Source organism: Haliotis cracherodii, unplaced genomic scaffold (genome assembly GCF_022045235.1).
Source record: "Haliotis cracherodii isolate W230 unplaced genomic scaffold, xgHalCrac1.p SCAF_10, whole genome shotgun sequence".
NCBI classification, from domain to species: domain Eukaryota; kingdom Metazoa; phylum Mollusca; class Gastropoda; order Lepetellida; family Haliotidae; genus Haliotis; species Haliotis cracherodii.
The window spans coordinates 51,566,285-51,638,373 of NW_027266265.1; the positions used below are offsets into that span (position 1 = coordinate 51,566,285).

The window sequence follows — 72,089 nt, forward strand, 5'->3', positions numbered from 1 at the left end:
GGTGACACACTGTGCGGAGTTGCTTCCCTTTGCCTTGCTAGGATCTGCTGATCGAGGGTTTGAATACCAGACGCCCATTATTATGAATCTGGTCTGTCAGCACCTTGACCGAGCTCTTAAGTTATGTTAAGCTGTCTCACAGATCCTAGAAATTAGAAATATGAATCTAATTGAAATCTAGAATAATTCGGCAAGTCTTTATTCCCTCAGGTCTAGGGCGAAATTAAGCATTATTCTGGGCTCCATTTCGATTTTATTATGTATATTTTTAAAGGAAAACATTATTCTGGGATTAAATGTTAGTCTAGGCTTATGTCTAAGACCTGCCCTATTTTGTTCTTTCATCCCCCGCTCAGTCGATAGTCTGTAGTGACATTAGGTTAAGAGCGACATAACACACGACTCACTCACTCACTCTGGTGCCTTTACATGGCGTTACATGTAACAGCAATATATTCTAATAATATTTTACACAATAAATAATAAGAAATGAATTAAAAGTAAATAATTCCATAGATTTATATATACCAAACTAGTGTAAGTTTACCGAAATGCGAGCCCTGGAGATATAGAGGATGTGATTGGTAGCACATCCTCCCGAGGCTAGGGAGTGCGATGACTACAATACATATGTCACACATGTCCCCAGAGATTAACCAGTCTCGATTATTCGACGAAACAGATTCCATTGGAGGTAAAAGGAACCGCTGTAAATAAGTTCGCCACTATTTTCATTCAAGATTCCGAGGGCTAAGGATAGATTTGTGGGTAACCTACCCTAACACTAACACAGCTAACTCTAAGGATTGTAAATATGTATTGTATGTACATAATACGATTAACGTATTATGCATATGTAATTAACTTGAGACATACCAAGTATTTATGATCCGCTTGGGTGGCGAACAGATTCTATAATCGCACCGCCTAAATCAAGGATCACCTTTCTATGAGCATCTGTAGTTGACTAAACCCAGAACAATACATGTGCCTTTAAGTGTGTCAAGATGACGCCAAGACAGCTGGCTGTAGCAAGGTACATAGCATAAGTCCCTGCAAGCTGCCGTCAATGATCCATCCAAGGTTTGCTGTCACGAAATATCGTAGTCATGATGGTCATGGTGGTCAGGATACGGTCATCTAATGAAGGGACCTTGAATGACGTCATCTGTGACGTCATTCTATTGTTTGAACGCTCCATTATTTTTCAGGAAAGGAGAGTTGCTTGTCAACTGTACATTATCTTGAAGCAGCATTTGAATTTCTCAAATATTTTCAACTACAGAATATTTTGTCAAAGTGTAAAAGTAGGGATGAGTTTTAAGTAGGAGAATATCCTCGTAACTCCCCATTCCTTAAAAATAATGGGCCTCGGCCCCTGCGGGGCCTCTGCTCCATTACCTATAAGGAATGGAGAGTTACTCGGACATTCCCCTCTGCATAAAGTGGTAGCTTTTCATAAAGAGTAGTTATTCATTATTTATAACTTCAAACATGTGTATCGTGTGCATGTGAGTTAACACAATCGTTAACACAACCAATCTTTATTCAAGGACTTAAGAGGCACTATTCCTATAGTACACGTGACAGAGACGTTGCACACAATTTTAACTATTATTTACAAATTTGGTTCTATATAACAGTGCGTGGAATATATACATGGCTAAGTTTTATATTATGAATTTATCTAAGCTGTTTCACAACATGTCGGAATTTCACAATATTTGGGTCATTAAAGTAGTACAAGTACTATATTTTTTGGAGTACAATAGACATACAAGTAAAAAATGATATTCATCCTCGATATCTTGGTTATTACACAGTTTTACATAATCGTTCTGACCTTGGAGATTGTGTATCTCCCACTCTCGATGCATAAAGCATGGGATGAACATCGAAATCTTGCCAATGAATTGCGGTATGTCTTTATCCTTACCTAAAACAGATACTGTTCAGTGTATGAGTGAGTTTCAACATTCTATAATCTAAAAACATATTCGGTGTAGAAAAGAATGGGTAAATACACTTTCAGATTGTACAAATTGATCATACCAAACATTTCCCAAACCACTATTGAATAACATATTTTTCACATCAGTTACCCAATTAGTCTTTCCATTCGTATCGTATAACATCATCATATTGTAACATCTCTTCGGGTATCTCGATGAATTCATTTTAAGGAGTTTCAAGTTTCAGCCATTACTATGACTTTCAGCTGTGAATATATAAATAGAGGAGGGGCGGTCGGGTAGCCTAGTGGTTAAAGCGTTCGCTCGTCACGCCGAAGACCCGGGTTCGATTCCCGACATGGGTACAGTGCGTGAAGCCCATTTCTGGTGTCCCCCGCCGTGATATTGTTGGAATATTGCTAAAAGCGGCGTAAAACCATACTCACTCACTCACTCACTATAAATAGAGGAAATCTACCAAATTATCCATAGACCACTGCGCTAGATGTGTTTGGTTTTAAACCAAGATTTCTTTTTACATGCAAATAAGTGGACCTTTTCGATATCATTAAATTGTTTTAATCCCCATATTTCAGCACCGTAAAGTAAAACTGGGTTAATTTTAACATCAAAGATCTTAAGGAATGACTTGTAACTTATATCACCAAGGATATGTATATTCTTTAATATACCAAATAAAACCTTTTTGGCCTGAACTGATGCTTCTCTTACACGAATAGACCAATTTAGACTGTTACTGAAATAAACACCCAAATATTTATAGTGTGTAGTCACAGTCAAACTTTCAACTTTAAAGGACCATTTTTGGCAAGTTTGCAACCATTTTTGAATACAATAATTTTAGTTTTGACTCTATTAACAGTGAGTTTCGATTTATCACAGTAACTTTCTAAGACATAAATTTGCTTTTGCAAGTCACAAGCAGTGCTTGAGAACATGATAATATCAGCTGCAAATAATAAAAGAAAGAGTTGAACGACACCTAGACGTAATTGAATGCCGTTTGTACAATTGTTATGGATTCCCGATACTTAATCATTTATGAAAAAGGAAAATAAAAACGGACTCAATATACATCCTTGGCGGACGCCAAATTTGCATTCAAACATATCAGACATCCAGCCCTTGTCTTGTACACACATTTCAACTACATATATACTACATAATAACTTCATCATTTTGGAAGTGAGTGAGTGAGTGAGTATGGTTTTACGACTCTTTTAGCAATATTCCAGCAATATCACGGCGGGGGACACCAGAAATGGGCTTCACACATTGTACCCATGTCGGGAATCGAACCCGGGTCTTCGGCGTGACGAGCGAACGCTTTAACCACTAGGCTACCCGACCGCCCTGGAACTTAGTAATCTCCATAGTTTACACCTGTATATAGAATCAAATGCTTTAGAGAAGTCAACAAATAATCCATAAAACTCCCCCCCCCCCCTTTTTTTGGTGATATAGCGCTGTATTAGAGATTGAAATATAAAGACATTATCAACTGTTGAATATCCTTCCCTATAACCAGCCTGCAATTCAGTAATTTTATCCATGGTATTGGCCCAAGACGCAAGTCTCTTGTTAATAATAAAAGCAAATATTTTACTGAGGTATACCTCTGTAGTTGTTGACATCATTAGAAGCTTTATGAAGCGGAATTAAAATACCGATAGACCATGTTTTCGGGAAGTATCCCTCTTCAAACATCACATTAAATAACAATTCTAGGTATGGGACAAGTAGATCGGCCGAATGTATAAATAATTCAGAAATGGTGTCGTCTATTCCTGGAGATTTCTTACGTTTTAAATGATGGATGCTGTTTAATATTCGTCTTTTGTTATAGGCATATTGAGAATATCTTCTTATTTAGTGACATCATCATTGGTACAGTCATCTTGTAAAATAAGTCGTCCGGCACAGTTGATGTTTGCTCACCAGCAAACAATTCTCTAAAATGTGCAAAAAAAATCAGCAATCTTAATATTATTTTGAACATTAATTCTTGTGATATTGCCGTATATATATATTCGAGGTGGATTTGTGTTGCTATTTCATAACTATATGACGTCAACGCCAGAGAAAACTAGTCTCGATTATTCGACGAAACAATTTCCAATGGACTTAAAAGGACAAGTGTATGCATGAATAGTTACATCCTGATCGGTCGAGTTCCTAGAATAAACTTGAACTGATCGGTCAAAAAACGCCTGAGTGCATTTCTTCCTAATCGGTCGAATCGTTGTTGCCAGCCATGCATGGCAACCGCTTGGGTTCTACTGATGTACTTTATTAAATATCAGTCGAATACGTTTAGACAGTTTGTTCAGTAACTTTAAATTCTGTGAACATGAAAGTTGTTTATATCTACAAAAAAAACTGGCCATAAATAATCATACGTATCCAAATAAATTATTCTTTAATTATCGAGGGCGTTAAATGTAAACTGAGAATAAAATTCGTCTCCAATAGTTTGTGAATTGCAGAGATGGCACGTTCAATCCTTCCGGGAAACACCATGCCATCTGCTAGGCTCCACAGGTAGAGTGTGATTTCGTGTTCTAAATTTAAGTAAGGGGTGTGAAATAACTTTAAGGAGAAGTATTTTTTTTCGAAGGAAGGCAAATATTCGTTTCACATAGAGTTTGATCGTAGAGTAATATTCCATGATGAGAAGAAGTGATGTTTCAATGTGAGTTCTATAGTTGACGTAAGCCATGATGTGGTGAGTTCGTGAGTGAGTATGTTTTTACGCCGCTTTTAGCAATATTCCAGCAAAATTACGACGGAAGCCACCAAAATGGGCTTCACACATTGTACCCATGTCGGAAATCGAACTAGGGTCTTCGGGCATGATGAGCGAACTTTTTACCCACTTAGCTACCCAACCGCCCCCATTGTGTGTTGAAGTCCTGGGAGTCATAGGACACGGCACGGGTGGCCCAGTCGTCTAAGGCGCCGCGATTCGCTGTGCAGAGTTGCGTCCCTTGGGCGCGCCAGAAACCTATGATTGTGGGTTCGAATCAAAGTTCGCCCCGATTATGTTTCTAGGTTTGTCAGCATCATACCCGTGCTCGTGGGTTTCACCGAAGTGGTAAACGTCCGAGACCTGCATCACTTCGGGCTTTCTCCCACATTAAGCTGGCACGCCGTGATATAACTGGAATACTGTTAAAAGCGGCGTTAAACCAAACTCACTTACTCATAAAACACTTCACTGAATCAACAGCGATCAAGTAGATTGTCAACCTTTTTAAGCCAGCCATATTAGTATTTTCATATATGATAGCTTAATATCTTCACATCTTTTTCAGGGATGTTTTTTAAAGAGAGTAGTCCAATTTAAAGAAAGATAGACTCAGAAACATGGAGATTTCCGCCATTGAATCCGAAGATTCCGTTGCAAACTTCCTGGGCGTGTGAAAATAATCTCTACATATGAACACTATCCTTTGGAGACGTTGTTATCATAAAATGTATTCTATTTACTTGTCATAAATAAAACAGAACTGACATTCAAATTTTCTTTTTTGTCTTCAAACTCTTGCTTGAAAAATATTGGAATCCTCTGTTCAGAGATTGTTCATCTCAAGGCACTGATCGTCAAATATGCACTGTACAAAGTGCTGATCGGTGGACCAGTATTTTCTTATTCTTAACAAGAAAATTCGACCGTTTGGGATGACACCGTTTATGCATGGCACATGATATCTTGTACATGTATAAATCATATATCTTGTATATGTGCATATGGTATATCATGAATGTTGGCAAATATACATGTATATGTGTATGTACCTGATATACTAGTATGTATCTTCTACGTGAGCATATGTAGTATAAACTGTAGAGCAAACGAAAGTATACTCTTCAAAAGAATATAAATGTTATCAACACGTTACTAGGCTGAAAACAGTCGCTGAAACACTGCAGGTCCTAAACATAACTAGGATACCCGTTTCAAATACATCACCATTGAATCAACATTTCTTTTTTTTTCAATTTTAGCCACCATCAAACATGGGAGTGTACTTTCTTTGGCTCAGCAGTTTATTTGCACATGGCATATGGTGTGTATGTATAATAGTATATATTGTATGTGTGCATATATCTTGTATATGTATGTGCACGATAAAATCGGGTCTGACCCGTGAAGATCCGGGATGGGATAGGTCTTCAGCAACCCATGCTTGCCGTAAGAAGCGACAAACGGGATCGGGTGGTCGGGCTCGCTGACTTGGTTGATGCATGTCATCGTATCCCAATTGTGTGGATCGATGCTCATGATGTCAATCACTGGATCGTCTGGTCCAGACTCGATTATTTACAGACCGCCGTCATATAGCGGGATTATTGCTGATTGTGGCGTTAAACAGCAAACTAACAAACAAACAAATATAATCGTGTGTATACATTTTATATATTGTACATGGTATACGCACATGGTATATCATGGTATTTCATCCATTAACGGGTATACGTAGATAGATGAGGAATATACTTTATTTACAAATGTATTTACACATTACATGACAAACAGATAAAACAATCTCCTCTGTTATGTACAATTGAAGGACCCGTATTTACAGTTCACAGACATCTTTCAAGATGTATAACAATTTACACAAAGAAATTTCATTTCTTAGACACAGCTTTGGATGCGCACGTAAAATCCCTATCTGTCCCTTCATATGATGGGTCAGACTTGAAGTCAACATGAATACATGTGAAGGGACAGTGTATCCTACATTCGTTACACACATACAGTATACAGGTTCGAAACACTAGCTCGTAATTCACATGAGTACATATATATTAAAATATTACATATTAATCGTTTGGGTTTAAAAAAAATAAAGGATGGAAGGAGGCATTAAGGAGAGAGCCTGTAGATTCTACATACATGGTAAAAACACCCGCTTCACCGTTTTAATGCATCAGTCAAATTACTAAATATAAGACCCGTGAAGATCCTGGTTGGAATATGTCTTCAGCAACCCATGCTTGCCGTAAAAGGCGACTGTGCTTGTCTTAAGTGGGGACTAACGGGATTGGGTGGTCGGGCTCGCTGACTTGGTTGATGCATGTCATCGTATCCCAATTGTGTGGATCGATGCTCATGACGTCAATCACTGGATTGTCTGGTCCAGACTCGATTATTTACAGACCGCCGTCATTTTGCTGAGTGCGGCGTTAAGCAACAAACAACCAAAGTATTAACTGAGGAACAAAAGAAACTATACCTGTCATTTGTTTGAGTTTCAATTAAAAATACTAAAGTTAGCGACATTGAATAAAAAAATAACTGTACTGACACTTAGTCAGCATTCAAAGAATACGCGTACATGGTTTTATTTAAAAAAATATAATTTGATTTAAAACTCTTAAAAATAAAAGTTATAGTATAATACACAACTGTTGATGGGCATCTTCGACATATTATCTTTGAAAATATATAAATGTGGGTTTTTTTCTGCACAAATTTATAACATTTCAACATGGTAGGGGTCACGTAGATGCAAATTCATCTCTTTCCGAACTCTTCATCGAACCCATATATTTTCACACATAATTACCCAGCCACCGATTACTTGCAGGAATGAGTGATGGTTAAAAAGACAACAGTTCTTTCAATTTTGAATTACAAAGAAAACAAACTTATACTTTCTATTTCCCCTCGGTTCAGTTAAACAGGAATAAGGAAGGCATATTCCCTACAGGTGCAGGTCAGATGTTGAACTGCCAAAACAAGCGCTCAGTCATAGGAGGATATTCTGGTAGTCAATGGTTACCTTGACGTCAACCGTGATCTAACTGGAATAATGCCAAAAGCGGCGTTAAACACAACTCACTGACTCAACCTTGACGTCAACCGTGATAGAACTGGAATAATGTCAAAAGCGGCGTTAAACACAACTCGCTGACTCAACCTTGACGTCAACCGTGATAGAACTGGAATAATGTCAAAAGCGGCGTAAAACACAACTCACTGACTCAACCTTGACGTCAATCGTGATAGAACTGGAATAATGTTAAAAGCGGCGTTAAACACAACTCACTGACTCAACCTTGACGTCAACCGTGATAGAACTGGAATAATGTTAAAAGTGGCGTTAAACACAACTCACTGACTCAACCTTAACGTCAATCGTGATAGAACTGGAATAATGTTAAAAGCGGCGTTAAACACAACTCACTGACTCAACCTTGACGTCAACCGTGATAGAACTGGAATAATGTTAAAAGCGGCGTTAAACACAACTCACTGACTCAACCTTGACGTCAACATTGATATAACTGGAATAATGTTAAAAGTGGCGTTAAACACAACTCACTGACTCAACCTTAACGTCAGTAAGTGAGTGAGTGAGGTGAGGTGAGCCGACGAATAGGTGAGTATTTCAAACATCACTAAACCACGGAAATCTTTTGAACGTTGGGCAGAGATCAAACCTATCTTTGTATATCTGTACAGCATTAAAGATTATTGTTAGGTCAATACAGGCGAGAGAACCCTCTCCATATTCAGCATAAATCACCAGCGTGTCTTTGTGAATCACTATCAACTATCAACTAGTGATGACACCGGGTGCTCTGGAAGAGGTGATCGTATCGTGATATTGCTTGAATATTACTAAAGGCGAGGTTAAAAACCTCACTCATTCATAGGACATAGGTAATATAATGTTATGACGCAGCACAACCTAAGGTAACTTAGCCGGAAACTTCCACATCCAAAATGGACACTGTTCCGGAGACGGAACCGCCGACGAATAGGATAGCTTTTCCCGTGGGACTCTTGGACGCTGAGATAAACCTGGAAACAGAATAAAATATGAGCGAGGGAGTTTGGATGAGCGAGTGAGTGAGTGAGTGAGTGAGTGAGTGGGGATTTATTACAGTCCATCCTCGAGTATCCAGGATAGCATATCTCCATTCTAATATGATCAATGCCATCGAATAATTCACTATCATAGCTTTGAGCCCTGTTCGAATGGCACTAGGGAAAAAATAGCCGTCTCAATAGGGATTCTCATTGCTCAGCGATAGGAGCAATGGAAGGATGACGTCGACAAAACGAAGCTTTGGTGGCGAATATGTCCTACGTAAAAATATCATAATATAATGGTGGACGCCCATGATGCCATGAACAGTAATTCGCGACAAAGCACAAATAAGACGTTACATAGCTGAGGACCGCTTCGTAAACACCCATACAATGGAACACAATGGGAAACAATGGAACTCAATGGAACACCATGGAACACCATGGAATACAATGGAATACAATGGAACACAATGGAATACCATGGAACACCATGGAACACCATGGAACATAATGGAATACAATGGAATACAATGGAACACAATGGAGTACAATGGAATACAATGGAACACCATGGAACATAATGGAATACAATGGAATACAATGGAACACAATGGAACACAATAGAACACCATGGAACACCATGGAACACATTGGAATACAATGGAATACAATGGAACACAATGGAATACAATGGAACACAATGGAATACAATGGAACACAATGGAACACAATTACCGTAAATGTCAATTCGCGTGAAGCAAAAGTAACATTTCTCAGTGAGACTTATCGAAAATATTTCCCCCGCTATACCCATGCCCTATGGGTAAGAAATCATAGAATAACCTACGAGTTACCAGGAATTGAAAACATTATTCCTCATAGCTGGTAGGACACCATTCCAACAGTCTTTTTGAAAAAAATATTTAGAAATAGTGTGAGAATATTTTTTTTTATGCTTTATGTTTCAAGCCGAGACGATTACCAACATAGGGTCAAGGGCGTACGTCGTCTTCATCATAGCTGATCGGCTAAGCCTACTCCACATCCATCCATCATTATTATACATCAATTAAAATGTTATTTTAAGCCATAAAAATCAAGCCATATTTCAACGATCTGTAAACGTTCGAGTCTGGGTAAAGCAGACCAATGGTTGATACCATGAGCATAACTCCTCGCAGTCTGTTTGTTTGTTTGTTGTTTAACGCAGCACTCAGCAAGTCAGCGAGCCTGACCACCCGATCCTGTTAATCGCCTCTTACGACAAGCATAGTCGCCTTTTACGGCAAGCATGGGTTGCTGAAGACCTATTCTACCCCGGGTCTTCACGGGCCTCCTCGCAGCCTGGGCAATATGACACACCATCAGCCATGGCGCCCATTATCACCACCAGTTTCCCATTTAAGTCGGCATGAGGTGACGGAGCCTTTTCTGACCTGAGATCCTAACAGGTTGTTAACTTACTTCATATCCTCGCAGTCGATCTCCGTGAGGTCGCGGTCATCATACATCTGCCGCCAAGTTCTTCCTCGGGTCTCGGGGATGCCGGTATAGATGTGTTGGAACTTGGGGTGACTCAGGTCATCCTTGACGGAGTACGTGAAGATGGTGCCCGGTCTCTCGTTGGCCACGAAGAAGAGAGTGTAACCATCCACCTCCCCCACTGCTACCGACTCCGTCTCCGGGCCCTGGGTCACACAATGTAATGCTTATGTATGTTTTACACGGGTTTGAACAGTATTTCAGATATATCACGGTCTGTCAGCGTGATGTGGGGGCCACACTTTGCAGGTCTTTGACATTTGGACAAACCAAGGCTCATAATCAGGCACATCCGGGATTCGAACCCACAAGCAGCGGATCCTGGAATGATCTATTGCACTTATATAGCGTCGTGCATGCACGTGTGTGTGTGTGTGTGTGTGTGTGTGTGTGTGTGTGTGTGTGTGTGTGTGTGTGTGTGTGTGTGTGTGTGTGTGTGTGTGTGTGTCTCCTTGTACTAGTCCGGACTGATGCCAATTTATAGTGCTTGTCCACTGAGATACCATGCCGCAGTTTAGCATGAATACCCCACTCAGACACAGTATACTGACTCCGAGCCAACCAGTCCTTGTTTTAGCCCCTTAATGTCGAGCGCCAGACAGGTACCAACAAGTACCATCTTTTAACGTCTTTTGGTATGACGCGGCTGGGGACCGAACCCCGGACCTTCCCTTCTGCGGACGGGCGTTCTATAACTAGACCACGGAGCAGGTCCCACATTGGTTCAAGATGTGAAGCCTATTTCTGGTGTCCCCTGCTTTCATATTGCTGGAAAATTGCGATAAGCGGCGTAAAACCATACTCACTCACTCACTCATAAGCGTTAGAGTGAGTGAGTTAGTGTGTATGGTTTTACGCCGCTTCTAGCAATATTCCAGCAATATCACGGCGGGGGACACCAGAAATGGGCTTCACACATTGTACCCATGTCGGGAATGGAAACCGGGTGTTCGGCGTGACGAACGAACGCTTCAACCACCAGGCTACCCGACCGCCCCCTAACGCTTATGAGTAGATAGCTTACGGTAGGGTTTGAAACATATACATACAAAATACAGATTTCATCGACATCGTCACAAATTCTGAAAAGTCATCAGCTGGTTGGTTATAGAATATAATAACCTACCTTGTCATCAGATCTTGTGTCGAAATCATCGATCGGTCGTTGATTTTCATTAACGATATAGCTATTAAAGAGGTCATGTTCTGCTTGAATAGTTCTTTCTGCGATGTCGTTGCCGCTGTCGTAGACGAGAGACATGTCTTCCGCTCTTCTGATAGACCAGCCTCTTCCTCCAAAGATATACATCTCCTTTAAGAACCCCTGCCTGTCCTTCTCCGCTGGCGATACAGCAAATTTGAGGCGTCCTGTGCAATATACCACATGCGTCTGTAAACATGATCCTCACTCGTTCTGTGGGGGATGGGGTTTAGTCTAAGGGTTAAAGGGTTCGTTATCCCGAAGAACCAGGTTCAGTTAGATATATCTTTTTCAAACTGAGGGGAAAAAATACACAAAGTTTTTTTTTAAAATACAAAATTAAATTGAAAGAATTGTTAAATTTTGATTATGTCTGTTTAAACATCGATCATTCCTGCAACAGTTAGTAGGAGTGGATAATTCTGTGTAAAAATAAATTGGTTCAATGAAGTCGGATAAGAAATGAATTTGCACCCCCAACAATGTTTGAAATGTTGTAAATTTATGCCGAAAAAGGCAAATTTGTTGATTTTCAAAGATAAGATGTCAAAAATTCTCATCAGCTGTTGTGAATTATGCGAATGTTTTTTAAGTTTTAAATAAGTATGTTGTCTTAGCGCCATTACAGTTCATTTTTGGATATAATATCGATAACTTGAGATATTTTCAATTGAAAATCAAATGTCGGATACAATCAAGTGAGAGGTATAGTTTCTTTAGCTCCTCAGTGTAGAACGAGTGCTATTTCAATAAATACATGTATGTATAATTGTAGAATGGAATGGCATAACATGTCATGTTTAACTTCTTTGATAGGCATTTAGAAGTTGGAGTACTAAGTAATGATAAGAGTGAGTGAGTGAGAGAGTGAGTGAGTGAGTGAGTGAGTGAGTGAGTGAGTGAGTGAGTATGGTTTTACGCCGCTTTTAGCAATATTCCAGCAATATCACGGCGGGGGTCACCAGAAATGGGCTTCACACATTGTACCCATGTCGGGAATCGAACCCGGGTCTTCGGCGTGACTAACGAACGCATTAACCACTAGGCTACCCGACCGCCCCAGTAATGATAAGAATGTATGGATGAACAACTTCTTTAATACAATTAAGAGCGTCAATCAATCGTGACCAAGGCTATTACATACTCCCGGCGTACCATCAACTCATCAAAGACCCCAATCAGCCATAATCCTGTTGTTTATATCACTGGCTTTATTCTTTGTTTATGTCACTGACTTCACCGATGATTGTCATCACTACCCTTGTGTGTACATAACAGGTTATTCCACTCCAGTATAACTACATCTGATATCTACTCTACTGTATAAACATTGCCTCATACCTGTATAGATACTTGTCAACCATACTTTGTATATCACTTGCTTGATAACGGTGTAAGAACCTACACCGATACGTCGCTCTTAATTGTAATAAAGAAGTTGTTCATCCATACATTCTTATCCTTACTTATGTTTACTTTCTGTTTGTTGTTATATATCATACTAAACAACCTAATGCCTAACAGTATTTCAATCACGAACAAAGGACACTGTGTTTAACCTTCACTCACCAAGCAAAGTGTCGTTCGTCAGTTGAGCTTGTGTAGTGTAGTCGATATGCCGCCAGACGTCTTTAACAGAGATATTAAATACAGTAAACTACGGTTATAACGAACTCAAAGGGACCACTTATTTTAGTTCGTTATAACCGTAGTTCGTTATAAGCATATAAACAGCATATATACAACAAATGGCCGGGACTAAAAAATAAGTTCGTTATATCAGTCAGTTCGTTATAAGAATGTTCGTTATAACCGTAGTTTAGTGTACACTGGTTGTATCACAGACATGCCTTTACAATAAGCAGCAGCTTACATCCCAGGCGAATTATTCGTCACATTTTTCCATTCAATCTCAAATTTAACAAATTACTGTCCTTTTATGTTGCTCATGGCGTTAGACGATATTATATAAATCTATTTATAAATTAAGCCATATAATTTGCGGACAGAATTATGCATTATTCAGATTGGGGTACAGAGAGCCGTGTCGTCTGAGGCACCGCAATTCGCTATGCAGAGTTGCGTCCCTTAGGCGTAGCAGAAACCTATGATCGAAGGTTCGAATCCTGGTTTGCCTTGATTATGTATCTAGGTTTGTCAACACCATACCCGTGCTCGTTGATCCATAAATTATGGTAAACTTCTAAGATCTGTATCTAACATATAACTGAAATACTGTTCGAATTGGCGTTAAACTCACTCACTCGTATAGTTTATATCGATATTTCCCATATTTCGGTATGATCGTATAGGTCGTTAATATATTCAGAGTCACCACGCATTGAAACATACCATGTGGTGGTATCGTGGAACCACGTGACTCCTCTGTCCAATAAGAGGTTCCATATTCGTACTCCTTTGAGTCTCCCTCATTGGCCAACACAAGATAGTTGCCGCCTTTGAACTGGAAGTGCACGAAGGTGTCCGGCTGGTACATGCCGTAGACGTTATAGCCGTTCAGGTTGGCCCCTGTAGCAGGATGAAGCAGCAACAGTGTAGGAGGGAGTGTGTAGGGGTTGATGTCATCACAGCAACATCATTGGCGGAAGGAGTGTGTATGGTTTGATGTCATCACAGCAACATCAGTGTAGGAAGGAGTGTTTGGGGTTTGATGTCATCACAGCAACATCAGTGTAGGAAGGAGTGTGTATGGTTTGATGTCATCACAGCAACATCAGTGTAGGAAGGAGTGTGTGGGGTTTGATGTCATCACAGCAACATCAGTGTAGGAAGGAGTGTGTGGGGTTGATGTCATCACAGCAACATCAGTGTAGGAAGGAGTGTGTGGGGTTTGATGTCATCACAGCAACATCAGTGTAGGAGGGAGTGTGTGGGGTTTGATGTCATCACAGCAACATCAGTGTAGGAAGGAGTGTGTGGGGTTTGATGTCATCACAGAAACATCAGTGTAGGAGGGAGTGTGTGGGGTTTGATGTCATCACAGCAACATCAGTGTAGGAAGGAGTGTGTGGGGTTGATGTCATCACAGCAACATCAGTGTAGGAAGGAGTGTGTGGGGTTTGATGTCATCACAGCAACATCAGTGTAGGAAGGAGTGTGTGGGGTTTGATGTCATCACAGCAACATCAGTGTAGGAGGGAGTGTGTGTGGGGGTTGATGTCATAGCAGCAACATCAATGGCGGAAGGAGTGTGTGTGGGGGTTGATGTCATAGCAGCAACGTCAATGGCGGGAGGAGTGTGTGGGGTCTAATGTCATTGCTAGCAACATCAATGGCGGAAGGAGTGTGTGGGGTCTAATGTCATCACAGCAACATCAATGGCGGAAGGAGTGTGTGGGGTCTAATGTCATCACAGCAACATCAATGGCGGAAGGAGTGTGTGGGGCCTAATGTCATTGCTAGCAACATCAATGGCGGAGGAAGTGTGTGGGGTCTAATGTCATTGCTAGCAACATCAATGGCGGAGGAAGTGTGTGGGGTCTAATGTCATTGCTAGCAACATCAATGGCGGAGGAAGTGTGTGGGGTCTAATGTCATCACAGCAACATCAGTGTCTTATGGTATCACTATCAGTGACGGAGGTGTTTATGCAGCTATCTGTACTGCGAGTGTATTTTGTTATTGTAAAAATCTCTGCATACTATTTGATCATCTATGTTATAAATGCACAACAAATGCTTACCGCCATCCCTATCACTCGGGTCCAGTTTTAATGAGCTCCAGTTCTTATAGCCCAGCCCGTACACCTCCGATATGGTCTGAGTCTCGAGGTCCACAGTCGCCACAGCATTGTTCTCCTGTCAACAATATTTACATGTTAAGAAGAAAATACAAGATAAATTTGATCCAGAGGATCACCACGGCGCAAATAAATGTTGCAGCATACCTACCTACTGATGCAAATACCTATGCTTTCATAAAACGCTCATGTGTGACGCAGAAGAGTGATGAGTGAGTTTGGTTTTACGCCGCTTTTAGCAATATTCCAGCAATATCACCAGGGGGACACCAGAAATGGGCTTCACACATTGTACCCATGTCAGGATTCGAACCCGAGTCTTCGGCGTGACGAGCGAACGCTTTAACAACAAGGCTACCTGACCGCCGTGTAACGCATAAGATAAATCAAATTGTAATTTGCGTGTGGTACCTTCAGAATCAGGAATGAGAATATGGAACATTTCAGTTTAAATATTTATGTAATAAAAAAGAAGAAAACAAACATATTATGGAAACAAAACAAGCAAAATGTTTTCACAACAATCACGTCCTGAAATATTTGTTATTGTTTTCAATCAACAGGGGGTATTAGGTTGACATAATCATAGTGGTGTACACGATACTGTTCACATTGATATATGTACAGCGGTAAAGTTGTAAATGTTTTTTTATAATGAATCGTTTCAAAGTTATAGCTACATTGTTGTAAAATTATTTTATAATGAAGTAGATCAATTGGGATATGCAGATATAGTTAATTTTGAAACCCACAATGTTGTGCGGGCGGGGTTTTTTTTGTTTAAAAAACCCCAAAACAACCAACATGAACTATACTTCTCAATGATAGTTACCTCCCTAATGCTAATATGTTTACTCGTGAATTCTGACATGTCAGTTATTCACGCTATCCAAAAGTGCTAATATCTCGCGACACGGAAAGTGGGTCAACGTTTCCGCATAGCGATATACAGTATGCCAGTTCCCAGCCTCTCGACAGGCAGACCTCGCTGAACGGAAATTTGTCAACTTTTCACCGCGGCGATATGGTATATGAGGAAATAGGTCGGATAGAACTAGACTAGTACCCTGCCCTTCGCCACCTAGCAGCTGCAGGCGAGAAGCGCAAGCGCTCTATGGCACGTGAACCAGTCTAGGACAGAGTGTGTTTCCCTTGATGATGGTGCCAAAAACATGTTTACAACAATTTACAGTTAGAAATGTTTAAAAAAATATTTTCATGAGTATTTTTGTGTTGTTTTGTGTCTGTATGTACGCATATCAGTATACAAAGATAAAGATAAAGATTCTTTTAAAAGTGTGTTTACATTTCCAACTCTTACTTATCCCACTGTAACGTTCTCAAACTAAAAACAAATAAACCACGGCGCCTACCGCCGCGCAATAAGAACAGAATATAATTTCAGAATCATTGTTTTATACCTTGAATTTACGTTAAACCAGACACCCCCCGCCCCCTGTCCCCAACACCATCCCTTAAAATCTCACGAAAAACGTGTCAGAAAAAAATAGTTATGTTTGTGAACATACATGCAAAACTTCAAGAACCTCCATTTTTATTATTATGAATATTCATTTTGGCTTGAGAAATATCATCATCATATTTCATCACGATTAACCACAAGACCCCCAAATAGCATGTCTTTCCAAATTTTGGTTTCTGAAAAAATAAATATCACTGAAAGTATTGATACCAATCTATATGATTTCCGAGATACTGTGAGTAACGCCTGACCTGCAACATTATGAATGCCGTGGTGTCATCAGCGTTGATGGCGATGTATTCAGGTTCCACGTCGTTGGAGAAGGGGTTGTTGTTCTCCCGGTATACGTGACGGACCCCGGACGCTTCCATGAATGGCACTCTGCGAACCAAGATATATGTCGTCCAGTCTGTGAATCTCAATTTTGCAGGTTGCACTTAAACGTTCAAATGAGTGAGTGCGTTTGGTTTAACGACGCTTTTAACAGTATTCCGGTTATATCGCGGCGTGTCAGCTTAATGTGGGAGGAAAGCCCGAAGTGATGCAGGTCTCAGACAGTTACCACTTCGGTGAAACCCACGAGCACGGGTAAGGTGCCGACAAACCTAGAAACATAATTGGGGCGAACCGGGATTCGAAGCCACAGTCATAGGTTTCTGGCATGTCCAAGGGACGCAACTCTGCACAGCGAATCGCGGCGCCTTAGACGACTGGGCTACCCGTGCCCCCGAAAGGTCCAAAATTAAATTACCTTTCTGGCCTGAATGAGCGTGTGGATGCCGTAACCATACAGCACTATTTCGGCTCTAGTACAATGAACCGTTGTTAATGGGCCAGGCAAACCAGTGGTTGATGACATGAACAACGATCTGGTATATGAGAAACATTCACACACACGCACACACAGACACCTAATACATTTTGTATTCGACCATCGGATCCGTACACAGAAAGGGAATCAACTTGGCTTTGGCCACTATACATTGAACACTTAATGACCTGGGCCCACATGCACAATAATATCTTAGCGCTAATACCTATACTATAATTCCTATACCATAACATAGACTTACAAAAGTTTGGGCACTTGATCGCTCTCTGCATGTAGACCCTGACGCATATGAATTTGCATCATTCAAGAAAATGCTTAGGTTTTAAATTGTTGGTGATGGGGAATACCTGCTGTTAAATCGGTCAAAATTCAGTGTGGAGATTATCATGTTGTTCCCGATTCCCCACGGGAAGTTGACGATAACGACGAGCCCCGGGGGGTCAGTGATGTGGTGTGGGGGGTACTCGTACGCCTCTCCCTCCACCGCCACTATAACCTTGGAACAGTCCTTCGTCGGCTTGACCATGTCCGGAACGGCGCCCACTGGGAATAGAGAGGTGATGAGAGCGAGTGAGTGAATGAGTGGCTATCAAACGAACCATAATATGGGTGAGTGAGGTAAATGGGTTTTAACCAGCAGTTATACACAAATAGCAATCCAGCGTCCAAAGTGTGTTATGTAACGCTGTATTTTTGTTGGACATTGATTGTGAGTGTATAGCATTGTTTCTGTTGAGATTCGGTAGACGCTCATTGCATTGTACATGGACAGTGATTAGTTTTCAGACATGTAGTAGTATTTAATGTAAGCAGTGGTGAAGAAGTAACTTCATTTAGATTCTTGTGTTAGATCCGGAACAGCATAGGCTGATTTGGAGCGTCAGGGAATATTCTGGAAGGTCTTTGGGCAATATACATGTAAGTCCCAAGGGCGCTGCTTTTCTTATCTCTCATACATTTCATCACACATTTTCATCTATTGAGAACACAACAAGATCAGCTTTCGTGTGAAGATCACTCATCACCCCTTATTACCTGCTTAGGTCTTTCTCGGGAGCTTGACCACTATCGCTGCTGGGTGAATATATCGCTGATTTTTGCTATGACAACTGCTTTAAATATTTGATACTGACCACTGCCATCATATTATATATTGCCATTGAATATTGTAACGTAACAAGTGTCATTAAGTTTCCAGTGAGTGATTTTTATACCTCTGAAAAAGTAACATTCCAGCAATATTATTTGAAGATTTGTACAATTGCTTCCCGTCTCGGATGACAAATGAAAACTGAACATCCCGATTATCGAGTGTTCCTACTTCATCCCATGATTTCCCTTACCAGGAACTTGTAGAACTTCCTTCATCTGATTGGTCGTGGGGTTGTATCCCGAGAAGACTAGCATCTTCCCATTGGCTCTGTCAGTTCTGTTGTCCATGGCCGTGAAGATGTGACCCCCACAGAACTCCACGTCCGTGAACTCCATGCCCGGGTACTCCAGATAGGCCGCGACCTTCATATTGTTGGGGTCAGACACGTCGATAGCGTGCAGGACTGTGTCGCCTGGCAACAAAGAAATAAGTACAGTATGACGTTTTCGACGTCGACGTCATTGACATTATCACTCTGATTAACACTACGAATTGCTCCTAAGGGCGTAGTAGCACGAACATGCAACTGATTGAACATACACTCACATAATGTAATCATTGACCGATTCTAATCAAGTTTGTTAGATCGGCCTCTTACATGTAGAGGGAGGTTGTATAAATGAGGGGTTCAAACTTTGGTTCGTTCAATGTCTCCCCAATGTGTGAAACCCATTCTTAGTTTCCCTCGCCGTTGTATGTCTTGAATATTAGTAAAAACGGCGTCAAACCATACTCACTCTCTGATAACTGAAGGCCTGTTTCCAGCGGCGTTAAGGCTCATTCACTTACTCAGCGAGAGTCAGTCAGCCAGTCAGTCAGTCAGTCAGTCAGTCCGCCTCTCAATCACTCACTCAACCCACTCACTCACTATGCGCCAGAGAAGCTATTCTCTGATCACTCCTAGACTAAGGGGTCACCAAGTATGGAACTCCCATCCCACTCAGATCAAAACCCCTTGTATAATATGAGTGTTTTACCTGATAAAGATAAGATAAGGAAAGTACCACCAAGGACAATGACTTGTCATTTTTCTCTCATGTATGAAAAGATGAAAACATTTTAGTCCAGATTCTTGAAACACACTTAGGTTTTGTTTGAACATCGTTAATTATAGCATTGGTCAAACATACTATGACATGATATACTTTGATTGTATTATATCCTACCTGTCAAGTTATAGACAGGTTAAATATAAAAAAAATGAGCAGTTCTCTTTTCTTAAAGACCATAACGTGACAAACTTCTATTTTTCTACTAATTCCATTTTCATGTCGACAGAACATGATGTTGACAAATCTTGAACCAGAACGGGAGGTAAACAGATATTAAGCATGGAAAGAAGTCCTTATGTAATCAGACTATCACATAACCTATCTCAGTGTCTACACGGACGTTCAAAGTTTCAAATATGAACATATGAACAATCAACGGAATATCGATTTATATATTTTGATAGGTCTCCACTATTAAAAAATATTTATTTAAATACCCACTCAAAGGTTTATTAAACATATCGATCTAAACAAAACAATTGCAATGCTTTATATAAAAATTGGACTTAAAACTTCACATGTTAAGACATGTTTTATACGTCGCTAATTAAATAGATTAAATGCTCACCAACTGTGTAAAATATTTTGCTATTATAATTTTGCTATTATGATCTGCTCAATAATTACGTCTTCTTAATATTTCTCTTAGTATTTTTAGGTTTTGGTGTGACAAAATTCCTAATGTATCAACCTCAAACCACTTGTCAGACTATTCTAGGAACAACAAAACACGTTAAAAGATGGTACTTGTTAGTACCCTGCCTGAAGAGGATAAAACAAGGACTGGTCGGCTCGGAGTATACTGTGTCTAAGTGGGCTTTCCCTTTTACACTGCAGCATGGTAACTCTGAGGGATAGCGCTATAAAATCGGCTAGTGCAAGCAGGCACACACACACACACACACACACACACACACACACACACATTTTAAATATTAAACTTACCAACTGTGTAGAGAATTTTGTTGTCAGAATCATATGAAACCTGTTCTACAGAAACTTCGAAGAGGTTGTATTTGGGACTATTCTGGTAGGTGTATGGCAGAAATATCGTCGACCGTCGCCGTAGTCGCACGTCAATAACAGCCAGAGCTGCCGTTACAACGGCGAGACAAATGAAGAGTTTCAGCATCACTGTACAACGCTAGATGTGGTACGAGAGGCCGTCGGTGCAAGATTGTCTGATGTGGCACATGTAGGGGTCTTTATAGAGAAGAAGGTAGCACGAGTTACAGTGTCAGGTATCATGAGTGTGATTACTGATAATTCAACGCTAGCTTTAATCTGGAACAGTGTTACGCATTCCTGAAAATCCACTTTTTGATAAGGTTTAGCTGGTTTCAGGGAGACTGTGCACTGGTACCCAACCAAGCAGAAGACCAGAAGAACATTTGTAGCGTTCTAAGATACCAGTAACGATCAGACAATTGTTGTCTAGAGCCTCCCCAAATTGATTAAAGGTGATGGAAAACAATTAAAAATAGTTTTATTTAAATGTTTATCACGACATTTTATGTTCTCCAGACCAATGTACATTGATCCAGACCCTAAATTCTCTGCATGGAATCTGGGGTACAAACATAGATTTTCTCTGACACTGCTGGGTCGATGAATCTAATGCACGTTATTTAGAGTTATGTATCCTCGTGTGTTTCCTCCCTAGCTGATCTGTGTGTCTGTGATCTAAACACTAGTAGTGAGTACGGTTTTACGCCGCTTTTAGAAATATTCCAGCAAGATCACGGCGGGGGACACCAGAAATGGGCTTCACACATTGTGCCCATGTGGGGAATTGAACCCGGGTCTTCGGCGTGACGAGCAAACACTTTAACCACTAGGCTACCCCAACGCCCTTAAATACAAGTAGGACACAGCCAGGCAGTTTTACTGGTCTGGTAGTTCTCTACTGAGCATGCAAAAATTCAAGCAAATCCTTAGGTTTGTTTTGAAATCTTCTATTATTAAATCATGTACTCCCAAATGCTTTCTGTGAGTATAAAGAAAGTGCTTCCATGGTTGTATTAAGGATTTTTGTTTATGTTTGAAACCGGATTGGCTATTTTGAAGGCCATGAGATCATCGATCTACCTGAGATTTATTATTGATAAGTTAAATTTCTTTGACAAATTTCCGTGTTTTTGCATAATTCCGAGGACATATCAGATTCATAAATGCATAAAGAAACAGATCAACAAGGAGGGGAACACACTTGGTGCAGTATTCTTTAGTAAATGTCCTGTCATAAGTTTCCCATTGACCACAAGTATACCGATTACTCCCGCATGATGTTCCTGCAAAATGATTGCTGCATTTGAGAAAAAACATTTCTATCAATAGAAATAATAAGCTGATATCGGGCAAAAGTATAAGAGAGTCACGAGTGACAGGAACCATTAAAAGCAGTGAATATGTTCCAATGTGCATTCGTCCCAGTGGCGGCCCTTGTGACCTGAGGTGAGTGACCTCGCAGATAAAAAATGCAAGTCATGTCTTTTATTCGTATGAAGACCAATGGCCCAAATTCAGATAAAGCGCATATATATATATCCTACAATTGTACATGACCTCATAAATAACGTCTTTCATGGCGTACTAGTTTCTCATTTCATAACTTTGACATAGATATTTATATGCACATTTGGATTACAACAATTAACTTTAGGCAGACAGATAGAGGTGTCTTATGTTCGTGTGGAATTACATATTAAGGTAAAATGATCTTCATATGCCCTACTTTATGTACTATGTTAAGAGTGAGTATGGTTTTACACCACTTTTAGCAATATTCCAGCAATATCGTGGCGGGGGACACCAGAAATTGGCTTCACACATTGTACACATGTGGGGAATCGAACCCGGGCATTCGGCGTGACGAACGAACGCTTTAACCACTAGGCTACCCGACCGCCCCGCTATCTTAAGAGGGCAAACACGTAAACTAAAATCAATCCACAACCATCTTCCTTCTTCAATTTTCCTTCTTAACAACTCCGGTCTCAATATTATCAACATATTACGTTGTTTTCTGTATGTTGAAATGGTGAGGTACTTCTCAGGTTCGATTTAGTCTTTAAACTTTTAAATATGTTATATCTTGAACTAAAACTTTCTTAAAATGATCAAAACTTGATAATGATAAACTTCTAAATTCTCTACAAAACTTAGATGAGTCTTTAATACATGAGTTAAGTTTTGTTTGTTTTATAAGCTGATAACTGGATTTTGATACTTTGCACATATGTTTGTATTATTTCTCATGTGACCAGAAATTCGTTTACTTTCATTTGACTTTTTGGGGCGGTATATTCTCCGATGACGTCTTGCTTCCCGTTTAGGCTGTACACAGTTCAAATTATGAAACCCATTTTGTGGCTTGTTTCTATGAACAACAAGTTTCTGCATACAATCAGCTACATTGAGAATAGTGTTTACAAACATTTCTGAACCAACAGTGATATTACTATTACAGTAATATACTTGTCACTTTTTCAATAGAAGGAGACGAAATATTAAGAATACCTCAAAATGTATTGTTCACATCCCATCTGTATTTAACGATTTTTCAAGATTCTCGGCATATAAATCCTGATGTACATTTTGTTTGGAATTATGGTCAGAGTGAAATTTAAAAAACAGAGTCAATGGCATATGTTTGGAATCGACCTTACAGTCCCTAGGAAATTGTATGTACGTGAACAAAACCAATAAAATATTCGACCACACTGCACCCTTGCTGAGATATATAGGTGAACCTCTCTTCCATATCACCACCTGGTCTTGCATTAAATATGTACAAATTATGAGTAAAACGTAACTCGAATTTCGTCCGAAGGCTTTAACAACATTTACGTGTGACTGTCAGTGATTTATAAGAGCTGACTGTTCCTCGGGAAAAGCTATGGTATCGAGGCCTGGCTGGTCACGTGTCTCTGCTGGGTTAGTACCCAACCTACACGAGCGTACAGGTCTCCGCAGATGATGACCTCACAGTAATGGTCAGCATGCCAAGTCAGCCACTGGTCAACGTTCTCCATGGCAGAGCCGGTAGGAGGAGCATACATTCCAAACAGTAACACAGCATTGCTACCACAAAAATGCTCTCTTACTCTTTAAACATTCTCCGTTATCTATGTCAGTTGTAATTTTTTTGGCAGTATGTTGTTATTGTCTTGTCCCTAACAAGATGTCTTAGCTAACCTATGACCTTCAGAGTGCTGAGATATGGCTACTGCTTTGTCATTGAAAGTTTCGAGTTTGGGTTGGTTTGTTGTTTTACGCCGCACTCAGCAATATTCCAGCTATATGACGGCGGTCTGTAAATAATCGAGTCTGGACCAGACAATCTAGTGATTAATATCATGGGCATCGATCCACCCAATTGGGATCGATGACATGCATCAACCAAGTCAGCGAGCCTGACCACCCGACTCCGTTAGTCGCCTCTTACGACAAACATAGTCGTCTTTTACGGCAAGCATGGGTTGCTGAAGATGTCAGTGTCTGGATACACTGTGTGCACTGATCTGATAGCTGCAACTTCTCATTCTGTCTGGATGACCCGAGGTGCAGGCTCTGTCCCAACTGTATGTGACGTTGCTCAGGAAGGTGAACATTTGCACGCTAGTTTCTCTTGCTCTGTCTGTTAATTGGGCAAACACAACCGGATACACGGCACCGTTGAGCATACAATGGGCTGCATAACGTTGATACCAAAGTTTTGGAAACACATAAAATGTCTTGCAGTAGCGACAGACCTTGTGAAACACCTGCTGACCGACAGCCTGGGATGTCAGAAACTCTTCCCGTTCAGTGTTTGACGTATGTGATGTTTCACAAACCTCACTGTTTTATAGGGGGCACAGGTGGCCCAGTCGTCTAAGGCGCCGCGATTCGCTGTGGAGAGTTGCGTCCCATGGGCACACAAGAAACCTATGATTGTGGGTTCGAATTTTCTAGGTTTGTCAGCACCATACCCGTGCTCGTGGGTTTCACCGAAGTGGTTAAACGTCTGACACCGGCATCACTTCGGGCTTTCCTCCCACATTATGATGACACGCCGCGATATAACTGGAATACTTTTAAAAGCGTCGTTAAACCCAACTAACTCACCCACTCACTGTTTTATAGCTTTTACAATGATAGGATTGTATTGGGGATGTCACAACGTGTTAATTTCACCTTCATTTTTGCTCACTGTACAAGTTAAGTAAATTTCATAAGTAACATCCCTTACAAAAGAACTATTCTGTTTGATAAATTGACAGAAAATACTTAGGGATTTTACTCTACAGAAGCCAGTTTCTAGACTTCCAATACAATATTAATTGTCAATGCAAGAGAATAACCAGCCTAGATTTTCGGCCGAAACAGATTCCATTTGGCGTACATGGCACATGTCTGTCGAAAGTAAAGTTAATAATCATTCATAATCCCGAAACTAAACACTGTTTAGCTTGATATGAAAAGAGTATGGGTTAACAGAAAGTACAGATGGAAGCACACTGGGAGAAAACCTTATGTTTCAGTGGCCAATCAGCAGCTTACCCGCACGTGACCCGCACGTGACCTGCACGTGTTGCTTCTGGCCATGTACATGTAGCCAAGAGGCCCATGATGAGTGATTAAGAAGTCTTAAGTCTGAGAAGATTCTTAAGTCACATTCACAAACATATTTAGCACAAAGAGTACACTCCTTAATTTATGACTACTCGAGAGGACGTTTAGAGACTTACGAATTTTCTTAACACTTTGGGACGGTCGGGTAGCCTTGTGGTTAAAGCGTTCGCTCGTCACGCCGAAGACCCGGGTTCGATTCCCGACATTGGTATACTGGAACATGTGTGGCACATTCTTGGACGTCGGTTACGGGCAAAGGATCCACCAGTGCAGATTCTGGCATCTTTACCGGCAACATTGGACCGGTAATGGCAGCAATTGCCCTTTGGCCGTATCGGAAGAGGCTGTCATCCAGGCAATATTGAACATTGTCATCATTATCTGATTTCGTTAGGCAAGAGCTTCATCTTCAAGATGGCATTTATTTTTGCATCTTATTAATTTCCTTGTGTACTCGCGTGGGCTTAAACATGAAGCGGGTTTACTATTTCATGATGCGTATTTCATTACCTGTGAATGACAGTTGCTTTCTGACATTGATCAGCCCGGCGTAAAACCATACTCACTCACTCACTCTTAACCCTTCACACACAGAGCTATGCCAGCTAAGAATTTTCAGAATAAAATGATTTGGACCCAATTATTAAATAAATAAACAGTAATGATTATTTGACGTAAGGGTAAGAAAACATTTACATTTCACTACTCCAATCACATGAAACAAGTGTTCTATACCTTAGTAGTTACATAACTTAATAATAATAGCTCACCGACTCTACATGTAGCTCTCCCTGAAAAACTGAATACAGAATACAAAACATTTACAGGGTGTCTTACAGATCTTGTGTCATCGAACTGCGCGTCCAATGATATTATTTACATGGAGCAGAAAGGATCCAGAAAGGGGTGTTGGGGTTGCAAGGATCAACTGTTGGTTGAAAACCTAGAGCGTTCAATCCCCGATTTCGACATGACTATTAGAAAATACCGCTGAGATCAAGGAGCTGAATGTAAACGAAGACAGTCCCCGTTTTATTTATTGTTTCATTGTCGAAATGGGATCCATTAGATCGGTGGTCAGGATCGGTTATTTTGTTGAATGCTTGTAATCGCATTTCGACGGCGCCAAACATTGCATATAATATCATCACTGGCTTGTCTATTCCAGAATGGACCGCCTCCGTGGTCTAGTGGTAGAGCGTCCGCCAGGAGAGCGGAAGGCCCGGGATTCGATCCCCGGCCGCGTCATACCAAAAGACGTTAAAATGGTACTTGTTGTTACCCTGTCTGGCGCTCGGCATTAAGGGGCTAAAACAAGGACTGGTCGGCTCGGAGTCAGTATACTGTGTCTGAGTGGGGTATTCATTTTAAACTGCGGCATGGTATCTCAGTGAGCTAGCACCATAAATCGGCATCAGTCAGGTCTAGTACAAGCATTCACACAAACACACACGCACGTGCATGCACGTCGCTAAGTGCAATAATCTTGGACGCGACGTTAAACCCCATTTCACCTCACCTCACCTACTCCAGACTCTATGACGTACAGGTTTCCTTCAAATAGCTGGAATACTGTTTATGAAACACAAACAAACCAAACACCGTCAGTTGAATTTTGACTAATGGATTTAATTTAATTAGAAAGAACTGTACTAATAATTTATTTCAAGAATAATCTTCTTATGAAAACATCTCAATGTTGTTGTCAAATTATAAAAAAAGAATGTTGCAATATGTGTTTACTTTCTTTCAGCCGGTTTATCCCAACAATGACATTTGGCCTTCTCGTCGGCGGCGTGCGCACGTGACAACTATTAAATGTATCCCTACGCCACTGTCAACATGTCGTCATCCAGAGAGAAGAAGTTATGAATAACAGGTATACAGTCACAATGTAGTTCAGTTGAATCACTTCGTGATTCCCTTTCTCCTATCGTGTGGGATTATTCGTTGCTCACGCATGTTATTGAAAAACTGGAGAAATGTAAACACATGGTGCAGTGTACGGTATTATACCTACTGTGTTGTTATAGTCTCGTCACGATCTATGCGTTTTCTCGTTAATACGTTCGTAAATATGTGTATAACCTTGAGTACAATATAATCTTTTCATGTTACAAAATCTCGTCTCCCTGGCTTCTGGGTCAGGACGACATCAGTTGTATTCTGTATACTAGTAGTTGTCAAGAAGATATTATCACTAAGTCTCACAAATCAGTTTTAGTCAAGAGTTCACCATTACCTCGTGCTTGTCGTAAGAGGCGACAAATGGGATCGGATGGTCAGACTCGTTGACTTGATTGATGCATGCATCGTATCCCGATTACGTAGATCGATGCTCATGATGTCAATCATCGGATTGCTTGGCACAGACTCGATTATTTACAGACCGCCGTTATAACTGGAATATTGATGAGTACGGCGTTAAACAACAAACAAACAGATCACTTTTCGTGAACAACAAGCAAATAAACAGATCACTTCTCGTGAACAACAAGCCCACAAAACGGATCACTTCTCGTGAACAGCAAACAAACAGATAACTTCTTGTGAACAACAAACTAACAGATCACTTCTCGTGAACAACAATCAAACAGATCACTTCTCGTGAACAACAAACAAACAGATCACTTCTCGTCGGCCATAAAGGGTAATATGTGGCATACTGTGGTCAAGTGGATGGCGGGGTATTGTGGAGGTACTGCATTGTTCACAAGCATACTGATGAAACTACACCGAGGACAACCAATGTTAAAAAACCACGGAAACACACAGTGTCTGACATATATTCATTTATTCAGAAGACCAGTTGTTCATCATTAAAGTAGATGTGAACAGCCAAGCGTCTTGTTTCAAATAAAGATGTTTACACAAACAGTTTTCATAGTTTTTTTATTTGCCTCGATCAGAATATGCACTTGTGTTTGTAACAAGTCACAGCTCTACGTCAAGGGTCAGAGTTATGAAAACTGTCCAAACACTTGATCGCGACAACCGCTTCTCCGTATATACTTAACAAACACGATGCAGAAAGTATGGAAGGCTATCTTTCCTGAATAAAAGAATGCTGAAAAGAGACAAATATACCCGCGCACATCAACACACGCACACGCACACGCACACGCACATCAAGGCTGTCAACTTATTGTTCTAATGGCTTAATAAAAGCAACAAACCATTTCCACAATCAATTCAAATCTCCATTAGTGTACGATCGCGACTGTATCATGAGCATGTGTTTATGATCACTATCAAGTAGAGACGACACCAGGTCGGGAAGATGGGGGGTAGGTTAGAGCGTTCGCTCATCAAGCTGAATCGGGATCTGGGATCGATTCTACACATTGGAACCATTTTTGGTGTTCCCTGTCGTGATATAGCTGGAATATTACTACAAGTGGCCTAAATATCTCTCTCATTCATAGAACAGAGGTAATATAATGTAATGTAAGGACGCAGCACTACCTAAGGTGAAGTAGGTGTTATTTCCACATCCAGAATGGACACTGTTCCTGATACGGAGCCTCCGACGAATAGGATAGGTCTTCCCGTGGGACTCTTGGACGCCGAGACAAACCTGGAAACAGAGGACATTAACCGTGAGTACATGAATTGGAGATAAACCTACTGTGTTTGAATTTGAGTCTAACTGTAACCTCGTATTTTAATTTGGAAATGAGGCTCTCCTGAGAGGGGTGGAACGTGGGTAGGTTTGGGGTGACTTGGTCAGGGTGGGCGTTTGAGTGAGTGAGTTGGTGGGAGGGAGATTAGGGTGGTAAATGAGGGTGAATGAGTGAGTCAGTGAGCTGGGTCTAATAGTGCTTTGAACAGTATATATTTCAACTTCATGTCTTTAATTGATCCAGGTTATTGACACTGGTTACCAGTTTGGAAACCAACAATCATAATAACTGTGCTGCCAGGTCAAATATCTGTGGCGAGTTTGGGATACGAACCCATTATTAGCAAGCAGATCCTGACACGACAAAGGGACGCAACTCTTCTTCGAAATGTGGCGCCTCTGTCCACGATATTCTACTCGTATGTGAAACAAACTCGATTCATAACTGCTGTATGGCATAAATAGTATGACTATTGTGTTTAATTAAATGTCTCTTTTAGAAAGTCTACTTGGGGATAAATGGATGAGAATCGGGCAGTCACCACAACGAAGCTTTGTGGCATATAGATGAGGCGAGTTAAGGCAAGGGGGAGGATATTTATTGGACAGTAGTGACCGCACTGATTATATATGTATTGGATTTATTATGTTTTAATTACCATGTCATCATCATATGTACATGTATATTATATTTTGTCTCGCTTTAAGAGGAGGACCCACAATGCATTTCCAGGATCTGAGGACATTTTTTCCCAGCATTATCGGGAATATATCACCCCCCACCCCCTCCACCCACCCACCAACCCACCCACCCCACCCCAGAAGAATACACTTTGTCAGCCCCACAACAAAACGTCGCTCAGTGTCCGGCTGACCTTATACAGTCAGAGAGTTTGTACAACTGCTTTTGTTATCCTTCTATTTATCGGTGTGCGTGTCATAACTGAGTGAGTACTTTTGCGCTGAACGTACATGTTATCCTCGCAGTCGATCTCCGTGAGATCCCAGTCATCATACATCTGCTTCCAGGTCCTGCCTCGGGTCTCGGGGATGCCGGTATAGATGTGTTGGAACTTGGGGTGACTCAGGTCATCCTTGACGGAGTACGTGAAGATGGTGCCCGGTCTCTCGTTGGCCACGAAGAAGAGTGTGTAACCATCCACCTCCCCCACAGTCACATCTTCCGTCTCCACGCCCTGGGGGTAAAGATAGGACGATGAGTAGCCTATGGGGGTAAAGATAACGGTGAGTAGCCTCTGGGGGTAAAGATAACGGTGAGTAGCCCCTGGGGGTAAAGATAGGACGGTGAGTGGCCTCAGGGGGTAAAGATAGGACGGTGAGTAGCCTCTGGGGGTAAAGATAGGACGGTGAGTAGCCTCTGGGGGTAAAGATAACGGTGAGTAGCCACTGGGGGTAAAGATAGGACGGTGAGTAGCCCCAGGGGGTAAAGATAGGACGGTGAGTAGCCTCTGGGGGTAAAGATAGGACGGCGAGTAGCTCCTGGGTGTAAAGATAGGACGGTGAGTAGCCCCTGGGGGTAAAGATAGCACGGTGAGTAGCCTCTGGGGGTAAAGATAGGACGATGAGTAGCCTCTGTGGGTAAAGATAGGACGATGAGTACCCTCTGGTGGTAAAGGTAGGACGGTGAGTAGCCTCTGGGGGTAAAGATAGGACGGTGAGTAGCCTCTGGGGGTAAAGATAGGACGATGAGTAGCCCCTGGGGGTAAAGATAGGACGATGAGTAGCCGCTGGGGGTAAAGATAGGACGATGAGTAGCCTCTGGTGGTAAAGGTAGGACGGTGAGTAGCCTCTGGTGGTAAAGGTAGGACGGTGAGTAGCCTCTGGGGGTAAAGGTAGGACGGTGAGTAGCCTCTGGGGGTAAAGATAGGACGGTGAGTAGCCACTGGTGGTAAAGGTAGGACGGTGAGTAGCCTCTGGTGGTAAAGGTAGGACGGTGAGCAGCCTCTGGGGGTAAAGATAGGACGGTGAGTAGCCTCTGGGGGTAAAGATAGTACAATAAAATTGCATCATACATATTTTTGCCACTGATGCGTCAAATTAGGAAATGTCCTCCACACGTCGACCAAAACACTTTTTGAAAGCTTTACTGAGGCCTTGAATTATGTTACCCTGATTAAACATATCGAATGACGCTGTTCATCTTCATTGGCCTTTTTCTATTCCTCGTTCAGGGCCCACTTGCACAAAACGATCTTAGCGCGAAGACTATTGTAAGCCTATGTTAAATTATGGGAGTTAAGATCATCTTAGCGCTAAGATCGCTTTGTGCAAGTGGGCCCAGGTCGGTAAATCGGTGGAAGGAATTGGCTGTTTGATGGTTATTGAAGTATCAATATACCCGAAACTTAAGTTAATCTTCTTTGCCAAATTACCTTGCTCTGTCCTTGGCAATCCAAGCAGAAATTCTTATTAATTTGCATAAAGTAACAGACCAGAAGAAGGGAAGAACAGTTGTTGCCCATGGGGATGTCTACTTCTTGCCTAAATGTCTCACCTCCAAATTTTACATGGATATTATGAATGAGGAACTCCAGCAATTCACATATACCGTAATACGCGCCCCGCTCTAATAAGCGCCTACGGCGATATTTTCTGATATATTGGCTAGTGAACAATCCCAATAAGCAACCCTACCGATTGATCAATGTACACAAGCCTTATTTAATCGGTATTATACGCACACGTGTGTTATATGCACCCTTAATTATGGGCAATTATATTCTGGAAAAATATATCTGTCGTACATAAACATTTTAGGCTGTCAGCATAAACCACGAAATTCACGATCTTTCATTTATGTTTTTTTCCCACCAAAATAAGATCCTAATAAGATCCCCCTATTTCTAATATTGGGAACTCCCTGGGCGCTTATTACGTCGAATACGGTAGTTTTCTCAATGAACTTCAGCTGGCATTTGCTTTGACAAACTGTTCTGAACCTCTGAAGATAGACGTGCAAGTAAATATATGGCCGCTGTGTTCAGTAACAATAGCCCCATGGATCAAGGACTGAAGATTTATGGTAGGTTTGTCATGTGGTATCGTTGAAAAACTCGGCGTGAACTCCTGACTCTTGCTTCTACTGACCTACGACCTCCGTGGAGATCAGTATAAGAATTTATGAATAATGAGATCGAGTGGTCAGACTCTCTGACTTGGTTGATGCATGCTCATGAGGTCAATCACTGCACTGCCGGGCCAAGACACGATTATTTACAGAAAGCCATCATATAGCTTGAATATTGCTGAGTTGGGCGTCAAACAACAAACAAACAAACAAACAAACAAACAAACAAACAAACAAACACGTTACCTTGTTATCTGATCTCATGTCGAAACTGTTGTACGGTTGATCATGTTCATCATCAACTTCACAGTTGAACAGGTCATATTGCTGTTGGAGAGTTCTGATTGCGATGTCGTTGCCGCTGTCGTAGATGAGAGACATGTCTTCCGCTCTTCTGATAGACCAGCCCCTCCCTCCGTACGTAAACAAGGCCTTCAGGAACCCCCGGCTGTCCTTTTCAGATGGTGATACACCATATTTGAGTCTCCCTGTAAGAATCACATATCTTGTACACGCCTTGCAATGTTTTACGAGGACTGGGCCTCTACAATGGCGATGTGAAAAGAATACCACACGTTTGGGATTTATAATAGCTACGTTATCCTTGGAGAATGGAAAAAGTCAGAGAATTATATATTATGGTTTTCTGAACATTTCCCTCAAGTATTCCTTAATATTGCGTCTTGTACTCGAGGTGAAGTTCTCCTGTATTTCGACATATGGCGTAAGATATATAACATTTGATGTATCGGCGAATGCCATCATCTTGTTTCGAGATAGGGAGTAAGACAGTTGGGTTTAATCACTTTGTGAACATTATTCCAGTTATATCACGGCGTGTCAGCTTCATGTGGGAGGAAAGCCCGAAGTGATGCAGGTCTCAGACGTTTACAACTTTGGAGAAACCCGCGATCACGGGTTGGTGCTGACGAATAAAGAAACATAATCAGGGTGAATCTCTGATTCAAACCCACGATCATAGTTTACTGGTACGCCTAAGTGACGCAACTCGGCACAGTGAATTGCAGCGCCTTAGACGATTTGACAAAAGTGCCCCTTCCCCTTTGTTTCGAAATTCGGCCAGTTTTTCATACATGTATATTAGTTAGCAAGAAGCTCTTCGAGTTTTCACTTCACCACGTGAAATTCAGGCTGTAACAATCTTAAACTCACCCAATTTGCTGTTGTCTGAGAGTTGTCCCTGGGTTGTGAAGTCTATATGATAGAGATCTACAACACAATATTTCAAATGTAAACATTGAGGGATTCCCCAAATGAGTCAACCTTAGCCTATATCATCAGATATTGTGTGGTCAAGACATGACGTACTCCCATAGAATATCACAGGAATTTCATACGTTGTGAATCCCAGGAATCCTATATGCTATCGTTGTGAATCCCAGGAATCCTATATGCTATCGTTGTGAATCCCAGGAATCCTATATGCTATCGTTGTGAATACCAGGAATCCTATATGCTATCGTTGTGTATCCCAGTAATCCTATATGCTCTCGCTGTGAATCCCAGGAATCCTATATGCTATGGTTGTGAATCCCAGGAATCCTATATGCTATGGTTGTGAAACCCAGGAATATTATATGCCATCGTTGTGAAACCCAGGAATCCTATATGCTATGGTTGTGAAACCCAGGAATGCTATATGCTATGGTTGTGAATACCAGGAATCCTATATCCTATCGGTGTGAAACCCAGGAATCCTATATGCTATCGCTGTGAATACCAGGAATCCTATATGCTATGGTTGTGAAACCCAGGAATCCCATATGCTATCGTTGTGAAACCCAGGAATCCTATATGCTATCGCTGTGAACCCCAGGAATCCTATACGTTATCACTGTGAAAACCAGGAATCCTATACGCTATCGCTGTGAAAACCAGGAATCGTATATGCTATCGCTGTGAATACCAGGAGTCCTATACGTTATCGCTGTTAAACCCAGGCATCCTATATGCTATCGCTGTGAACCCCAGGAATCCTAAACGCTATCGCTGTGAACAATCGCTGCCGATCACTTCGATCCCATATGTTAACTGGAAATCTCATGTACGGTATAATTTTAAGATATTCTTGAATTAGTATATACAATGTATTACTAAATTAATTATACAATGAGAACGCTGATGTCAGACCTTGGGGTGGAATTCTGGAGCCACGCTCCTCCTCTGACCACTGATAGCTGCCATAGTCGTAGACCTTGGCGTCCCCCTCGTTCGCCATCACGAGGTAGTTCCCACCCTTGAACTGGAAGTGCACGAACGAGTCCGGTTGGTACATCCCGTAGATGGTATATGCGCTCATGTGAGCCCCTACAGCATGACGTGAAGGCACGAGTCAGTGGAAGTGAAGTGAATATTGTTTAACGCCGCAGCAAACAAGGTTTATAAGGTTATTATATTATATATAATCGCGACAGTGCCGGGCCAACAAGTGACCGAAAGCATGAGGATCACAGCCTGACCACCCGATCCCCAGTATAGTAGACTTCTACCACATGCATGAAATTCTAGGAATCAAATACATTGTCCTGACGGGGGGTGGGAGTGGGGTGGGGGTGGGGGTGGGGGTGGGGGGTTGATTGTGGGTGGTTCGAATCCCGGTTGGTCCCGATTATGTTTCTAGGTTTGTCAGCACCATACCAGTGCTCGTGGGTTTCACCGAAGTGGTAAACGTCTGAGACCTGCATCACTTCGGGCTTTCCTCCCACATTAAGCTGACACGCCGCGATATAACTTGAATACTGTTAAAAGTGGCGTTAAAACCCAACTCACTCACTCACTCAATTTTGTTGGGCCATGTGATAGTCTCGTACACGAAACTGGTTCCACTATGGTTTCCTACCCTTGCGGCCGAGAACACACGTGGGGCTGAGACGAGCCATACATCTGTCTTCGAATAATCAGGCACTGAGTGTGATCTCACTTTCCATGTCTGCTAACAGGGACAGTTGTCGCTCCGAATGTATACATTTGCAATTAAAATTGGTTTCAGAACAAAACATTGGGATCATGGGAAACGCCAAGCGCACTTTTGATCATGTACGTTAACATTGTGCTAATACTTACCGCCATCCCTATCACTAGGGTCTAGTGGCAAATAGCTCCAGTTCTTATAGCCTAGCCCGTACACCTCCGATATGGTCTGAGTCAGGAGATCCACAGTCGCCACAGCATTGTTCTCCTGTCAACAATAGTAACATGGTAAGCAGAAAATAATATTTGAATGAGTGAGTGTTTAGCGCCTCCTTGAACATCACGGCGCGTGGCTGATGAGGGGGAAAAGCCATAATGATGAAGGGCGTAGATGTTTACCTGGGACGGTGTTGACAAAGTAAAAGGTGAAATTCAGCACATCCTACACTGGTAAAGGAACGCAACTCTGTTTAATGAGTCGAGGCCAAAGAGACCAATTTATCCGCCCCTCCCCTAAATTTAATAGAATAGAATGCTCAGTCCGCATATTTGGAATATATAAGACATCACATTATTACATCTACTGCTACTACATCTACTAGGGGGCACGGGTGGCCCAGTCGTCTAAGGTGCCGCGATTCCCTGTGCAGAGTTGCGTCCCTTGGGCACGCCAGAAACCTATGATTGTGGGTTCGAATCCCGGTTCGCCCCGATTTTGTTTCTAGGTTTATCAGCACCATACCCGTGCTCGTGGGTTTCACCGAAATGGTAAACGTCTGAGACCTGTATCACTTCGGGCTTTCCTCCCATATTAGGCTGACACGATATAACTGGAATACTGTTAAAAGCGGCGCTAAACCAAACTCACTCACTCTACTACCGCTGCTGCTACTACTACTACCACTACTACTACCACTACTAGTACTACTACTACTACTACTACAATTATTATTGCTTCTATTACATCTACTACATCTACCATAACTTCTCCTACTGCTGCTGCAACTGCTACCTCTACTATTACTGCTACTGTTACTTCCACTACTACTACTTCATTTGGAATGTCTACGGGTCTTTTAAGCGAATCCGAGTATGATGCTTATAACAGCCCTGACCTGTAACATTATATATGCCGTGGTGTCGTCAGCGTTTATGGCGATGTATTCCGGTTCCACGTCGTTGGAGAAGGGGTTGTTGTTCTCCCGGTAAACGTGACGGACGCCGGACGCTTCCAGGGCTGGCACTCTGTGAACCAAGGTAGGTATTGGTGATTAATGTTTGTCTCAAGGTTAGTAGATCCTTAAGTGTTTCAGGTTTAAAGGTACAGGTTCCAGGTGACAGTGGTTGACAGCATGAGCAACTAGCCACGCCGTCAGGGTACGATGACACATGAAGAACCGGTGGTTGACAGTGTGAGCAACGGGCCACGCCGTCAGGGTACGATGACACACAGAGAACCAGTGGTTGACAGCATGAGCAGCTAGCAACGCTGTCAGGGTACGATGACACATGGAAAACCAGTGGTTGACAGCATGAGCAACTAGCCATGCCGTCAGGATACGATGACACGCGGAGAACCAGTGGTTGACAGCATGAGCAGCTAGTCACGCCGTCAGGATACGATAACACATGGGGAACCAGTGGCTGACAGTATGAGCATCTAGGCACGCCGTCAGGGTTGATGACACACAGAGAACCAGTGGCTGACAGTATGAGCATCTAGCCACGCCGTCAGGGTTGATGACACACAGAGAAACAGTGGCTGACAGTATGAGCATCTAGCCACGCCGCCAGGGTTGATGACACACAGAGAACCAGTGGTTGACAGCATGAGCAACTAGCCACGCCGTCAGGGTACGATGACACAGAGAGAGCCAGAATGCACTGTGGCCACCTGATCCTCGTGCTGGCCGGCCCTGCGACAGGCATGAGGTGTGGGGACCTATTTGGACGTGGAATCCACACAAGGAAACGTACGATTTAGACTTAAAACGACTGGTTGCGCTTTAGACCACGAAAAGGGAAAAATAGTTTTCTAAGTATGTGCGGGACATTTGAAACATGTATTTTTGGAGATGACAATTTATCATTTGTGGTTTTGTCCGGTTTTATTATGGTAAGTATTATTCAGATTCTTAACATTGTTTTCTCAGCCTGATTTACGTATGTCAACAACACAAACATTTAAAAAACATCTCCAACCTTTCTGCAGCAACCTACATCGCATATATTAATATCACGAAAACTAACGTGCAGTACCATCAGTACACAGGTACCTGTATATAACTGTAATTTAATTCCCAAAGATTGCAACGTCTTGAGACAAATACCTTGGGGAAGTATAAACTATTAACTCATGTCATTAGTAATGAATACCTGTCATTAAATCTTTCAAAATTCAGTGTGGAGACAAACATGTTGCTCCCGACTCCCGAGGGGAAGTTGACGATAACGACGAGCCCCGGGGGGTCAGTGATCTGGTTTGGGGGGTACTCGTACGCCTCGCCCTCCACAGCCACTATAATCTTGGAACAGTCCTTCGTCGGCTTGACCATGTCTGGTACGGCGCCCACTGGGAACAGGGAGATGATGAGAGCGAGTGAGTGAGTGAGCGAGTGAGTGAGTGAGTGAGTGAGTGAGTGAGTGAGTGAGTGAGTGAGTGAGTGAGTGAGTGAGTGAAATACCCTGAGTCACTGTTTCTCATTTTATAGATGCTAGTTCTTACCTGGTACTTGCAGAACTTCTCGAATCCGTTTGGTCACGGGGTTGTATCCCGAGAAGACTATCATCTTCCCATTGGTTCTGTCTGTCCTGTTGTCCATGGCCGTGAAGATGTGACCCCCACAGAACTCCACGTCCGTGAACTCCATGCCCGGGTACTCCAGGTAGGCAACGATAATCATGTGGCTGGGGTTCGACACGTCGATAGCATGCACGACGGTATCACCTGGCAACAAGGAGGAATATTGACGAAGACGTTAAAGCTTAACTTAAACTGACGTTTTCTCGCCTTTCAACGTCTGAAATGTTTCTTTGTAAAGATAAAATGTAACTGTGTCCGCTAAGCTAAAAAGAATGGAAATATATAACTTTAAATCCTACGTGTCAGTCATTTTTTTATTGATAATGAATTGTTTTGTTTTTTAAATTTCCCACATCATATGAAGCAGACTCCGTTATCCGTGCTTGACAACTGACATTTTATTTAAACCGATATCACTGTGCCTTATTATATATTCCGCTACCTAATAAGCTGAAGGAATTGCAGTTTAAAATTATACATAACATTGTAAAATGTGGCTTTTTAAGCTCAACATAAGTGAAACACCAGATACCTCCTTCAATCAGTTCATTATTGTATGGTTCGTAAGAAACACTGATCCTGTATTTGAATTTCCTAACCTTCATATAAAGTATTTTATATATAAGTCTCATTATACATATATTAAATTAGTGGTAGGAAATAATATTACTGATTTCGTGGGTTTCACCGAAGTGGTAAACGTCTGAGACCTACATCACTTCGGGCTTTCCTCCCACATTAAGCTGACACGCCGCGATATTACTTGAATACTGTTCAAAACGGCGTTAAACCCAACTCACTCACTCACTCACTCAAATTACATATAGGCATGGCATTATTAGTACACTGAAATTTCAAAATGTATTCTGAAAAAAGAAAGAAAAGGGATAGGCATCTTTACATAGTGGGGTTAAAGTGACATAAATTAGTTACAAAAATTACGTGCGATGCAATTCCCTTTTGCGGGTGAATAGTTGACTTGCCATTGCATGTGTTTGTGATGGGATGCCACGATCGCCTTTTCGCGAACATTTGCGATAACAGCTACCAATGCAGTGTCATGTTATACATAGCTATTTAAACTAAACCAGGACAACCAAAGATTTACTAGGAGAAATGTGCGATAGCGGTTTTTTTGTAAGTTTGCAAAGTTTAGATAAAAATAGCCCGAGCATTAAACACGAGTGAATCGTCTGATTAAAATTCTCGGAATCAACTGGACTTTAGTTCACTCTGATAAAAACAACAACTCTTTTCCAGACTGGGCAATTCCCATCTGACTTTCAAGGGTGCTTTAGTTCGTAATAAAAGTTCTTTCCATAATCATAAGAACACTTTGCCAAAAGCAAAGTACATTGTACCATTCCGACTATATCATAAACATGTGTTTATGAATGACTATCAAATAGGGATGACAGCGGGTGTTTGTGAAAGGCGAATATATCCTGCCCCACCAGTGGCACTCGTCACCAAACACATGCAAAGGCAAGTCACGTGTCCACATGGTTTGATTGTCATTCTAGAAGATGGCAAGTAGGTAAAAAACGTACAACATTATCGATAACAACTTCTTGTTTATTGTATATGGTGACGTTTTCGATGTAGATTCTTACACCGATAATGATGAGGGGTGTATATGCATGATATGTTGTGATAAGCTGCAGATTAACAATGACAACAACAGGCCCGTGAAGACTCCGGGGTAGAATAGGTCTTCAGCAACCCATACTTGCCGTAAAAGGCGACTATGCTTGTCGTAAGGAGCGGCTAACGGGATCGGGTGGTCAGGCTCGCTGACATGGTTGATGCATGTCATCGATCCCAATTGGGTGGATCGATGCCCATGATATCAATCACTGGATTGTCTGGTCCAGACTCGATTATTTACAGACCGCCGTCATATAGTTGGAATATTGCTGAGTGCAGCGTTAAACAACAAACAACAAAAGAACAGGTAATCGATATATTACAACAGGTAATAGATATACAGTAAGAATATGGATTAAAGGGATTGAACGGTTGTGACAAACTGTTTGGATGCTAATTAAATTAAGGAAGAGAATTTATGGATGACAACGTCTTTATTATGAGGAAAACAACGTTTCAGAGTATAAACATTGTGTTCCTCATAATAAAGAAGTTGACATCCATAAATTCACTCCCTTATGTGTATCACTTCTAAATGTCATTCAAAGACATAATTAAAATAGTCTATTGCTTGATTAGATCTCCACAAGCAGACGGGATGTAATGCTCTTGATCTCTGTTGATCTAAGGTTTGTGACGGCGTTTTTCTATATAGCTTCTGAGAGTTTTCTTTGGGTAAAGTCCTGATGTTTGGTTGAGAGGATCTGGACATTGACAAACTGAGAGATGTTTTACTGGTGGTCTGAGAGGGCTGATTTGCTGTCTGCTGTTGAAGTCAAATGTTCTTTGATGCGGGTATCTTTCCCAAACGAGTAATCAATAAGATTAACTGTGACGCGTACATTGATGAAACCTTCCGCCAGGTAGATACCCGCATCAAGGAACATTTTTTTATCAAAGAACAGAGATCAGGGGTGTTATATCTCGTCTGCCTATGAGTGAGTGAGTGAGTGAGTTGGGTTTAATGCCACTTCTAACAGTATTCCAGCTATATCGCGGCGTGTCAGCTTAATGTGGGAGGAAAGCCCGAAGTGATGCAGGTCTCAGACGTTTACCACTTCGGTGAAACCAACGAGCACGGGTATGGTGCTGACAAACCTAGTAACAATCGGGGCGAACTGGGATTCGAACCCACAATCATAGGTTTCTGGCATGCCCAAGGCGAATCGTGGCGCCTTAGACGAATGGGCCACCCGTGCTCCCCCCCCCCCCCCCCCCCCCAGAAGTTGTTGTCCAAAGAGTTGTACGTTTTCTTACCTCTAAGATTAAAATTAAGTTTCTAGTATTCCAATCAAAAACGGAATTTGTTTTTTAAAATCATTCTATAAATATAGTTAGTCTATAAAATAATCAGCATTGCATAAAACTTCAACGCCAGACAATAACCAGTTTCGAATGGTGCACTGAAAAGCAGCGAGAAACCCATTTTTAAGGCATATACGTTTTGATACCCACTCACCGACTGTGTAAAGAATTTTGTTGTCCGAATCATACGCAAGTTGTTCTACGGCAACTTCAGACAGAGAGTATTTGGCACCATTCTGGTAGGTGTACGGCAGAAATATCGTGGACCGTCGTCGTAGTCGGACGTCAATATCAGCCAGAGCTGCCGTTACAACGGCGAGACAGATCAAGAGTTTCAGCATCACGATGCAGTGGTGGGCGTTTGGCGAGATGCGGCTTAGTGTGACTGCTGGGTATGGCGAGATCGGGCCTATATAGAGAAGAAGGGAAGCACGAGTTACATTCTCAAAGATCACGAGTGTTAACGATGCATTATAACGCCTTTTTTAATTTCTACCACGCTTTCGACACACATTCACTTTTGATAACTGATAGCCTGTTACACGCGTACACTACCTTGTTTGGTTTCTTGTAAAGACTGACCGCCTCCGTGGTCTAGTAGTAGAGCGTCCGCCCGGAGAGCGGAAGGTCCGGGGTTAGATCCCCGGCCGCGTCATACCAAAAGACGTTAAAAGATGGTACTTGTTGTTACCCTGTCTGGCGCTCGGCATTAAGGGGCTAAAACAAGGAGTGGTCGGCTCCGAGTGGGGTATCCATGTAAAACTGCGGCATGGTATCTCAGTGTGCTAGCACTATAAATCGGCATCAGTCCGGACTAGTACAAACAGCCACACACACACACGTGTGCATGCACGTCGCTATATAAGTACAATAATCATGGACGCGACGTTAAACCCCACCTCACCTCACCTCTTGTAGAGACTCGATGGCGAGGGTGGTGAATGGAGTGGATCGAGGCTGGCATTCCTGGGTTGTTTCTCACGAAACTTCTGTTTGAAAGGTACCATGCTGATCTTACATTCTCTATTACAATTCCGCAAGGAACTACGTTGGTAAGTCTCAAGTTCTGCGATTCACCCTGCGGAGATTCCTTGTTAGAATTGGTCCCCTGTTGGTCGTTAGATGCGGCTTATAAGATTGGTGGTCTGTCTCGTTGATATGGTTGATTGCTTAAGCATCATATCCCAACGGCGTTTATCTTTGCTCATGATATCAATCACTGGTTCGTCTGGCCCAGACTCGATTATTTACAAGCCGCCGCCATGTAGCCGGAGTGTTATAGAGTGTTGCATTAAACAACAAACAAATAATACACTGCAATGAAAACTATCAGTTTCCATGAATAAATATTTCTCCATCCGGGTTTGCTTCTTAAACATATGAAGTTTTATTCCAACACCAGATAATAAAAAAGTGACCATCTTTGAAATCTTTTAAATGATCTTTTTGTAAAGTTTATATGCTTAACCAATAAGGCAATGGACTTAATCCCTGTTGCTTATTGTTTCAATGCTTTTTCTTTTTAGACCCAGCGCACAATATAACGTCGCGGATGCTTCCAGCAGGGCAGGACATGCTTACTCTCATACCTAAAGTGCCGCCTCTGTGGTCTAGTAGTAGAGCACGTCGCTATATAAGTGCAATAATCTTGGACGCGACGTTAAACCCAATTTCAACTCACCTCACCTCATACCTAAAGTACTCATGGAAATGAAAAAAACTGTTTTGCTGGATTTAATAATCGACACAAAGCATAACGAAGATGTAAATACGAAATAACAAAACAACTGGAAAAGTAATAGTCTTGATTTGCTAGTTTTATCTCAGTGCTCAATACAAAATGTACTTTACAGGAGGTAATTTGTAGGCACTTTCAACATTTAAAAAATAAAACTAAGTCCAAATTGACATGCAGAAACAGGCTATAGGCATTATGCAAATAAGCCTGGAAAAAAGTTATCAAAACAACAATGAAAATAACAGCTATGTTTATGTACATAATAATAATGACATGTAGGTGGTTGTTTGAGAAGGGAATATGTTACTTTTACGTTCTTATATTTTGACGATGATTCACTATCCCACAATGCCACTCACAAATCACTAACTACTGACAAATCACATGCACGTGGGTTTCAAGCACCTGTTTTCACCTGTCGTCATGGTGTCAGAGGTCATGGACATTCACCTTGATCTACTAACACCTGGATATGCTCAGTTTCACAATAGTCTATTTTGTTCATATTTTTACACACTTTTACGTGTAAAAAGACATAAAAACCTTTGATACGCTGTATTTGTGCCAAGGCCCAATTAAAACTAATTGAGTTGTTTGACTATTTATATATTTTGTATATTAACTGCATTTATTTAAAACAGTTTTTTTTTCATTTCCGTTAGTACTTTAGTGCCATCACTGATTTTCAGTGATCCGCTCATATAATTTCCACCGCTACGTGGCGAGGACGCTACACATACTGGTAATTAGAACCTGCTCAGTACTATACCTGGTATTGATACTCGACTCTTGCTCGACAACGGTATAAGGATCTATACCGAAACATCGCCTGTACAGTGTTAAAGAAGTTGCTATCCATAAATTGTGTCTACTTTGTTATACACGTGTTAGATGCTTATTATTTAACCTATATCTAAATCTATTTAGAGTGAGTGAGTGAGTTAGGTTTAACGCCGCTTTTAACAGTATTCCAGTTATATCACGGCGTGTCAGCTTAATGTGGGAGGCAAGCCCGAAGTGGTGCAGGTCTCAGACGTTTACCACTTCGGTGAAACCCACGAACACGGGTATGGTGCTGACTAGAAACATAATTGGGGCGAATCGGGATTCGAACCCACAATCATAGGTTTCTGGCGTGCCCAAGGGACGCAACTCTGCACAGCGAATCGCGACGCCTTAGACGACTGCCTCCTAGCAGTACAACAAATACAACACAAATATACATTACAAATAGTTAAAATGTCATCTCTGGAACAGTATGTGACTTAATACTTATTTTCTTTCCATGTTAACACAAATAAAAGTAAGCCATTTAATCCTTGTGTGTAAAATAATAATATGCTTTTTGTAATTGTTAATCATAGAATTTGGTGTAATCAGGAGATTATTTTATCACCTCAAACTCCAGTACCTTCCCCTGTCAATACAGTGGCCTCAGTAATTATAGTAATTAGTTCTCAGTTGATGACACAAGAGCAGCCACAAGAGGACTTACACAACTAGCATCGCATGCGCTCCTATATACAGTAGTGTATGTTACCCGTCATGAGTGAGTGAGTTGGGTATAACGCCGCTTTTAACAATATTCCAGTTATATCGCGGCGTGTCAGCTTAATGTGGGAGGAAAGCCCGAAGTGATGCAGGTCTCAGACGTTTAATACTTCGGTGAAACCCACGAGCACGGTTATGGTGCTGACGAACCTAGAAACATAATCGGGGCGAACCGGGATTCGAACCCACAATCATAGGTTTCTGGCGTGTCCAAGGGACGCAACTCTGCACAGCAAATCGCATCGCCTTAAACGACAGGGCCACCCGTGCCCCCTTGCCGTAAGTGTCGACGGTGCTTGTGGTAAGGCTCGCTGACTTGGTTGATCCGTGTCATCGTTTCCAAATTTCGTGGATCGATGTTCATGGTGTCAATCACTGGATAGGTCAGACGCGGTTATTTGCAGACCGCCGTCATATAGATGGAATACTGGCGTTAAACAACAAAAAAACAAAGTAGTGTATGAATACAGCCTTTCTTTCATTGTATACGCCGGGACTACATTACTCTCTGTGTCATTAGCTCCACGTTTAAAGAAGTATTAAATGAAATCGTGCCTAGGAAACCGTATTTTCCGTTTTTATTCTAATTTATTTAGAGCGTTTGACCATCATACATATATGCACAGCTCGTGAAAACACTGAAAGACAGAATGGGTTCAAATCACTATTGGGGGCACGGGTGGCCCTGTCGTTTGAGGCTTCGCGATTCGCTGTGCAGAGTTGCGTCCCTTGGGCACACCAGAAACCTATGATTGTGGGACCGAATCCCAGTTCGCCCCGATTATGTTTCTAGGTTTGTCAGCACCATACCCATGCTCGTGGGTTTCACCGATGTGGTAAACGTATGAGACCTGTATCACTTCGGGCTTTCCTCCCACATCAAGCTGACACGCCGTGATATAACTGCAATCATGTTAAAAGCGGCGTTAAACCCAACTCACTCACTCAAATCACTATTGGTAACCCCTGCGAGGAATATTACGGAAATAACCATCTGAACATCGGTGACAGAAAAACATTTTGCTCCAGTTGCTTTCAAGAAACAATAATACATGTTATGCATTGAAACATCTTCTGTTCGACATTACATTTAAGCTAAATTAAAAAAAACCCGGATACGGTAGAGCTGGGCGTTTCTTAAAACTATAGAATTGAATTTCTTATGGAAAGGGTTTTGTCGCTCTCATTCATGGAAAATAATAATCGAATTCGTAAAATATTAAGTTTAAAATGCTTTAGTCTAAGCTTTTAACTAGATATCGTAGAGTACCCAGTGCACATGGCAGCACTTTTAACATTAAATGTCAAATGTATGTTCTATTGGAGCAAAGACCTCAACGATGCATGTCTCAGACGTTTGCTACTTCGGTGAAACCCACGAGCACGGGTATGGTGTGACAAACCTAGAAACATGATCGGGGCGAAGCGGGATTCAAACCCACGATCAAATGTTTGCCCAAGGGACGCAACTCTACACAGTAAATTGCGGCGCCTTCGACGTCTGAGCCAAGAAAATCGCAGCCGTGCCATGTGCTGGTGTAGCAGTGTCAACACATTTGCACTATATGACAGTCATAAGTGAGACCGATATGTAACTACCGACAGTCAGTCAGGTGAATAGTGAATAGTCATGATTATACAACGTGACCTAATGTTTTTCACTAATGACGTCCCCTGCAGCAGTGAGAGCCCCTTATTGATATTTACAACTTAATGACGAGGACTATATGCGGCGTATTTTAAGCATACAATAAAACACTTAATGTTTTGTAAGGTTATGATTTTATGTGTCCCATATCAAGTTACCAGTATTGACTTGTTTTCAAATAGCATTTCCAATATACTATAAGGGGCGGCCGGGTAGCCTAGTGGTTAAAGCGTTCGCTCATCACGCCGAAGACCCGGGTTCGATTCCCGACATGGGTACAATGTGTGAAGCCCATTTCTGGTGTCCCCCGCCGTGATATCGCTGCAATATTGCTAAAAGCGGCGTAAAACCATACTCAATCACTCCAATAATGTCATACATATAGAGAGCAAATGGAGATTCTAGATAGTAATACCACAATTCTGAAAAAATACGCGGTGTCATTCAAACAACATTCACTTGGTGATAGATTACCATTACTCATTTTGATCACATGCAGCTGTTATAACACTGTTATAATTTCTAATCAAATGAAGAAGTGAGTGAGTCAGTCAGTCAGTTACGTTGAAAAATATTTCATTTACATCAAGTCGGCTTAACGCCGATGGAAAGACCAAATACATGCAGCATGGGGTTGATAAATGACAAATGAGGCACAGCTAAGGGTCGCATCGCCACAAAGCCAATTGCAACGCCTGACTGGTGGGGCTCAATACGCCCACCTTTCACGGACACCTGGTGTCTGTGATAGTGAATCAGAAACACATGCTTATGGGGAATGTTATGTCGTATATCACGTGACCACTCTTGTCCCGGAAAGGAAGTAAATATGGTTAATCATATAGAAAAACCTCACTTACTTAAATAGATTCATGCTAATTATTTATATGAATGTATACACGATATGAACGAAACAAAGAACATATAGCTTTCTAGGTATCTGGAATAAAAGCGACAAAAGCTCTCCATATTCAATAGAAATTTGTGCGAAAAAGCAGATTTTACGATTCATATCATAAGAATGTCTTCATGAATCATTAATGAATATTGATGACACCAGGTGTTCGCGAAAAGGTGGGCGTATCCTGACCCACCGGTGGCACCCGCCACAAACACATACAAAGGCAAGTCAGTTGTTCACCAGAATACACACGGAAACAGATGGTACGATGTAAAAAAGGGAATTGCATTGGATATATTTTTTGTCACTGATAAGTCAAATTTGGAAATGTCCTCCTCATGCCTACCATAATACATTTTGAAAGCTTTAGTGAGGCCTTAAATGTTGTAACCTTGATATGATAATGCCTTGAATAATAGCGAGTGAATGAGTATGGTTTTACGCCGCTTTTAATCAATATTCCAGCAATATCAAGACGGGGGACACCAGAAATGGGTTTGCACACATTGTACCCATGTCGGGAATCGAACCCGGGTTTTCGGCGTTACGAGCGAACACTTTAACAACTAGGCTACCCGACTGCCAACAAATATTAAAATCTATTTTACTTACATTTAGATCTTTTACCTTGCTCTAATTATTGCCGACATTTTCGAAATCTTTATTATTATATTTAAGAAATATATTTATGGTGAAGATGATTCTTGTGACTCCACATATTCACTAGGTTAAAGACAAGTTCACTAAAGATATGTTCCAAAGAAGGTGTGTAGGAAGTTACCACGCCCGGAGAACGGAAGGTTCGGGGTTCGATCCCCGGCCCCGCCAAAAGACGTTAAAAGATGGTACTTGTTTTTACCCTGCCTGGCTAAAGGGGCTAAAACAAGGACTGGTCGGCTCGGAATCAGTTTACTGTGTCTGAGTGGGGTATTCATGTTAAACTGCGGTATGTCAGTGAGCTAGCACTATAAATCGGCATTAGTCCGGACTAGTACAAGCAGCATCCCCCCACCCCCACCTCCACCTCCACCCCCACCAACACCCCTACATCCAACTCTCACACACGTGCATGCACGTCGCCATATAAGTGCAATAACCTTGAACACGACTAAAGTCCCTTTCACGTGTTACGCAACCATTCAGTCGTGACCTAAAGCCTGTCACTCGTGCAACCGCTGGACGGCAGACTGACATTGAAAGGACTATCACACCAGCACAGAAGTCCCACTCAATAAATCACACATCTCAACACGCGATACTTCACACGAGTCCTGATTCAGCACAATTTGTAAGAATTACGGCTCCAGTTTGACTCATGCACAAACACAATGGGCATTTGTCTTACGTCCTGGAGACCAAAGAATACATACAGACGAGTAATATACTAGAGGCATAGCACTGCTGTCGGTAAAGTGCTTTGAAAATGAGAGTGGGTCTTGAATGGGGTAATAATGGAATGATATACCACCTGTATATACGTTCACCTGACAAAATATGAATTGTCAAGTATGATCATTTGCATGGCAAGTCCGATACTCGAGTGCTCATAATATAGTTTGAATCACATCTTTGAAGGTCAAGGTCAATCAGTGAGAATAAGCTGTCCAAAACGTTTAAGTACACAATACCTTGTGCATGTCTACTTTTGATTGGAATCTCAGTATGCGTGATGATTGTAGTCCGTCAGGTATAATTTCGGCACATTTTTCAACTTAAAACACATGAACAAATAATTTTAAGATTTAAGTTGGTCATTAGTGAATGGTGATACAAATACATAATGACTTGGGCGGTCGGGTAGCCTGGTGGTTAAAGCGTTGGCACGTCAAGCCGAAGGTCCGGGTTCGATTCCCGACATGGGTGCTATGTGTGAAGCCCATTCCCGGTGTCCCCCGCAGAGATATTGCTGTGTAAAAGCGGTGTAAAACCATACACACTCACTAATTATGACTTACATAGATATGCCACTGCTGTAATTTTTCATCAATTAATTAACGTTTTTTATTTATGATTATCATATATAATATCATATATATATTGTTGTTGATCGGGGTCAGCGGAGCTAATTCCCCATATGGGTTCAATGTGTGAATTCCATTATTGTGATATGAATACCGCCAACACGGTGTAAACCTCCCTCCCTCCTTCCCCCCCCCCCCCCCCTCCCTCACTCACTCACTGATTTTAAAAATGGCTGTGAATCAGGGTCGTCATTTCTTCCGGCTTCAATGTCGATATCAGAGGCTAGATTCAAGGTGCGTTAGATTCTTATTACGAATCAGTGTCCTGGACCCCTTGTTGCGTTTCCCCTCAACTGTAATCAACTGCCAATATTTCCGTGTTTGTTTTTACAATATTACATTAGTCCATGTTTAAGGTACAATGAACCCTCGTTAACTCGGAACTTCATTTACTCGACGTATCATTTGTATGGAACTATCGAAAACTCTATGTTGTCTCGATGACTTCGAGTTAACGAGGTTTTATTGTAGGTTGTTATTGTTGGTAATTATAACTTCGTTGTTTGATGAAATGTTACTACATAAAATGGGGATTTTAGTGTGACGCAAAATTGTGGCCTTGCTATATATGTATATTTGTACATGTGTCCGTCCATCTGGGTGTGTCTGACTACACATGGGGGCGGTCGGGTAGCCTAGTGGTTAAAGCGTTCGCTCGTCACGCCGAAGACCCAGGTTCGATTCCCGACATGGGTACAATGTGTGAAGCCCATTTCTGGTGTCCCCCGCCGCGATATTGCTGGAATATTGCTAAAAGTGGCGTAAAACCATACTCACTCACTGACTACACATGTACACTGCCCCAATATACACCATTCCAATTCATTTCCACTGGGAACGGTACCATCCGGATAAACGAGGTTGCCTTTGTACAAGACAAAAAAACCTCATGTTTTGTGATGCTCCAGGGTGACAGAGCTCCGTCCGTCCGGCGTCCGTCACGTGTATCAGGAGAACGGCAACCCCTTCTCCAACGACGTGGAACCTGAGTACGTGGCCCTCAACGCTACGTCGTTCTGCAGGTACATGTCACGAACTACTTTTGTGCAGAGCATGGCCATGTGCATTATAGAGATTCTCTTTGTTGACTGGTCAGTTAAAACGACATGACGTCATTGCCCTATTGTTGCGAAAAATGCAATACGGCATTACCCACTGTGCACGCCGTCACAAACTGATAACGTTACATCATCAGAACCATGGATTGACATAATTACTTGTCTAAAGTTTGAATCAGTCACACACTGTGTCCCTATGGCGAATCAGAGGCAGAAGGGTCCATAGTTTTGTGAACTGGCCAAAATTAGGACCTTTGAGCAAGTCATACGACGCTCTTTGAAATCCCGGTGGAGCATGCTCGATTCTTCCTAAAAAGTTGTGAAATGTAGACAAAAAAGGCTGGGCTGCTGGAATATTGCTCGACATACAGGGAAAGTTGACTATTGGGCGACATGAAGGTCGGACGAAAAACAAATAGTAAAAGAAGTGGAATAAAATCGACAGAAATTCTGCTTCCACGAGGAGACTTTTTGCATTATTTAAAACTTCATAAAATCGTTATATGCCCCGGATGACTTCCTGTACAGGTATTGTAAAACGAACACCGACCCATGGCGTCCAAACACTGTCACAGCCAGGTAAAATGACATCATTTTCATATTACAATAACACGATCTTTGCCTGACTTGTGGGCGGTTTTAGGATAATTCTATCAATTTTAGCTATAACGTGTGTCCCAATGACCTTGATCGCTGCTCAAGCTATTAACCACTGTCTGACAGACCCAAACGTGTACAGTATAGCTTGGTAGCTGGAATATTGCTTACTGGAACTCTATTCTACCATCACATTGAAGAATGCTTGGTTTTGATTGGTCAAAAAGAGGTATCATTTTTCCCCACAGAACCCTTTTTAAATTCAGCCTTTTTACATTAAGACCGTGCATATGAATACATCGATTGCATACATAGCGATCCATAAACAAATGGATAACACTACACCTAGCAATATTCCAGCTATGTGACGGTGGCATGTAAATAATTGAGTCTGTACCAGACAATCCAGTGATTCATCTTGTGAGTGAGTGAGTTAGTTAGGTTTAACGCCTCTTTTAACAGTATTCCAGTCATATCACGGCGTGTCAGCTTAATGTGGGAGGAAAGCCCGAAGTCATGCAGGTCTCAGACGTTTACCTCTTCGGTTAAACCCACGAGCACGGTTATGGTCCTGAAAAACCTAGAAACATAATCGGGGCGAACCGGGATTCGAACCCACAATCATAGGTTTCTGGCGTGCCCAAAGGAGGCAACTCTGCGCAGCGAATTGCGGCGCCTTAGACGACTGGGCCACCCGTGCCCCCGATTCATGTTGTGAGCAGCGATCTTCGCCTTCGGGGTACAAGGCCAAACTCATCGTCAGTGAGCATGACCACCTGATCCATTCGGTTGTCTCCTCTGGAATACATTTCTCTCTATCATAATCGGCTTAGCTGCTCCAGAGCCGAGGTGAAATGGGGTTTAACACCATTCCTTGTTTTAACCCCTTAATGCAGAGTGCCAGACAGGGTAACAATAAGTACCATCTTTAAACGTATTTTGGTACGACGCGGCCGGGGATCGAACTCCGGACCTTCCGCTGTCCGGGCGGACACTCTATCACTAGACCACGGAGGCTGTCAGCTGCTCCAGAGATAATGCAAATTTTACAAAGAAACACAGGTAAAGTTTATAAGGATTTTATTACCAAACACGTTGGCTGTAAAATAGAAACGATATAAGAATAACAGATATGCTTGTAAGTTATAATATATCAAATGACACATAATTCCATCCACAGGTCAATGACACTGAGCAACATTATTATGCACAAAATTGTCTAAAGTATCCACGTATATACTCAGGGGTCAACAAGTAGATATGATGTTCATCAGAATGGCGTGAGGGGTGTGTTTGTTGGGGAGACGATATTAGATAGACATGGATTCGACCCGTGAAGATCCGGGGTAGAATGGGTCTTCAGCAACCCATGCTTTCTGTAAGAGGCGACTATGCTTGTCGTAAGAGGCGACTAACGGGATTGGGTGGTCAGCCTTGCTGACTTGGTTGATGCATGTCATCGTATCCCAATTGCGTGGATCGATGCTCATGATGTCAATCACTGGATTGTCTGGTCCGGATTCGATTATTTGCAGACCGGCGTCCTATAGCTGGAATACTGTTGAGTGCGGCGTTAAACAACATACAAACAAGACATGGATTCGTACAAAAGTGAGTGAGTGAGTGAGTGAGTATGGTTTTACGCCGTAATAGCAATATTCCAGCAATATCACAGCTGGGGACACCAAAAACTTGTACCCATGTCGGGAATCGAGCCCGGGTCTTCGGCGTGACGAGCGAACGCTTTAATCACTAGGCTAATCGACCGCCCCCGCGGAATGGTGAACGTATTCTGCCCCACCGTTGGCACCACCGGGCTAACACAGGGTCAACATACGCCCAGATAGAATTGTTTTCTTTCATCAGTACAGCATCCGTATTGAACGTATCTCGCAAAACAAACCGCCATTTATACCAGAAATGGAAGTATCCAGTTGGTTTGTTACACAAAGCCTGTTGCTGTCAATCGATTAATGAAATAAGCGTTCGATGGCTTCCCTTTATGAATGCCAATCTTCCAAAACACGAAGCAGTACAAAAATGAAATATGAACATGAAATGTGAAACATGGATATAATTCATCCACACATTTGCCAAGAACCTCAAATAATGAATACTTTAATTGCAGCTTTACCCTAATATAATGACATGCACGCATTTCGTTATACCCTTTCCATCCTCCTTGTGCTAAAGTGTCACGTACCATGTGTTCTTTAGTGTCACGTATGTGCTAAAGTGTCACTACCATGTGTTCTTTAGTGTCACGTACAATATGTGCTAAAGTGTCACGTACCACGTGTTCTTTAGTGTCACGTATGTGCTAAAGTGTCACTACCATGTGTTCTTTAGTGTCACGTACAATATGTGCTAAAGTGTCACGTACCATGTGTTCTTTAGTGTCACGTACAATATGTGCTAAAGTGTCACGAACCATGTGTTCTTTAGTGTCACGTATGTGCTAAAGTGTCACTACCATGTGTTCTTTAGTGTCACGTACAATATGTGCTAAAGTGTCACGAACCATGTGTTCTTTAGTGTCACGTATGTGCTAAAGTGTCACTACCATGTGTTCTTTAGTGTCACGTACAATATGTGCTAAAGTGTCACTACCATGTGTTCTTTAGTGTCACGTATGTGCTAAAGTGTCACTACCATGTGTTCTTTAGTGTCACGTACAATATGTGCTAAAGTGTCACGTACCATGTGTTCTTTAGTGTCACGTATGTGCTAAAGTGTCACTACCATGTGTTCTTTAGTGTCACGTACAATATGTGCTAAAGTGTCACGAACCATGTGTTCTTTAGTGTCACGTATGTGCTAAAGTGTCACTACCATGTGTTCTTTAGTGTCACGTACAATATGTGCTAAAGTGTCACTACCATGTGTTCTTTAGTGTCACGTATGTGCTAAAGTGTCACTACCATGTGTTCTTTAGTGTCACGTACAATATGTGCTAAAGTGTCACGTACCATGTGTTCTTTAGTGTCACGTATGTGCTAAAGTGTCACTACCATGTATTCTTAATGTCACGTACAATATGTGCTAAAGTGTCACGTACCACGTGTTCAATAGTGTCATGTACATTATGTGCTAAAATATCACGTACCACCTGTGCTGAAGTGTCATGTATTTTGCTAAAGATGTTTGTTTCGCTTATACTTTTTGTAAGAGATACGATATAAATATATACACACGATTTCCACGTATAACATCATACTTATCCACAGTTGGTGACTGTTTCATATCGACATTAAAGTATACATTTTACCGGTTCAACTCTCTTAAAAACGAAAATGCCTCTTTCATTGAAAATTACACCCGTTTCTTATAACTTGACGAATCTCATTCTTGTTATTCAAGTGATGAAATCGAGTCTTTAATTTGTATAAATATTGCCCTGACTGGTAAAATACTGGTGATAATGTCTCAATGCATCTAGATCGTTATCCACGAAGGGCGGAAATAATATTGCGTTTTGCATCAGTTCAAGGTCACATCCTTCCACAGAGGTAGACAACTGTCGCTGTAACCACAGCAAACGTCACTGAAAGACAATGAAGAAAGAAATTAAAGACATTATTATGCACAACCATCGAGGCTAAACCATCTACTTCAAGAAGGTCCTACATGTCGTCTAATAGTAAATCTTTGATGTGTATGTATGTTAAAGCATTTGACCATACCAATATCCTAAGGCGGATCTATGAAGTGGTCTACAAATAATGATTAGCAAAATAGCGCTATTCGAGTTAATTACTTTTTTACATTGAATGAATGCTTTATTTTGGTAAATACACCTCCAGCCCAGTATACATTATGAAAAAGCATCATTGTACATTTCTCTTGGAGGCACACTACAGCTTTGTTATACTGCGTTTTTTAAACGCTAAAAAGGTAATTACTTCTTTACAACTGTTCGTAAACAACAACAGAACACAGCGTTGGATGTTAATTAGAGACGGGGTATTTGTTCTACTGCTTCCAAAAAATATACAAAACACCCCAAAACCGGGCAATTTATTTTTTAAACAACACCGTTGTCTTCAGGACATCCAGTATGCAGACACTATCTTAAAACTAAGCTAAATAAGAATACCAGTAGTCGGCCCGTTAACACAAGCTGAAAACATCATTGAGTGTACGTACATTCACTTGTGAGGCTGGCAGCGGATGACGCCGGCTTGGCTGGTTTTGGTGGTGGGTTCGTTACTAATAAATAAAACCAAAATTAGAGCACGATCTATTATCTGTAATGGGATTATGTCAAAACCGTTCACTTTAAATGATCGAGGCAACATATTTTTAATTTTAAAAGTAGGGTCAGTAGTTTTGGATTCTGGATCACTGACAGTCACGTGGTGGGACCAGTGCGGGTTGTCAAGGTGACAAGCAATGCTTTAGCCACAACCTACTCCATAACTTTATCATCAAGAGAGTTAACTGACTATATCTGTAAATAATCGAGTCTGGACCAAACAATCAAGTAATATTGGCATCATGAGCAATAATCTACGCAAATGGGATAAGATGACATGTATCAACCAAGTTAGCGAGCCTGATCACCCGATCCCATTATTCGCCTCTTACGGCGAGCTTAGTCGCTTTTTAGGTCAAGCATGGGTCGCTGAAGACCTATTCCACCCCTATCTTCCGGGCCCCCTTGTAGTGAAGGATAAGTGGAGGATAAGCCTACAGTGAATGACACATATACTGGTGACCTACCGTCTACGTTGATGATAGAGAGAGTTCCAGTGACGGATCCAGTGACGAACAGAACTGGCTTGCCTGTTGGACTCTTGTCACCGGCCACAAACCTGAAGCAGCACAAAAGTCAGCAATGACTGTATAGTTGTCATCAGGTCATTTGTATTTGTCATCAATGCCAACGATCAATCTGTCAAAATAATGACTACAGAGTTTGCGGTTAACCCGAGTAATGTTATTTATTGTAACAAATGTTATATTGGGATAACACTTAGCAGTAAAGTACATTTTGGGTTGTCCCGCCCGGGATTCGAACCCACACTGCTAGAGTGAAGCACCCAATCGCCAGCAAACAAAGTCAGCGACTAACCCACTCAGCCACCGAGGCTTCCTTAAAAATATAAGTCTGACAACTACTTTGTGTACCCTCTGACAAGTGTAAAGTGGCACGGCTCCCATGGCCGAAAGCTATGAACACACAATGCCGTTTAGAAAGTTGTCAAATGTAACAAATGTTATTCTTGCATTAGTAAAGTACAGATTATCTTACATTGGTAGTGCGTAGGTTAGATCGATGACTTTGTGTGCTGGCGACTAGGTGCCTCAGGCTGGCAGTGTGGGTTTGAAGCTGAGAAAGTGTTAATCTAAATGTAACAATTTGTTACATTTGACCACTTCCTTAATGGCATTGTGTGTTCAATGTTATTTATTATTTCTAAACTGATTCAACCCTGGGATGAAATCGAGGAATAAATAATACAGTCAACAGGTAAAGGTATTGTTTTTTTATCACAACTCCGAACCTACTTGATGTCTTCACAGTCAATCTCAGAGAGCTGTCGATCATCGTACATTTCTTGCCAGGACTTTGTCCTCGTATCTGGGATGCCGGTGTAGATGTCGTGAAACTCTGGTTTCATCACGTCGGTGTCTAATGAGTATACGAAAATGGTGCCGGGACGCTCGTTGGCCACGAACAGCAGCGTCCGTCCCTCCACCACCCCCGTCTCGACTGCCTCTGTCTCTACGCCCTACAGCCACGGACAGAGAATCAGGGATGGTCACAAAATGAGGTTCAGGGTCAGGGTCAAAGCTAAGGTCAAGGGCAAGGCCATGATCTGGGTCAAGTTTAGGGTGAGGGTCAATGTTAGGGCTAGATTAGGTTCAAGGTCAGGTTATAGATCAGGTTCAAGAAAGCGGACTCCTCTAGTTAATATGCGTTGTTCGGGAAGGTTATATTATTTAAAACATGGTTCGAGCGTTTCAAGGGGCAATCTTTTTTGTACCCGTTTGATCAAACGTGTCCCGCCCAATCCCAAGGATTAAATTTTAGGTCACTAAAGGAGTGTAACATGTGCAGAGAGGATTGTTTTGCGATTTATGTCTCACGAATCTATTTCAGCCGATTACTATGTGGGATTGCCCGTTATGCAGGACAGGACGATACATGCAAATGGATCAATTAAAGCAAATATACAGGTATTCACTGATTGCCATCATATTGGTACATTAATAACATCCCGGTAACATAACTGAAATAACTGGTGTATGTGTGCGTGCGGGTGTGCGTGCGTGCGCGCGTGCGTGCGTGCGTGCGTGCGTGCGAGTTACACGTTATCACTTCTTACTTTGCTTCTAGATCGTAGGTCAAAGTCTTCAAATGGTCTGTGAGTTACATCTCCTAAATGACCATTGAACAGGTCCTTGTTATTGACGTAAAGTCTTCTTGCGAGATCATCGCCGCTGTCATATACCAAAGACATATCATCTGTTCGCCTGATGGAGAAACTCCGCCCACCGAAGGCGTAGAGAGCTTCAAGATTCCCGGACGAGTTTTTACCGGCGGGCGATACGGACACCTTCAAACGACCTGTTTAAACATGTGTAAATACTACGTTAAGCTATTAGTAATATGCTTACGCTCTTACAGTTTGTTTGTTTGTTGTTTAATGACGCACTATCCCAGCTTTGTGACGGCGGTCTGTAAATAATAGAGCCTGGACCAGACAATCCAGTGATATTGACATCAAGAGCATCGTTCTACGCAATTGGATACGATGACATGCATCAACCAAGTCAGCGAGCCTGACCACCCGATCCCGCCAGTCGCCTCTTACGACAAGCATAATCGCCTTTTACGGCAAGCATGGGTTGCTGAAGATCTGTTCTACCCCGGATCTTCACGGGTCCTACGCAAATGGGATACGATTACATGCATCAACCAAGTCAGCGAGCCTGACCACCCGATCCCGTCAGTCGCCTCTTACGACAAGCATAATCGCCTTTTACGGCAAGCATGGGTTGCTGAAGATCTGTTCTAACCCGGATCTTCACGGGTCCTACGCAAATGGGATACGATTACATGCATCAACCAAGTCAGCGAGCCTGACCACCCGATCCCGTCAGTCGCCTCTTACGACAAGCATAATCGCCTTTTACGGCAAGCATGGGTTGCTGAAGATCTGTTCTAACCCGGATCTTCACGGGTCCTACGCAAATGGGATACGATTACATGCATCAACCAAGTCAGCGAGCCTGACCACCCGATCCCGTCAGTCGCCTCTTACAACAAGCATAATCGCCTTTTACGGCAAGCATGGGTTGCTGAAGATCTCTTCTAACTGGATCTTCACGGGTTACCTGTATTACTGATTACACGTCGTCATATAACGGAAAGTCACTCACTAACCCCGAATCCACAAGGGGTTCTTACCTAAGAGAGTATCACGTGTCAGCTGATCCCTTGTGGTGGCATCCAGAGTAGGCAGTACTAGAACAAATATCACGTAAGTGAATATTTAAGGTTGGGATATAACACGATATTGTCACCCTTGTGACACCTTTGGGCATGTGGGATACATAGAGATTATTGCCTGGCGTAAAGAAAACATGCAGGGTACACCCACCAATGCAATTAGCTCTTTAATATCAACACTTTATTAATGGCTGCGGTAATAACGTAATGTCTATGTATTTAAATTCTCAGTCAGCGGCCGGGGACACGGATGGCCTAGTCGTGTAAGGCTCCGCAACTCGATGTGCAGAGTTGCGTCCCTTGGGCACGACAGAAACCTATGATTGTGGGTTCGAATCCCGGTTCGCCCCGATTATGTTTCTAGGTTTGTCAGCACCATACCCGTGCTCGTGGGTTTCACCGAAGTGGTAACATCTGGGACCTGCATCACTTTGGGCTTTCCTCCCACATTGAGCTGACACGCCGTGACTGGAATACTGTTAAAAGCGTCGTTAAATCCAACTCGCTCACTCCACAGCCACAATCTACTATGAGGCAGGGTGTCATAAGCCATCACGAAATGTGACATCAGCACGGAGTAAACAATGTTTGTTTGTTTGTTGTTTAACGCCGCACAAAGCAATATTCCAGCCGAATGACGGTGGTATGTAAATAATAGAGTCTGGACCAGACAATCCAGTGACTGACATCATGAGCATCAATCCACGCAATTGGGATACGATTACATGCATCAACCAAGTCAGCGAGCCTGACCACCCGATCCCGTAAGTCGCCTCTTACGACAAGCATAGTCGCCTTTTACGCCAAGCATTGGTTGCTGAAGACCTATTCTATCCCGGATCTTCACGGGTCGAGTAAACAATGATTTAGGTAGGTCAGGACATGCTTAGTTTATCCTTTTCGCGAACACCTGGTGTCATTACTGATTCCAGTGATCCATTCATAATGATTTTCACCGCTATTTTGCCCTTTACGCTCAATGGAATCTGTTACGTTGGATAATCGAGACTGGTTATTCTGTGACGTTGACGTTTTATATTTACGACTTTATCCATATTTATATCGACTATATACGAAATCAGTGACTTACTGCTTTCGCTGAGTTTGCCAGCGTTCTCTTCCTCGCTCCACATGTAGGTGCCAAACTTATAATCCTTTGCGTCCCCTTCGTTTGCCATCAGAAGATAATCAACGCCCTTGAAGCGGAAGTACACTGCTGAGTCGGTCAGGTACATACCCATTACAGAGTAGGGGTGTTGGAACGCACCTGCAATACACACATCCGCAGTGCTCTCAGAGGGGACTGTTACATACCCATTACAGGAGGGTGTAGGGAGGCATCTACAATACACTTCGTGCTCTCAGGTGGGACAAAAGTGACTAGTACATACCCATTACAGAGTAGGGGTGTAGGAAGGTCTCTACAATACACTTTGTGCTCCCAAAAGGGACAAAAGTGACTGGTACATACCCATTACAGAGTAGGGGTGTAGGGAGGCATCTACAATACACTTCGTGCTCTCAAATGGGACAAAAGTGACTAGTACATACCCATTACAGAGTAGGGGTGTAGGAAGGTCTCTACAATACACTTTGTGCTCCCAAAAGGGACAAAAGTGACTGGTACATATCCATTACAGAGTAGGGGTGTAGGAAGGTTTCTACAATACACTTTGTGCTCTCAAAAGGGACAAAAGTGACTGGTACATATCCATTACAGAGTAGGGGTGTAGGAAGGCATCTACAATACACTTTGTGCTCTCAAAAGGGACAAAAGGGACTGGTACATATCCATTACAGAGTAGGGGTGTAGGAAGGTCTCTACACTACACTTTGTGCTCTCAGATGGGACAAAGGTGACTGGTACATACCCATTACAGAGTAGGGGTGTAGGAAGGTCTCTACAATACACTTTGTGCTCTCAGATGGGACAAAAGTGACTGGTACATACCCATTACAGAGTAGGGGTGTAGGAAGGTTTCTACAATAAACTTTGTGCTCTCAGATGGGACAAAGGTGACTGGTACATACCCATTACAGAGTAGGGGTGTAGGAAGGTCTCTACAATACACTTTGTGCTCTCAGATGGGACAAAACGGATTGGTACATATCCATTACAGAGTAGGGGTGTAGGAAGGTCTCTACAATACACTTTGTGCTCTCAAAAGGGACAAAAGAGACTGGTACATATCCATTACAGAGTAGGGGTGTAGGAAGGTTTCTACAATAAACTTTGTGCTCTCAGATGGGACAAAGGTGACTGGTACATACCGATTACAGAGTAGGGGTGTAGGAAGGTCTCTACAATACACTTTGTGCTCTCAGATGGGACAAAACGGATTGGTACATATCCATTACAGAGTAGGGGTGTAGGAAGGTCTCTACAATACACTTTGTGCTCTCAGATGGGACAAAAGTGACTGGTACATACCCATTACAGAGTAGGGGTGTAGGGAGGTCTCTACAATACACTTTGTGCTCTCAGATGGGACAAAGGTGACTGGTACATACCGATTACAGAGTAGGGGTGTAGGAAGGTCTCTACAATACACTTTGTGCTCTCAGATGGGACAAAACGGACTGGTACATATCCATTACAGAGTAGAGGTGTAGGAAGGTTTCTACAATACACTTTGTGCTCTCAAATGGGACAAAAGTGACTGGTACATATCCATTACAGAGTAGGGGTGTAGGAAGGTTTCTACACTACACTTTGTGCTCTCAGATGGGACAAATGTGATTGGTACATAACCATTACAGAGTAGGGGTGTAGGAAGGCATCTACAATCCACTTTGTGCTCTCAGATGGGACAAAAGTGACTGGTACATATCCATTACAGAGTAGGGGTGTAGGAAGGTTTCTACAATAAACTTTGTGCTCTCAGATGGGACAAAGGTGACTGGTACATACCCATTACAGAGTAGGGGTGTAGGAAGGTCTCTACAATACACTTTGTGCTCTCAGATGGGACAAAACGGACTGGTACATACCCATTACAGAGTAGGGGTGTAGGAAGGTCTCTACAATACACTTTGTGCTCTCAGATGGGACAAAACGGATTGGTACATATCCATTACAGAGTAGGGGTGTAGGAAGGTCTCTACAATACACTTTGTGCTCTCAGATGGGACAAAAGTGACTGGTACTTACCCATTACAGAGTAGGGGTGTAGGAAGGTCTCTACAATACACTTTGTGCTCTCAGATGGGACAAAACGGACTGGTACATATCCATTACAGAGTAGGGGTGTAGGAAGGTTTCTACAATACACTTTGTGCTCTCAAATGGGACAAAAGTGACTGGTACATACCCATTACAGAGTAGGGATTAGGAAGATCTCTACAATACACTTTGTGCTCTCAGATGGGACAAAAGTGACTGGTACATACCCATTACAGAGTAGGGGTGTAGGAAGGTTTCTACAATACACTTTGTGCTCTCAAATGGGACAAAAGTGACTGGTACATACCCATTACAGAGTAGGGATTAGGAAGATCTCTACAATACACTTTGTGCTCTCAGATGGGACAAAAGTGACTGGTACATACCCATTACAGAGTAGAGGTGTAGGAAGATCTCTACAATACACTTTGTGCTCTCAAATGGGACAAAAGTGACTGGTACATACCCATTACAGAGTAGAGGTGTAGGGAGGCATCTACAATATGCTTTGTGCTCTCAGATGGGACAAAAGTGACTGGTACATACCCATTACAGAGTAGAGGTGTAGGGAGGCATCTACAGTACACATCGTGCTCTCATTTGGACAAAAGTGACTGGTACCTGACTGTGCACCTGCTTCGCACACAGCTGCAGTGCTCTCAGATGGGTAAAGGGAAACAAATTAAGGTATGGTTTCAAGTAGCATCTGTACTCCATGTTACAGGAGTGCGGTGTTTGCATCCCCTCATTCATTTAATCGACATAACCTTGGAATACATAACCGGAACCAGTTCAGGAAAACAAAATGGCGGCCTGCTATCGATGTTGTTTTTGAACATTGAAGCTTCACTTAAAAATATTTTTTGATGCAATGAAGTAAAGATCTGAGAGGTAAGTGGTTAAATCCTGCAGCGCACATAGCTCGAAGGGACGACCCTCAGCCATTGACATAAAGAACAATATATCATAAACGATGAACAGAACAGAGTACCTCAGGATCAGCCCACATGTGTGGTCCTACATCGGGAGAGATGGGGTTGACAAGTGTTAAAATGTTCGTAGTCACGCCGAAGACCCCGGTTCGACTCTACACATAGGTAAAGTGTGTGAAGTCGATTTCTGGTTCCCCCCGCCGTGATATTGTTGGCATATTGCTAAAACCGGCGTAAACACTCACTCACTCACGCATTCCTACCTCGGTCTTTGTCCGAGGGGTCAAGCGTGAGCTTGCTCCAGTCCTTGAAGCCGAGTCCATGCACGCCTGTGATGTTTTGGTTGACGAGATCCACTGTTGCCACTGCGTTGTTTTCCTGAAGAAGGAGAATTAGTTTAGAATGGGACATATAACAGGAGACTGCCGTTGGTATTCCTGGTCGAAAGAGGCGACATAAGGCATCGGATGATCAGGTTCGGCGACTTGGTTCATTGCGTCATTTCCCCTGACAGGGTGGGGGGTCATTTCCCCTGACAGGGTGGGGGGGGGGGGGGGGGGGGGGGTTGCTCCTAATATCAATCAACGGATTGTCTGGTCCAGGGATATTGTTGAGTGCGGCGTTAATCGACAGAGGTTTGTCATGTTTGTATTACCACTGAGCTTGATAAAAGGAAGATCACATATGTAAGCTATGTATCTGTCGCGGTCACAATACCATATCGTTTTAGTACCAGACAAAGAAGTGGTTAATGTCATGAGTAACGATTCCTCATTTTGGCAGGCTCTTAAAACTATGGAATCCCCACAGAGACAACACGTGTGTGACCGATCCAAACTTTAGAAAGGGACGATGTCAATCTGTAGTTCTGATAGCGTAATGTTACATTGTGTGACGGCGTGAACTGACCAATGAACAAAGAGCATATCTAAAATGCACATATCCATGCGCTGTACAAAAGTAGTCCGTGACATTTACCTGCAGAACGACGTATGCTATGGTCTCGTCAGCGTTAAGGGCCACGTACTCAGGTTCCACGTCGTTGGAGAAGGGGTTGCCGTTCTCCTGATACACGTGACGGACGCCGGACGGACGGAGCTCTGTCACTCTGGAGCATCACAAAACATGTGTTTTTTGTCTTGTACAATGGCAACCTCGTTTATCCGGATGGTACCGTTCCCCGAGAAATCGTATGGATAAATAAATCTTCCGAGAAATCATTGTACGATTTACGATGGATCATCATACAATTTGTACAGTATTTCAATTAAGGAAATGGCTTTGGATATTTTTCGGTTCATTGAGGTATGAATCGAAAAACCGATACAGCCGATTCTTACAAACGTTTGCAGATCGGCTTTTCGATTCATACTTCAATGAACCAAAAAGAATTCACAGTCAATCCTTATAATTAAATTCAACTACGAAAACATGTGTTATGTACAATAGTTTAACCAAAGACAGTTGAATATATCAAAGTAAACGATACTGACGAGATCGATAAACATTCCAGGTGTAAGAATACATACTGTGGCGTGAATCAGGCCGTCGATCTCAAAGGGTAGTTTGGACAATGAACGTGCATGAATTTCGCCTAATGTCCTGTGCATGACGATACACATGAACAGAAAGGGAATTCCCTCGACTGTGATATTAGGATTCCCCAAAATTTCGTAGTAATAAAAGTAGTCCGCTTCTGTGGGCGTAGCTTAATTTTTTACATTCATTGGGAAATGAATGCAATAACACGTGACCAATTCAGCTAATCAGAATGCAGGAATTACAATGAACACCACGAAAATGTAGTTATTTGTATATAGCATACTCTGATCTCACCTGTCATTATATTTTGTGAAATCCAGCGATGTCTTGGTGTAGCTGCTGTTGATGGTGTTGGGGAAGTTGATGATGACGACGAGACCCTCGGGATCAGTGATCTGGTTTGGGGGGTTCTCATACGCCTCCCCCTCCACCGCCACGATCAGCTGGGAGCAGTCCTGGGTAGGCTTTATCATGTCGGGGACTGCACCCACTGGAAACATGGGGGTGGTGAGTGAGTGAGTGAGTACGGTTTTACGCCGCTTTTAGCAATATTCCAGCAAAATCTTGGCAGGGGACACCAGAAATGGGCTTCACACATTGTACCCATGTCGGGAATCGAACCCGGGTCTTCGGCGTGACGAGTGAACGCTTGAACCACTAGGCTACCCGACCGCCCCGTAAAACATGGGAGTATACGAGTTGAGGCTGACCCCTATAGTAGCTGTCGTTATGTCAGTCACAGCGGTCTCTCTAGATCTTCACTGGAGGAACGACCGGAGCACCTCTTAGAAAAACCTAGATTACTGTGGAAATGTGGAACGGTGTATATTTCGGGCCGCAATTAAGCTTCACACTTAAAGCTCTTTTAAAGAGTATTTTTTTAAATTATTAAAATAAGTAGTATTTCATCAAACAACGAAAATTATAATAACAAATAAATAAAAAACTATAAAAAAGTAAAAAATTCGGACTTACCGAGACAATATCGAGTTTTCCGTATTTCGAGATAAATGATGTATCGAGTAAATGGAGTTCCTCACCTGGAATCTGGAGAACCTCTGATATCGACATTGATGTGGCATTGTAGGCGGAATAGATAATGACCCGGCCATTGGTTCTGTTTGCCTTGTCGTCAATTGCCGTGAACACGTGACCCCCACAGACCTCCACGTCCGTGAAGTCAAATCCTGGCATCTCCACGTGGGCTACGATTGTCATGTTGTCTGGGTTGGACACATCGATAGCATGGAGCAGTGTTCCGCCTATCAGGAAAGGTTGAGACGAGTCACTTAAGATTCAGGACTATTTTACCGTGGATCGAGTGAGTGTTTTGTTTGTTTGGTTGTTGTTTACCGCCGCATTCAGCAATATTCCATCGGAATGACGGCGGTATGTAAATAATCGAGTCTGGGCCAGACAATCCAGTGATTGACATCATTAGCATCGATCCACGCAATTAGGATACGGTGATATGTATCAACCAAGTCAGCGAGCCTGACCACCTGATCCTGTCGCCTCTTTCGGCAAGCATGGATTGCTGAAGACCTATTCTACCCCGGATCTTCACGGGTCGATCGAGTGAGTGAGTGAGTGAGTAAGGTTCACAATTCATATAACGGCAAATGGATTCACACATTGTACCCGCCGACCACGATCTAGTACACGGAAGCTATTTTTTTGGTCAAATGTGAGTGTTTATTGCCTAAAACCGCACTCGTCAAAGTTTCAAATATTTGACGGTGGCCTGTAAATAATTGAATCTGGACCAGACAATCCTGTGATCGATATTGTGAGCGCCGATCAAGAAGACACGCAATCATCCGTTCCAGACTACCCTATCCATCGGTGCGCCTCTTACGACCAGTATATGGGACAGAGTTCCTTGCAGCGAACCTGGTACTTGGAATATTGCTAAGTGCGGCGTTAAACAACAAACAGACAGACAGACGTTCCGCGGCGAGCGTGATAGGCTTCGTAAAGATGTCAATGTTGAGTTATGCCCCAACGATTATGTTACATGCGCTTCCCTGTTGGGGTGAAGTCGCGAGCCATGAGTGAGAACAGGCGTGAGAGCATGTGTGACACCACGTGTTTGTTTACGCACGGAATTTTTGTTTGCATAGAGTTGAATCTTACATAGGCTGCGTTCACATGGTGTCGTTTATGGCTCCCGTTTGAACAGTGAAAAAGTCGGATTACTATCCTCAATGATCTGGAATGTCCTATCATTGTCTGAACACAGTCGTATACGTTCGTAACAGAGTCCTACGGATCGGGAAAGGTCCACAGAGGTCGGCCAAGCACTCCCGACAGTATGGTGCGTCCAGTAACGCTCGGGAAACTCAGCCGATTTTGTGTAGTCGGATTACAATCGTGACTATGTCGTGACAGATTCTGCTGTATCGGATCAAAATCGTAACAATGTCCTGTGTTGTCTGGACAGTGTCCTGCGGATCGATTTGGAGAAATTGTTCATTGCCGTTTCATGTCGATTGAGTCCAGATTGCGTCCAGGTCTTGCCGAATGCTAGATGAAAGTAATAATCATTGGTTCTGTGAATTGTGGAATGGCCAAGATAACCCTAACGGTAACAAACTCCGGACATATAGCCTCACAAAGAATGGCTTGAGACCAGAAGCCCACGTGCAAAGTAAATCTATTCCTCGAAAATAGGACAGACATTTGCTCATTTTCGTTGCGGCAGCCTGCAACTAAATATAGAACAAAACTTCGGAACAGTCGGTCCCAGTACCCCTCAACGACATGGTGTGTCCTTCCTGCCCAGTTGAAGTAGAAAATGAAATACATCTCATCACAAAATGTGATATATGTACTGACTTACGCTATGGTATGTTAACGGAAATACAGTTGAATGACATGATCCCATCTTTTAACAACTCCTTATAAGTCGAAAAGTTTATGCTCCTCTTAAATACGCCAGACATTATTTATAAACTTTGTAACACCGCTATAACCATGTATCAACGACGCAAAATGCTGTCTTGACCTTTTTGCATACACATATTATTGTTCCTGTTGGAATATATGTTAGAGTATAGTATATGTTGAAACTGATTGTATTATGTGTCTGGTGTGTGTACCACTGTGTGTGCACGTGTGTGTGCGTGGATGCGCGTGTTTACGTGTGTTTGTGATAGATCATGTGCAAGTATGATCGTGCGAGAACACGTGCTATTGTACTGTATTGTATGCATATTAATGATATTTATACCAAACTGTTTCCATTGATTTTACTAGTCACTCATAACCTCCTCGTGGCTTCTGCACATTTAGCTATTTACTGTATTTTTAATTCCAAGAAGAATGCAATCCGCATCATATAACTCTACAGAAAGTGACACTTAAATAAACAATTTGGTGGGCGTGTCTTTGAGCAGTGTGTTAGTTTATACAACATGTCAGCTTAACGCTATAATGCTTGACAACGGTATAAGGATCTATACCGAAACGTCGCTTTTCACAGTATTAAAGAAGTTGTTATCCATAAAATTGTGTCTACCTTAACGCAATAAACTGCTTTCAGGCTGCAGGTCTTACCACGAGCACAGGTATTGACGCGAGCTATAAATCGATCCCACGAACATTTATTTCATCGATAGCGACTTGATTAAAGGATTTTAAGCAGAATAAAGATCAGTGATTTAATCAACATACATCCTTTAGTAAAGAAACAGGAATAGTAAAAAACAGTAAATTACCATTAAAGTTGCCCTGGAACCAACCCATATAAACACAAATACCGACATCTAGTCATTTATAATATATACATGGCGACAATCACTTACGGTAGAAATTGAAAGATGTTTACAAGTAAGAATATTTCTTTAAGACACATTGCCATTTTAGTATATATGGTAATGAAACACACTGTGAATATTTAACTAAACGCGGTTATACTTACCAACCGTATACACTACTTTGTCGATGTAGTCGTAAGTGGTTTGTTCTGCTGTTGGTGTCAAAAGGCCATAGTGGGCACTGCCGTTGATATAAGAATAAGGCACATATATCGTTGACTGCTTCCTTAATTTGACTTCGAACCCATCGACATCCAAATGTGACCAAACACAAAAAAGCGATAACAAAAATAATTTCATGCTGTTTGGTTGAGAGCAGGGTATTATGGTCGGAAGACGATTTTACAGCTTTCTCTGGATTGTCCCGGTATGAAGTGCACTTGATGTGATTGTCTTTTATAGCGGCCCTGAAGACTTCGCCATTGGTTACACAGTGTTTGATTTCAAGGTACACTCGTCGCCGTTCCGTGCGTCACACCCAAATCACGTGTGTTTATATAATGTTTATTTATTTGCATATATGTGGGTCATCGGTACATGGGACGCCCCTGGTCCATACGCAATATAATAGGGGTGGCTATTGGTCTGGAAATCACTATTGCGATAAATATTGATATTGCAAGCAACTAACTATTGCGATAACTATTGATATTGCAAGCAACTATTGCGATAAATATCGATAGTTTTCCGCGTATCATTTTCGATGGATTTAAGAGTTGAATTAAACCTTGGAACTGAAGTTTCCTTTGAATGTGATAACTATAACAACCGATAAAAAGTAAAGATTTTCTTTACCCTAATAACTTAAGAAAAAATAAACTTCCATATTAACATGTGTAAATTACTACCACTCATGATCAAAAGGAAAACAAATTTGAACAGCATTGCATGTATTTTATTGATATGGTAAATACAAACGAAACAATCGATATTCCTAACTGCAATAATCGATACTATTGATCAGAAACTGATTTAACAATCGATTTATTGACATTAAGTGCTTACCAATAGCAATATAGCAATATATCGATTTATCTTGACACCACTACAATACAGTAAACTACGTTTATAACGAACACGCTTATAACGAACTGGCGGATATAACGAACTTACTTTTTTGTCCCGACTATTTGCAGTAGTTATGCTGTATATATGCTTATAAGGAACTACGGTTATAACGAACTAAAATTAGTTGTTCATTTCAGTTCGTTATAACCGTAGTTCGTTTTAACCGTAGTTTACTGTATAAGTAATGCAGCTTGAATAAACTCAAGGTTTTAATACAGATGTTACTCTTTGATGGATTCTATAGACAAGAACATTATCAAGCGCATCGCATGATATATATGAAGATATGCATATAGCGACATTTCTTATAAGACATTGATTTTTCAAAGACATGAGTATATTCAAGGGTAGGATATAGTATTTCGAAGGTACAGACTGTTTTCGAAAATTACACATTTGACACACTAATAAAAACTGATATTCACTTTAAATGTAACCCTGTTTACAAACGTGACCTAATCTTTGCTCTCTTGTGTTTAGTGATATCTTCCCGTCTCTATACGAAGAGTAGAAGAAGAAGGAGAAGATTTCTTGTACATAAACACCCACAGGGGACATGGTACAAAACGCGAACATGACTATGTGTGAGTATGAGGGCTACAGCGAAATTGAGCTCATACACATCGAAGTTTATTAACTGATATCAGAGCAATATAAGTCGCTACAACAAATTCAGGGTTGAACAGTGAGTGTGTAAACAGTTTAGAGCTACATGTATATGTGAGTGCCAATCTTGTAAAAAATTGTAAACGTGAGACAAATTCCGACAAAAATGACTCTCGAAAGCCAACTTTTCTTTTTCCAATATATCCAAAACCATGTTTATACCGTATAACCTTTATCTTTGAAGCCCAGCTACACTCGTCATTTGTCAAAGCTTGGTACTGCATATTGTAACATTTTGTAGGAAAATATTCAGGCATTTTTATTAGTGAGTGAGTGAGTATGGTTTTACGCCGCTTTTAGCAATATTTCAGCAATATCATGGCGGGGTACACCGGAAATGGGCTTCACACATTGTACCCATATCGGGAATCGAACCCGTGTCTTCGGCGTGACGAGCGAACGCTTTACCACTAGGCTACCGACCGCCCCTCATTTTTATTAATAAACACCAGTAACTAAGACATCGGGTAAAAGCCAACATGTAAAGGGGGATCACCCATATTCTGGTGTAGTACCTTTAACCCTTACAAATGATTGCAGTCTAGCAAGTGTACAGATTCAATTTCCTTTTAGTCAATACCCCAGATTTCAGACCTATATATAAGAACAGACAAAACTTTAGTGTCAAATATTCTGAGAACAAACTATGTGGAACAGGTTCAAGGCTTACAAGAGTTTTTAAGACTGTGTAGCAGCATTGGTAATATGAGTGTTCCAAAGTTGATTACTTGAAAAGATAACATCCAAATACTTATAAGACGATATACATGTCATGCTAACTGTTTGTCACAATAATACCACTCATCAAACCTAGAAAGGATACTCCCAAAATCCAAATTTACAGTTAAAAAATAATTATTACAATACTTAGTTAAAATATTTATTCGTTTCTGATGTCCCAAAACTGTATCAGAAATGAGAACCACATCAAGATTCTTGTAAATATCACAAGAGCATAGGAATGTATGTTTGATTTATGGTATGCCAATAACAAGAGAGAAAACTATTTCATAAGAAATACCTTCTCTCTTCTCGAGTCCAATGTACGATTCAGACTATATCATAAGTATGTGTTTATGAATCACAATTAAATAGTGATGACACCAGGTATTCGCGAAAAACTCCTGACCCAGCTGTGGCACCCGTGAAAAACCCATGCAAAGGCAAGTCAATTGTTCACCAGAATGTCTGCCAAATTTCTACCATAGGACCTTTGGAAGATTTACCATGCGCTTAAATTGATGTAACCCTGATCAAAAACCTTTGTGCAAGAGTCGTATGACGTTCTTTGAAATCTTGGTGGAAAGACCATGCTTGATTGTACCTACAAAGTTGTGAAATGACACCAAATGTTTGAGCTGCTGGGATATTGCTCGATAGAAAGGTAACGTTGACAAGTGGAAAGTTGAGGTGAGGTGAGGTGAAATGGGGTTAAACGTCGCGTCCCAGATTACTGCACTTATATAGCGACGTGCATGTACGTGTGTGTGTGGCTGCTTGTACTAGTCCGGACTGATGCCGATTTATAGTGCTAGCTCACTGAGATACCATGCCGCAGTTTAACATGAATACCCCACTCAGACACAGAATGCTGACTCCGAGACGACCAGCCCTTGTTTTAGCCCCTTAATGCCGAGCGCCAGACAGGGTAACAACAATTACCATTTTAACGTCTTTTGGTATGACGCGGCCAGGGATCGAACCCCGGAACATCCGCTCTCCGGGCGGGCGTTCTACCACCAGACCACGGAGGCTGTCTGGAAAGTTGAGGTCATCCCTCTTGTCATACGGTTGATAGTTTCCACGATCAAGCGCCAATTTCCAAACAGGGATTCTACATAATATTAATGAATGTATATGCATGAGAGAATGTCTCATATCGTGTAATTAGGACAATGGGTAATTAAACTGTAGGCTAGCAGGCAGGTATCATGTAGGCTAGCAGGCCATTGAGTGATAGCGACTTCGGTCAGTGATGGCAAATGACAAATCATGAATACATGTAATCTGATATGGACTTGAGTCTACATATTATTCTCACACAGTTGTCGTGCAGGATGCAGTTAGGAAACCTTTTTCACGTCAGGTTAATGTGTCCCGATATGTGACTGAGCACATGTCGACAAGTAAGCGAGTCTGCCAGTGTACACAGCTTATCCCACATTTACGCAAAAACAAATTCGGTTTCAAATTCAATTTAGCGCGGTTAAATCTACAGGTAAGCTAGCTCTACGTTGAAAACACAGTATGTTTATCTCCTAAATGACCTAATGGGAGGCTTTTGATGTAAAGTCTTCGGTTTGCCAAGACAAGGACGTTAACCAGTTCACACTTACCGGCCATGTAGACAAGCTTGTTGTCAGAATCAAACGCCATCTGCTCAAGTCCACCGAAGAGTGTGTAGCGAGCAGCTCCATCTATTCCATAGGAGTACGGTATGTACAGGGTAGACTGTTTCGTTAGCGACACCTTATAACAACTCACCCCGGCCAGGCTCACCAGAAACAACAAGTTTAGGTTTTCCCACATACTTTCACACAACACGACTTTGTTGATGGTGTACTGCTAACGGATCGTGGAGGCGGAGATACTTCGTGCGTGTTCGTCTTGTTCCAGGTGACGTCGCGCAGTCACATGATGATGAATGCACATACCCTCCGGTTATTCGTGCGACAGGCCAGGTTTAAGACGTATTTTATAGACATCGCAAATTCATTTGTGTGTTGTTGTAACACGACTGCTTCGTATTACTCGTTTTTAAATAGACAGAGGAGCGGATACGACTTTGTTCAATGCTGAAAAGATGCACCTGTTACATAATGCATTGACTTGAGTATACAGGGCCTAGCAACTATACGGCACAGGTAAAAATGTGGCTTGCGTTTCTGTTTTTTTCATGTCCTGAAATGTGTTTGCTATGTTGGGCTTGTTGGAAATGAAAGTCATTCTCTGTTTGGACTATGTTCTAGGGGGGAAGGTGAGGTGAGTTGAGTTGAGGTGAGGTGAGGTTAAATTGATTTTAACGTCGTGTCCAAGATTATTGCATTTATATAGCGACGTGCATGCACGTGTGTGTATGTGTGTGTGTGT

At 42.0% G+C, this 72,089-nt stretch overlaps 3 protein-coding genes across 4 annotated transcripts; all 3 read right to left on the reverse strand.

Annotated features, from left to right (window-relative positions):
* Positions 1–8,687: 8,687 nt before the first annotated feature.
* Positions 8,688–20,957, reverse strand: LOC139452252 (mesenchyme-specific cell surface glycoprotein-like). The gene is made up of 10 exons (XM_071233652.1): positions 20,771–20,957; positions 18,964–19,185; positions 17,968–18,163; positions 17,040–17,169; positions 15,249–15,363; positions 13,898–14,074; positions 13,115–13,174; positions 11,471–11,712; positions 10,267–10,490; positions 8,688–8,790 (listed from the first exon to the last, which is right to left on the reverse strand). The coding sequence occupies exons 1-10, from the start codon at positions 20,955–20,957 to the stop codon at positions 8,688–8,690; spliced, it is 1,656 nt and encodes a 551-aa protein (XP_071089753.1).
* Positions 20,958–28,906: 7,949 nt separating this feature from the next.
* On the reverse strand, positions 28,907–41,198 carry LOC139453885 (mesenchyme-specific cell surface glycoprotein-like). The gene is made up of 10 exons (XM_071235333.1): positions 40,992–41,198; positions 37,808–38,029; positions 37,459–37,654; positions 36,198–36,327; positions 35,236–35,350; positions 34,303–34,479; positions 33,325–33,381; positions 32,398–32,639; positions 30,036–30,259; positions 28,907–29,018 (listed from the first exon to the last, which is right to left on the reverse strand). The coding sequence occupies exons 1-10, from the start codon at positions 41,176–41,178 to the stop codon at positions 28,907–28,909; spliced, it is 1,662 nt and encodes a 553-aa protein (XP_071091434.1). The 5' UTR covers positions 41,179–41,198.
* Positions 41,199–52,893: 11,695 nt separating this feature from the next.
* LOC139454511 (mesenchyme-specific cell surface glycoprotein-like) lies at positions 52,894–71,695 on the reverse strand. 2 transcript variants are annotated; one of them, XM_071236264.1, is made up of 12 exons: positions 71,336–71,695; positions 64,488–64,709; positions 63,742–63,937; positions 62,884–63,013; positions 62,169–62,283; positions 58,901–59,077; positions 57,769–57,825; positions 56,684–56,925; positions 55,863–56,086; positions 55,074–55,165; positions 54,498–54,560; positions 52,894–53,895 (listed from the first exon to the last, which is right to left on the reverse strand). In XM_071236264.1, exons 1-12 carry the CDS (start codon positions 71,526–71,528, stop codon positions 53,843–53,845), a joined length of 1,764 nt encoding a protein of 587 aa, XP_071092365.1. In that variant the 5' UTR covers positions 71,529–71,695; the 3' UTR covers positions 52,894–53,842. The 2 variants fall into 2 exon arrangements, with proteins under 2 accessions (XP_071092365.1, XP_071092364.1); XM_071236263.1 differs by lacking the exon at positions 71,336–71,695 and adding an exon at positions 67,370–67,629.
* Positions 71,696–72,089: the final 394 nt, after the last annotated feature.

Bases quoted from the DNA above. Each gene is read 5' to 3' on its own strand.
- LOC139452252 (XM_071233652.1), bottom strand. From the start codon at position 20,957: ATGCTGAAACTCTTCATTTGTCTCGCCGTTGTAACGGCAGCTCTGGCT. The intron at 14,075-15,248 runs GTAAGCATTTGT...ATCCTGCTACAG, and splicing joins CCCGAGTGATAGGGATGGCG to GGGCCAACCTGAACGGCTAT. The intron at 10,491-11,470 runs GTAGGTTATTAT...TGTGTGACCCAG, and splicing joins ACACAAGATCTGATGACAAG to GGCCCGGAGACGGAGTCGGT.
- LOC139453885 (XM_071235333.1), bottom strand. From the start codon at position 41,178: ATGCTGAAACTCTTGATCTGTCTCGCCGTTGTAACGGCAGCTCTGGCT. The intron at 35,351-36,197 runs GTCAGGGCTGTT...TATTGTTGACAG, and splicing joins CGGCATATATAATGTTACAG to GAGAACAATGCTGTGGCGAC. The intron at 33,382-34,302 runs GTCTGACATCAG...ATTGTGTTGTAG, and splicing joins CTCCAGAATTCCACCCCAAG to ATCTCTATCATATAGACTTC.
- LOC139454511 (XM_071236263.1), bottom strand. From the start codon at position 67,565: ATGAAATTATTTTTGTTATCGCTTTTTTGTGTTTGGTCACATTTGGAT. The intron at 59,078-62,168 runs GTAGGAATGCGT...TGTGTATTGCAG, and splicing joins CCCCTCGGACAAAGACCGAG to GTGCGTTCCAACACCCCTAC. The intron at 56,087-56,683 runs GTAAGAAGTGAT...CCGTGGCTGTAG, and splicing joins ACCTACGATCTAGAAGCAAA to GGCGTAGAGACAGAGGCAGT.